Source organism: Capricornis sumatraensis, chromosome 10, assembly GCF_032405125.1.
Source record: "Capricornis sumatraensis isolate serow.1 chromosome 10, serow.2, whole genome shotgun sequence".
Lineage (NCBI taxonomy): Eukaryota > Metazoa > Chordata > Mammalia > Artiodactyla > Bovidae > Capricornis > Capricornis sumatraensis.
The window spans coordinates 124660-196241 of NC_091078.1; the positions used below are offsets into that span (position 1 = coordinate 124660).

Here is a 71582-nt window from a genome sequence, read left to right on the forward strand (position 1 = left end):
GTGGTTCGTGAGGTCACAAAGAGTCGGACACGACTGAGCAACTGAACTGAACTGAACTGGAGAGGGGGAGGATGGGATGATTTGGGAGGATGGCATTGAAACATGTTGAAACATTATCATATGTGAAACATTATCATATGTTGAAACATGTTGAAACATTATCATATGTGAAACGAATCACCAGTCCAGGTTTGATGCATGAGACAGGGTGCTCAGGGCTGGTGCACTGGGATGACCCAGAGGGATGGTACAGGGAGGGAAGTGGGAAGGGGTTTCAGGATGGGGAACACGTGTACACCCGTGGCAGATTCATGTCAATGTATGGCAAAACCACTACAATATTGTAATTAGCCTCCAATTAAAATAAATAAATTTAATTTTTAAAAGGACTTTGTGAGTGTTTGTTATCACTGAGCCACCTGGGAAGCCCTAGCTTAAAGGAGACAAACAGTTCTTTCCCTGAGTCACTCTCCCACACAAATGTGGCATGTTTGCTGCCTACTGCTGCCTTCCCAAGGCAAGAGGATACACGATTTGTGGGAATCTGACAATGGATATTAAAGAGAGGAAATAGTGACAAAAGAGAAGGCACAGGAGGAGATGCTGAAGGTAAACCTTTACCACAAAAAGGTAAGAATCAAAGAAGACCTGTGTCCCATAATTAGACATGCAACTGTAGTCGTGAGAGAGAGCTCCAATGAGGCGCTTCCAGTTACCTCAATTGTTTTAACAGCCCAGGAGTATTATACTTGGAGAATACATCACTTAAGTTCAGTTCAGTTGCTCAGTCATGTCCGACTCTTTGCAACCCCATGGACTGCAGCACATCAGGCTTCCCTGTCCATCACCAACTCCTGGAGCTTGCGTAAACTCATGTCCATAAGGTCAGTGATGCCATCCGACCATCTCATCCTCTGTTGACCCTTTCTCCTGCCTTCAATCTTTCCCAGCATCAAGGTCTTTTCTAATGAGTCAGTTCTTCGCATCAGGTGGCCAAAGTATTGGAGCTTTAGCTTCAGCATCAGTCCTTCTAAAGAATATTCAGAACTGATTTTATTCAGGATTGACTGGGTGGATCTCTTTGCAGTCCAAGTGACTCTCAAGAGTCTTCTCCAATACCACAGTTCAAAAGCATCAATTCTTTGGTGCTCAGCTTTCTTTATAGTCCAACTCTCACATCCATACATGACCACTGGAAAAACCATAGCCTTGACTAGATGGACCTTGGTTGGCAAAGTAATGTCTCTGCTTTTTAATATGCTGTCTAGGTTGGTCATAGCTTTTCTTCCAAGGAGCAAGTGTCTTTTAATTTCATGGCTGCAGCCACCATCTGCAGTGATTTTGGAGCCCTGAAAAATAAAGTCTGACACTGTTTCCACTGTTTCCCTATCTATTTCCCATGAAGTGATGGGACCAGATTCCATGATCTTTGTCTTCTGAATGTTGAGTTTTAAGCCAACTTTTTCACTCTCCTCTTTCACTTTCAAGAGGCTCTTTAGTTCCTCTTTACTTTCTGCCATAAGGGTGGTGTCATCTGCATATCTGAAGTTATTGATATTTCTCCCAGCAATCTTGATTCCAGCTTGTGCTTCATCCAGCCTGGCATTTCACAAGATGTACTCTGCATAGAAGTTAAACAAGCAGTGTGACAACATATAGCCACGAAGAACTCCTTTCTCAATTTGGAAACAGACCATTGTTCCATGTTTGTTTCTAACTGTTGCTTCTTGACCTGCATGCAGATTTCTCAGGAGGCAGGTCAGGTCGTCTGGTATTTCCATCTCTTGAAGAAGTTTCCACAGTTTATTGTGATCCACATAGTCAAAGGCTTTGGCGTACTCAACAAAGCAGAAGTAGATGTTTTTCTGGAACCCTCTTGCTTTTTCTAGGATCCAACAATTGTTGGCAATTTGATCTCTGGTTCCTTTGCTTTCTCTAAATCCAGCTTGAACAACTCTCTATAATGAGAGGATTTTTTTTATCATGTCTCCTTCAGCTATAGAAAAACTGCACAAATTTTTATCTCAAGCAGCAAAGAGCCTGATTTGTCAGCAGTAATTCATGTTAGCCATGCTCTGGCTGCTCTGCCTTGCTTGCACACATCAGTGACTTCATTGCTGTTCCCTGTAGGTAAAAACACCAAACGCCCAGTCATTAACATTGTTGGTAATAGGACACGTGGGAGGAGAAAGTTCTCTCTTTTGTTCTGCTTATCATTTTGTGTTACTGAATCTCAAAAATCACAGAAATGTCAGGGCTGTTAAACGATTTGGGGAATAAGTGGTTTTTAACCCAAGGGGAAACAGGCTCATTTGGGAATCTGCTGAAAAATGTGCACTTTTGGCTGGAAAAATGATTAGCAACCATCAATAATATCAGGGTTGCTAGTTAGCTATCCCTTACTCAGCTCAACCAGTAGGATGTGAGTGACAACCAGAAGCCCTTACCCGCAAGAGTCTCACAGAACAGACGTCCTTAGAGTCTGCTGATGGGGCAGGAAAAAAGCGCAGGTGGCCAGAGGCTTCTGGAGATTAACCCCAGGGCAGGCGGGCAGACTGCCTCCAGTGGCAGACAGTTGCCAGTTTAGAAAAATTACATATGAAGGGATCTTCGGGAGCTGACTGTTCCAAGTGTAGTCTGAGACTTAGGCTCAGAAAGAACTAAGCCAGAAGCCACAATTGACCGTAAGGAGGCTGCCTTAGAGAAACGGTGTTGTCACTGACGCTCACAGAAACATTGCTCTCCAGCCAGTCCTTCCTTCCTGCTTCTTTCTTCTCATCACCGGCTCTGGATCAGCCTCACACAGGAACATCTGATGAGCAGGTCCGGAGTCAGGAAGCTGGGCCACCAGGAAGACCCAGGAGTGAGATCTGCTTCCAGTGAGAGCCAGGAATGAGACATGGGGCTTATAAAATGAGAAACCCTCTAGTTAGGAAGAAGGATGCCAGGCAGCCCAAACACAACAATTTCCACCATTGGGGAGGGGATGGCTGAGACTGAAGAGGTGGGGAAGCAACTGATGGACTGACCTGGCACAGGCTTCTCATTGGAGGAAAATGTTGGATCCAGGCTGAGCCCAGAGAAAGGGCAATGCTTGGTCCCGGGGGAGAAACTGAGCTGCCGGTTACACCAGCTTTGGTCCTTCCCCAGAGGCCCCGAGGTCCCACCCTGGTGCCCTGGATACCTAAGATCCATCGCCCATTCCTATGCCACTATTGGAAAGAAAGGGAAAGGAAGATGATGAGTGGGAGAAATGCACCTTATGGAGTGTTCAAGCTTTCGAGTGACTGCTGATTTACAGACAGAGGGACCGAGAGGGGGAGGCTATGTTAGAATGGAAGGTTGTGACATGCAGCAAATTTGAAATGGACTTTTAGCACTGTGTGGAGCGGAGCTTCAAAGCAAGAGGAGATGAAATATATAGCTTAAAAATTGCAGTTAGAATGTTTGCACGTTAAATTATGTGGAGTAAACACGCAGGGTTCCAGTCACCCTGACTGCTGAGCACAGGGGCCTCTGACAGCCCCTGGAGTGAGGTCAAATGGCAGAGAGAGCAGTGCGGGGCAGGACAAGGAGCTGCGGAATATCTGTCTCCTGCAGCACTTTTGTTTTCACTTTGTTTTCGTTGAAGTATAGTTGACTTACAATAGTACGTTAGTTTCAGGCCTGCAGCAGAGTGATTTAGTATTTTTATCGATTATACTCCATTAAAAGTTATTACAAGATAATGACTATAATTCCCTGTGCTATAGAACATATCCTTGCTGTTTATCTCTTTTTTCTATTTTTTATTGATGTATAGTTGATTTACAATGTCGTGTTAGTTTCAAGTACAAAGACAAAGTGATTCTATTACACATATATATGTATATATCTAAATGATATTTTGATTCTTTTAATTGCAGTTTGTTACATGACGCTGAATGTAAATCCTGCTGTTTATCTATGTTATACACGGTAGTGTGTGTCTGTCAATTCCAACAAAGGAGTTTTGAAGAGTAGAGTTCCTTCTCAGGGATACAAGGGCAATTTCAACAGTGTCAGCAAGCCTCCAGAGGAAGCTGTGTTCCACAACAGAGCCTTCAGGCAGCTTCCTCAGCTCTGGGAAGTGGGAGGGAAGTTCATGGTCTGTATGTCCAAACTAGAATCCCTCTGGAGCCAACGAGGCCCATGACTGGGAGGAGGGCATGGGGGCGCTGGGCAGACGCCTGAGGATGATCTCTGACTCTGTGATGTGATGCCTTTGCAAGGCTCGTTCCCACCCAGAAGATGGACTCCTGCAGGGGAGGGATGCACAGCCCGATGAGGGATGGCAGGCCCCAGGGAAGAGAAGCGGGAGCCTTGTCTGGTGGCCAGGTTTGCTATATGAACTTGGGAGGTAAGAGGCGGAGCACAAGCCCTCATCTCATAGGGCTCGCAGTGACGTGCATGCCCACAACTGGGCCTCCTGTGCAAGCCCAGACTTCGGGGGAGGCCCAAAGAGGGAGGCAGAGCTCAGCCGGAGCAAGGACATCGCTGCTCAGCTCTGAGCTTCGAGCTAGACTTTGAAGTCTACGGTAAGGCTTTGGACAGAGGATGAGATGGCTGGATGGCATCACCGACTCGATGGACGCGAGTCTGAGTGAACTCTGGGAGATGGTGATGGACAGGGAGGCCTGGCGTGCTACAATTCATGGGGTTGCAAAGAGTCAGACACGACTGAGCAATTGAACTGAGCTGAAGGTTTTGGACAGCTGGACTGTCGATTGAGAGCAAAGAGTTTCTCAAAACCCACAAATGACACTTTTTTAACATCAAATCTTGGAGGAGTAACTGAAGAGTAAAGCAAATCACCAAGGGACAACAGTTGTAATGTAAAAGTCATTTCCACCTGAGAAAGAAAGCCTCCTGGGGCTGGGCGCCATGAGGACTTGGGGAGGACGGCAGCAGCGGGTGGGCTGAGCAGAGGCCCTCTCCCTGCACCTGCAGGCTGACAGAGAGCGCGCAGGAGCGAAAGCACTGCAGATGGTGCTCGCTCTGAGACGACTCGGCTTTCGCTGTGAGAGTAACTGAGACAGTCATACTTAAAACTGACAGGAAACTTACTGCATTGGACCGAACACCCTGTAGAGGGCCAGGCTGTCTGTGCGTTCCGTGCAGGCCTGGAGCTCAAGGGCTAGCGGGGAAGCAGGTGCTGGAAAGGAGAGAATAACATCTCTGTACGCATGGGACGCAGGGTGTGGATTCTGAGACAACAGACCCAGCTTACGGCAGAAACTGATGACTCTCACCCTGGGTGCGTGGAGCTCCTTTGTGCCTGCTGTGAGTGCCAAGTACTGGGGCACAGGTTGAAGGAGGTGGCCAGGACAGCCAGTAAGGGGAAAGTGCAGAGTGCCCTGCGCTGAGGGAAGGCAGCCACCAGGATCCGAGGGCAGGGGCACTGGGAGCCGGAAAGAGACAGACAGGGCATTGGCCAGGGCTGCCTCCTCTGTGAAACTTCCCTGTTGTCTAACCACCACTGGGAGTTAGCCTTCCATGGACATCTCAGTGTAAGAAGAAAGTCAACCGAATGAGTCTAGGGAGTTCCAAGTGAAAGCATGTCCCTGTACTCAGCCCACCCCTCTCACTATGCCGCGTGTAGTTCCCTGGCTCTGCTCTGCGGCTGCCCGGCACCCATTTCCTGGTTGGCTGGACCATAACTGATTTATTTATCATTCCCCCCGGTGGTGTACACTGCGTGCCTTCCACCTTGTTTCTGAAGTGAGTAATGCTGCAGTGAAATGGGTTAACTTGCACATCTTCACTTTTCAGGGGTGCAGGTTCGTCTGCAAGATAAGTTGCTAGGAGTAAGTGGTTGGATTAGAGAGTCTCTGTGTTTGTAATTTTGATATTAATAAACTGCTCTCCAAAAAAAATTATTCGCATATCACTCCCACCAGCTATTAGGAAGCTGTTTCTGTCTCAAAGTTTTGAAGCTGCCTTCTAGATCCGCCCCTCCTTTCTCCATTTTCTCAGGTCCCATCCTGCCCTCAGTGAGGAAGCCCAGGCAGGGATTTTCTGAAGACAATCTGCCTCTTCCTCTCGCCTTCTCTCCTACCACACCTGGTGTGAGCCATGGCCCCACTCACCTGGACACCTGTGTGGGCCTCCCCACTCACCTCCTGCTTGTGCCTGCCTCCACCTCCTCTCCACACGCAGGCAGCGGGGTGCACACCTCACCCAGAGCCACAGGCAGGCTCCTCATCACTTCCCGCAGGCACCCACAACAGAGCAGTTCCCCCTGCAGGGGCCTACGTTTTGCACACCTGTCCGAACCTGGTGAAGAGTCTGCTCTGCTGCAACCTCTGAGTCCCCCTGAGTCCCAGGACGAGGCCTCTGCACCCAGGTGAGGTTCAGGACATCGTTCTTGGGTTTTGCTGAGAAGCCTCAGAGATCTACCCAGGGAGCTTCTTGAATCCCACAGCCCTGCCACACACACGCACGCACACAGACACACACGCACACAGACACACGCACATGCACACGCACACACACACGCACACACGCACACGCACACACACACACAGGCTCACTCAGGCCTCTTTGCTGGAGAAAGAGAAACACGGCTGCCTCTGCAGGCCGAGGGTGTGGAGGAGAGAGGAAGAGAGCACGGGGAGTCCCCGGGGCCAGGGTGAGGGCCAGTTAACCTGGAGGTTACTCTAGCAGTCGATCTTTAAGGGAGGAACACGGCTAAGAAGATGAGTGGTTCCTATGGGAACCTCGAGGTTCCCACCTCTTGGGTGTGGGATAGAGCTTGTCACAGGAAGCGTGTACTGTCCTGCCCTGTTCGTGAGCAAATCTGTGGGCCTTGCCTTCCAGAGAGCACTGCTCTTCCCAGTGTATGTTTGGGGCTGCATGGAGGAGGCTGAGATCCCCCTGGGCCTCCAGATGGCATGGCTTGAGTTCCTCTGAATGTTCCACCCAGTGAAGAAGCAAAGGTTTGGAAAATTCAGCTGAGAGGCTCAGGTATGGTATCTGCTTTCTGTGTTCCTACGGCAAATCTTCATCCAGCTACTCTTGCTGGGCTGAGTGGAGCGGGGCTCAGAGCCCAGGGACACAGCCCTAAGTCAGGGCAACAAGCTCTTCAGAGTGCCTGTGCCTGCGGCACGGTGAGGGGAGGAAGCGGGGAACGGCGGCAACAGGCGGCCACACAACTACAGCACTCTCTCCTACGGACCCTCCCAGCAGCCCCTTGCAGGCGCAGGCCAGCAGGACTGCCAGGGCAGAGTGCTGGCAGCAGGCCTGTCCCTTGCACTGTGATGACGGTCCTGGAGGGCAAGGGGGCAGGATGACCTATAGGGGGCTAGGGCATTGCTCAGTCCTTTCAGTGAATTTCCCACTCCCAGGCATTTTTCTTTAGTCACAAATGACAATGCAGTCTCTAATTACCTAAGGTATGTTTTAAATAAAAAGGATTTCATCTAGTCCACAGGAGAGACCAACACGGAAGGGCAGGACCCCTCACCTGGAGGGTTGGGGACACTGTATTCAGACGCACATTCCTAGAGCCTGGGGAGCGCCCAGTATCCCAAAACCCTTTATGACATTGAGGTTGTGTTGCATTTCACTTCAAGGTCCTTTCCCCCAGGCTTGGGGAGAGGGGGTGATTTGAAGGGGAAATTCTGAAAAATCTGGGCTGAGGATCGTTTCCCAGACCAAGGTGTCACCAGAAGTGGGTGACATTGTCCGTCCTCGCATTGCTGCACGGGTCTCCCTGGCTCTTCTCTGTAATCACCTGGAAACAGATGTCTGACAGGGTGCCGGCAGCCCTGCCATCTGAGCCCAGAATCCTTTATTGTTTGGTCAAAGAATCGTAAGAAGTCTTCATTAGAGGCAGCAAGGGAGGCCCAGGAGGGGTGTCCTGAGACCTGGCGTCTAGGATGGGGCAAGGGGCAGACGGGACAGGGGAGGAGGCACCCGCAGCTCCCGACCCAGCCCACACACCTCAGCCCTCAAAGTCGCCTGTCGTCCAATTCACTGCAGAACCGGGGGCAGAGGGGTCTTGCCCAAGGTCACCTCAGGCGAATCTGGGCATCCAACACAGATGTCCCCAGCTTCAGTGTCTGTACATCCCTGTGGACCATATGCAGGATTTGTTTGACAGAAAGTGTGTGAAGTCAAGTGAACGTTCCTGGGAATGGGGGGCCATATGAAAGCTCATGCCACAGTTTTCTAACCACAGGTGTTACTCCAGACACCTTGGCTCCGCGCTAAAGAGCTTAGAAGCCCAGGGTTTCACACGGCAGCTGATTTTTATTAAACTGCTGCCACTGAACATCATTTCTTCTCAAATGTGAGAGCCTATTTGTAGAGTTTGGCAGGGGAAGGAACTTCATTAATGCAATGTCTGTCTTTGCAACTACTTTCCAAGACCAGCTGCAGGGGATGATGGAGACGGAGGAATCCACGTCCTGGGAGTGGGGAGGTGGACGGACGTCCCCTGCAAGCAGCCCCACATCAGGGCCAGGGCCACCCAGTTCCGGGCGGACGAAAGTCAGCCCTTCTGCCGGGTAAACGGAGTTGGACTGGCCGCAGCCCTGCCCCCTCATCCACGCAGCATCGCGGCTGCTCTTGCTCTTCAGCCCAAAGCTGAATCGTCGCAGCGCAGGCCGCAGGGCCCACAGGCCAGAAAGGTGTACTCTCTGGTTCTTCACAGAAAAAGTCTGCCAGCCCTGCTCTACATCAAACTGTGAGACTGTGAGTAATCTGTCCACGTACCGTGGACTGTTGTGACTCACTAAGATCCCCTGCACCAACAGAACGCCCCGATTCACCAACAGAACGCCACGATTCTCCGATTTAAGAGGTGATTCAAGATCACCCCACGGCCTCTCCCCACAGGAAAGCCAGCTCTGCCTGCCACCTGCTGGGCCAAGTTGGTATGGCACGCTCTTTCTCCATAGAGCAAAGTCTCTCCCACCAGGTCTCCCCCTTAACTAAGCAGACAGCCCTGCCTCCACCCAGGACTGGCCCAGCCTCAGAGCTCCCTCTGTGCCTCAGGAGCCTCTGGGAGACTTTGCCATCAGGGTGTGCCCCATTTCCGCCCCATTTCCGTCTAACAGGGAGGCTCCCAGAGAAGCAGGCAGAGGTCAAGGGCCAGTCAGCCCAGTGCCGCTGTGCTGAGTCGTTTTGACTGGCACATACACCTCATCTCTTCCCATCCATCACTGAGCCTGAGCCCATGGTCTGAGGACAGCCATGCCTTACCTCTACCGGGCCCAGGGCCTCAGGAGCCTGCCACCCCCAAAGAGGCCCGCATCATCTACTCTTCGGGCCAGAGCTTCGAGGAGCTGAGGCAGGCGTGCCTGGAGAAGGCGTCCTGTTGGAGGATGTGGACTCCCCAGCCAACAGCACCTCTCTATTCTGCAGCGAGCGGCCCCCGATCCCCTTTGTGTGGCAATGGCCAGGGGTGAGTGGTGACAGGAGGGGTTAGGGCAACAGAGAGGGGTGTGCAGTTTGGTGCCCAGGATGGGGCAGCGAGGAAAGGATGGGCAGGGGGCGGGGCTACACACAAACTGGACTGAGGCACAGCTGCCAAGCCCACAGCCAAGGAGCTGTGCCGGCTGAAGGCTGCAGCGGTGCTCAGGGGACAGCCAGCTGCTCCGGGGGTGCCCCTGCCCTCCGTGCCGCCCCATGATTCCCCGAGGCCCGGGACTCAGGGTCAGAGACGGTCTTGTCAGTAGGTGGCAAGTGGTAACAAAGCTTTATCTAGGAGTGTCAGGCGACACGTCCCACTAGAGCCCAAGGGTACACATGCAGAAACGGGTGGGAGGCAGTTCGCTGCGGATCCTTCATGCTATTACTGAGACGATGCCCGGGCTGTGCTCAGTATGGACCGAAGATCACTCAGCAAGCGCTTAGGACACGTGTGGTGGACAGACGGCATGTGCCGCAGGAGCTCTCTCCCTGAACCATCTCCCTCTCAGGAGGGGAGCCACTGTCTGCCGTGCACTACCCCACACCAGCAGTCTGGAGGCGACAGTCCCAAGTGGCACCAACTGGTGCCTGGGACCAGGAGTCAATATTTGCCATGCTGGATTAGTCAGGGCTCAACCTCTGACCACAGAGAAGGCGATGGCAGCCCACTCCAGTACTCTTGCCTGGAAAATCCCATGGACGGAGGAGCCTGGGCTGCCGGCCACGGGGCTGCACAGAGTCGGACATGACTGAGCAGCTTTCACTCAGTCACTCAAGGACTTTATTATTTTTTTCTATTGTAGGCTGTGTATGCGTGTGTGTGTGTGTGTGTGTGTGTACACGCATGCACGCACATCTACATGCCATGCTGTGATGGTCCAGGCGTAAGTTGCTTGTGTAGTTGATTGTGTAGTTTTTTCCTAAGTCTGATAAGGCTATCACAGAAAGGGTAAGCCTTTCTTCTGAGAAATTCCAGTAGCTTCCTTTCCTCCTAACTGGTCTCCCTGCCATCAGCCTTGGCCTATCAGGCCACCCCTACCACCAGCAGGGGCCTTCCCACCCCTTGCTCAGCCCCCTTAGTGGGCTCAGAATTATCCTGGAATGAGGCCCACGCTCCCCCACAGTCTCTGTCCTGTGTGCGGCCTCCTTCAACCCCAGAGGGCCCTGCACCCTGGGCCCCTCCACATGGTCGGACTCTCCCAGGCATCCCTGCCTGCTCCCGTTGGCATCTTCCATCCATCTGAGAGGCCCTCCTCTGCTCAGGGAATGTGGGCTTTTGCTCAGGGGCCTGGCCCACGAAGCCTTCTACGTTGCCCAGGAACTGCTGGCTGTCCTATTTCAGCATTTATGCTATTTTGATGCAATGACCTGCCTGTGTCCCTTCTTGGCGCTCAAGTCTTCTGAGAGGCAGGCCCTCGTTGATTCTACCCCACTATGCTCTGAGCTTCCAACATTATCTGGCATCTTCTAAACAATGATAGCAGCCGACAGTTGCTATGTCCAAGGCCACCTCTATTATTCCAGGGTCATCTCACTTAATCCCAAACAGTCCTAAAATTTGGGATTATTATTATCCCCATTCTACCATAGGAGAAGCTAGGTGGTTAATGCCACATGGCCAGTACCTGACAGAACCAAGCGTCTACCCAGGTGCTGCCCCAGAGCACTGGCCACTGGTGTGACTGGAATCCCGGGTCCAGGAGGGGACCCACCCTTCAGCCTACATGGCCATCTCCTGGCTTCATGTGTCCCTCTGGGGCCTACAACTCGCCATCTCTTTGCCAGAGTTGAAATTTCTCCAAGATAAGAGAAAGACGTTCGCAGGCTAGGCTGGAGAGCGTCTCTGTCCCCTCCTGGAATGAGGGCCAGAAAGCTCTGTGGTTCAGGCTCTGCTTGCGTTTCTCCTCAGCACTGATGAATGCGTCACTGCAGCAAGTGCCTGGCCACCCAGTGGGAACCTGGGCGGGCGCTCCGCCAGCACCACCTTCTTGTCAAACACAGCTATGCTTGGGGGTGGCATGCAAGCAACCAGAACCAGGAAACTCAGCGGCACCAGAGGGGCCGGGTGGCCACTTCGCCCGCCAGAGAGCCCGGGGCAAGAATGCACTGGGCGGAACCTGAACCTTGACTGGGGTGAGACGGGGGGTCACCCAGGGGTGGGTTCTGAGTGAAGAGGGTGGGCTCCCTAACGGAACACAGCCGGGGTGTGGTCCCGCCGAGGGCCTGCGGCCTGACAGCCCCTCCTCTGCATGGTGGGGCTCGCTCTGTGGCTCCACTCACCACCCAGAGGATGTTGCTGCTCCAGCCTGCCCCACCAGCCCATGCCCCCTTCTGCCTCCACTGCCCTGGGCACATGTCTGGGATCAGCACAGGTTCTCCAGCCTTGTTAGAAATGTGGTTTTCCCATTTAAAATTAAGTACTTTATAGAAAAATGTCTTTTTGCCTGAGCCCCTAATATGGGTGCAAGGTGAGCCACATGGGCCCTGAAAACTGGGTGCTCGACCCCAAGTCTTCCAGGAGAACCACCTGCTGGTGCCCCGAGGCTGGCCTCCCTCCTCAGGCCCCTAAGCTGTAGTCTGGGGTCACCTCAGGTCTGTGGAGACCCTCTGATCTTCCCATCACAGAGGGTAACCCTGGTCCTCAAGGCTCCAGACAGCATTTCTCACAAACCAGTACAGCCCTAGGCCCCACAGACATAAGCAGGACTCCCAGGCATAAGTGCCACACACCAGGGCAGACGGGTGGGCACATGTACCCCACGAGGCTACACACACGGCACATTCAGCAGAGGAGGCAGCCACACCTGTTAACATATGTGCCACGTGACCCATGGGTGGTAAACGCCCCCTCACGGCGCCCCTTCACACACAGGTGCAGGGGACCCTGTGGCTGGCACAGGGACGTGTGGACTTACAGCCACGCTGGGCCGGCAGAGGCACCAGGCGCACGTGAGTGTCTGGCCAGTTTATACTTGACGGCTGATCTGCACTGGCTGGATGAGAATTTCTGAGTTTTCTCTTTTTGCATTTTTCTCACAGTTTGAGACAATTTGATAAAATTCTCCTGGACACACACACACAAAAACCAATTGAAAGACAGGAGTTAGGAGGCAAAGGCAGCTTAAGACACAGTTGATGCAGGTGGCTTGGGGGGCAAGCCAGCAGAAGGCAGGGAGGGGAGAGGCCCAGCAGCTGGCCCGGGCTGGGCAGGTGTCTGCCAGCCTCCAGACTCCATTCCACAGGTACTGCTACTGGTTCGTGCCCTCTGAGAGGGGCTGGGAGTCATGCGGCGAGGTTACAGGAGCTCCTTGGGTGAGAAGGCAGCCTGCAGAAGTTAGACGGCCTGTCAGACTCCTCTGCTGATCGGGGAGGACTTCCGGGACCACTCTCACATTCCTGGTTTGCACCTTCTCACACACAAACGCCCTTGGAAGCTGAGGTCAAGGGAGAGAGAGCCCGGTGGGGTGGGGGCGATCCTCATGGCAGGGCAGGGCGCAGGCACGGGGAGATGCCCCTCACTTGAAGTCACCTTCCTGCCGTCATCTAACACCAAGATTCCCAAGGCAACTCGGAAAGAAGCAAGACTTCTAGGATGTCAGTCAACTTTCTGCCAGGCCTGGGTTTGTGGCACATCAGCTGCACAGGGCTCTCCAGAAAGTCCCCTGGCTGGGTTTGCTGGGTTTTCTGAAAACTAATAAATCCCTGGGCTGGCACATCCTGGAGGCTGCAAAGAGGGCCCCATCATCCTACATTTTAGCCTCGGGATTCCTCCTTCCTTCCCAGGAATCACTACCTTCCTCTGGCCCTTCAGGACACAGGCCAGGAGAGAGGCAGGGTCCCAGGAAGGTTGTAGACAACAGTTCAGGACAAAGCGATTCCCCAGGCTTCCAGCTGGTGGGGGTGGCTGCGTCCAGCCCTGGTGTCTGGAAATAGGTGGCGATGGTCCCTACCTCACCCTGCATTTGAAACCAGTTAGAATGATAGTGTGACCGCCATGTGCATAGATGAAGCAAGATAATTCCACAAAAATATCTACTTCTGCTTCATTGACTATGCTAAAGCCTTTGACTGCGTGGATCACGACAAACTGTGGGAAATTCTTAAAGAGACAGGAATACCAGACCACCTTACGTGCCTCCTAAGAAACCTGAATGCAGGTCAAGAAGCAACAGTTAGAACTGGACATGGAGCAACAGACTGTATAAATGTATACATTTGCATACAATGACACCTGTCCTTTTTACTTGTCCTTCCTCCTGCTGAGTCACAGAATCAGCTTTAAAATAGAAAAGCTATATTTATTTTGCATAATACTGCTACAGCAATGGCTAAAAATAACTCTGATATGCTCTTAATAATTAAGGCTGAATACCTTGTTCTAATTGAGAAGTAATTCATAAACTAACTTGGATGTCCGGGAACTAGTAACATGCAGTAGGTCCTCTCTTATTTTTCTCTCCCTTTCACCCTTTTGTATACTGCTTTAAAAGGCAAAGCCCTGTGAAGCGATAACAGACCCTAAGTAAATGAAAATGGTTTGAAGGAAAAAAATCACACATGTCGCTTTCCTCATATATAATTCATTAAAGTCTTGATTTACAGGGAAGATAAGCTAGGAAATATTCAGATTATAATTTCTTTCTTGCCTTGCTCAATTGCTATGCTTCTATGTGCGTGTGTTTGGGAGTCCAGAATTACACCCATTCCTCGTGCTAAACCTATCTGATGATTGCTCCTGTTGCAGCCGTGCTATTTATCCACCATAATTAGAAAAGCAACACTGCTTTCTCTTAGGAATATTTTTTTCTCCAGGTGATATCTATATATCTCACTCTGTCGCTCACCAGGGAATTAGCCTGGTCTCGGACTGCTGTTTATTGGTGCTGCCTTCAGCTTTAGCGCTGTGTAAGTATCAATAAGCCATGCTCACTGCATGCGGAGCATCATATCTATGTTCCCAAATTTTACATGGTTCTCATGTAACTGTCCCTTCCACACATAACTGTCCCATCTGTTGCCAAATGACATTTTTAACAGGTAGTTGATTTTTTCTATGGGGTCAAATTTGTATATAAATAATTTGTGCAGAACTAATCTGTTTACATTTTTTGTTTCCTTTTCTCCCTCCCTCCTTCTGTCCATCAATCATGTTCAATGTATCAGTTCTATGCGAAATTCCACAGGGAACAGAACGAAGCATGAGACTCAATCTTGTCCTCAAGCATAGTTCACCGCTGGGACTGCCCCGGTGGTGCGGTGGTTAGGACTCCATGCTCGCAAGGAAGTGGTCCCAGGTTCCCCCTCTCTTTAGGGAACTAGATCCTGCGTGCCACAGCTGAAAGAAAAAAACAAACAGAACCCCCTATATTCTGCAACTAAAAAGATCCTACGTGCTGCAACTAAGATCTGCAGCCAAAACGAATAAACAGGTTTTAAAAGCATGGCTTACCATCCATTGAGGGAAAAAAACGCATACGTGCACGTGAAAGACCAGCAGCCAGCATGCTGTACGGTCTGTCGCAAGCTCCAGCACCAGCTCACAGAGTCTGGGAGAGCCCAGGAAGGTGTCTGGGCCGGAACGCTGCGGTGCGCTGACTGGGTCTGAGGACTGGCCTGATATGAGAAGGAAGAAGCTCAGGCAGCGAGCTGGGGGACCCGGCGTTCGCTCCGCCACCGACTGTTGGACCCGAACTTAATCTCCCTCATCTGCAAGCTGGGAACCATGATCATAGTAATACTTCTCTTCCCTTTCAATTTGTGAACCATACAATCAGATGCGGTTAGATGAAGATGTTCTGAAAATGCTAAAAAAAATTCCAACCTAAGGGTGTGCTGTTTTAATTTTTCATCACATACCATAGTGTGTATGTTCAAACATCACTAATAATGAAGAAATGTTAAAAGTTCAATAGGAAGAGGGGAGCAATACTGATAGATATGTTATTTAATCGGGAGAGAAAATGACAAAATAAAAGACAGGGCTGTGGTACAAATGTGACTTTTTTAGGTACAATCCATACTATATTATACCTATACTTAATTAAAAGCTAAAAACTGTTATGAATAATGTGGGGATAATGATAGGCAATGCTTACTGAAATGTGCTAAGAACTTTTTATGTATTCTCTAATTTAATCTTCATAACAATCCTAAGAATCTATCATCATTGTTCCCATTTCAGAGGGGGAAACCCTGGGTCAGAGATATTTTCGTTTGGCAAATTCACAGAGCTACCAACAAGCACAGGGTTTGAACCTATCTGCCTAACTTCTAAGCCTCTATTTGCTTTATTTATTTACTGTTGGCTGTGCTGGGTCTTTCTTGCTGCACGGCTTCTCTAGCTGCGGCCGGGGGTGTCTCCTGTTGCTCGAGGGTGCGGGTGGCACTAGCTGCGGAAGGTGGGCGCAGCAGCTGCGGCTCCCTGGCTCTACAGCACAGGCTCAGCAGCTCCGTGGAACGGGGGCTCTCCCTGGACCAGGGCCTGGACCCGTGACCCCTGCGTTGGCAGGCGGATTCTGTATCACTGAGCCACTGGGGAAGCCCTCAGCCTGTATTCTCATTCAGTAATTTCCATAGCGTTGGCATGCCACAAAGAAGGCAGTGATGTGTTTATTAACCCAGATAAGAGACGGATATTAAATAATAAATTATTACAAGCAAAGGTGAAGTGAGGAATGAAGCTTTAGAAGGAAGAGAAAGGCCAGTGCACAGATGACCTAATTTGCCACGTATGCCAATTCACATTTGATTCTGTGGGTAATAAGGAGCCACAGAAGGTTTTAAGTACAGAAATGTGATCACTGCCTGCCTGGCATAGTGTTGGTGCTCCATACACACTTCATGACCAAATGAATGAATGGGACTTGCCTTTTAGAAAGACTGACCTGGTGACATTGTGGAATGTGGTTTGGAGGGGACTGAGACTGAAAGCAGGAAAGCGCCTGTGAAAGTCTGCGGAAAGACAGCAGAGCCGCACTGGGGCTGGCCAGCACCGGCTTGAAGAGGCAGCCGTGTATACTTCCTCCCAACTTCAGGTTCGGTGACATTCAGTGGATGGTTTGAAACCAGCCCTGGTGGGGTTATCTACACCACAGATCTCAGCAAACACTACAAATCAGGGCTCTCTTTTTGGAGAGCAGATTCACCAACACACTACTGGCCTGAACCAAATCTACAGCAATGGGACAGAAGAGGAAAAAACACTTACTAGAGGGTTAACGAAGTAGAATCAGCAATACGTATCATTAGTTGGTTGATGGGTGAGGAGGGTCAGTGAGGGAGATTACACAATGGTTTATCAGGTTATTGGGTTGCATGATTCCAATAGGATTCTGGTGCATCTTACCAAGAAGAGGAGTTCAAGATAGGCAAAAGATAGTGAATTCTGTTCAGGAAAAACTGAGGAATTTGTGAAACATGATGGTAAAGATGTCCAGAAGACAGTGGCTATATAGATGTGAGAGTAAATAGAGAGCTATGGATTCAGCATGAAATATGGGAACCATGAGGATATGACTGATGGTGGAAGTCAGCTGGAACTGAAACACTGGGGGCAGATGAACTTTTAAAGCAAAATAAAGGGACAGAGCCCTGAAAAACGCTGCGGTAAGTCTTCAAGTTTTATAAAGTAAATATACATAAAGCCACATGCTCTTTTGTACAAAGACAGTTTGGGTAAGTAGGTAGAATTATATTTTCTGTGAAAACACTGAATTTGGAATAAAATTATCACAGTAATGTATATGAGTCTTAAAGAATATTCACATCTGATGAAAACAAATTTATAGATCAGATTTATAAGAACTTTATAGCAAGATTTATCAAAATACCACTTTAAAACAACAAAAAGACTAAATATTCAAAAAAGTTTAACTTTATATCTATCAAACATCTGAAAGAATAAAAACACTCTAGCAAAATGTAAGGAAAAGTTGTTGCAGAAATCAACTAAACTGTGATTATAAGGAATTTATCCTACACTTTCAGCTTCACATTGTAATGTTAACTGTTCATTTCTTTGCCTCTCCCATTACAGCTCACTGGCGGTGAGAAGGCTGTGTTTTTTTATATCTAAGTTTGTGGCCTTGTACATAATGTGTACTCAGGAAATAAGCAAACAAACAAAATCCAACCCTGTTTCTTCCATGACAGAGTAAGAGATTTGAACAGATGACCTAAAAGGTCCCTTTCAATCCTGAGAATTTTTGAAAAGGAAGTGGTGGTAGTTGCTTACCACTTAAAAGTGGGCTTGGTGGTAGCCCCGAAGGGTCAGTGAAAGCCTCTCAGCTCAATATGACACTAGTAAGAATTTTCTTACGAAACTATCCGACAGAGAAAAAGCTGTTTCAGGAAGTGGCTCTTTGAAGTAAATGGAACCTGAGAGCTAGAAGCGCCCTTAGATAGCTTTAGATTAGGTTTCCGCATCTTTTTTCACGCCATTGTTCACATGGAAAATGGCGGTACCGCACATCCATCAATATCTCAAGACATAATTGTCACACGTTCTCAGAGCTCTGGTTGGGAAGACTGATCTGGGCCAACATCCTCGTCTGCAGTGGGGGAAATTAAATCTTACAGCGGGGAAGTGACATTCCCAGATCAAGACGTTAATGTAAACGATGGGGCTAGGGCTCTAACCTCCGGACAGGTAACCAGTCAGTGTCCTCCCCACAAAGCAAGCAGGGGTGGAGGTCAAGCTTGAAGATCAGGTCAGCGAGTCTCAGGGGATGGGGCCGTGGTCTGGATCGGTGTTGCTTTAAATGTGGCCCCATAACCACTGGCATCAGAGCTTGTTAACCCCTGAGGAACTTGTTAAAAAAGCTGAGACATGGGACCCACACCAGCGCTGCAGCCGGCCCTGCGGCAAGGCCCGGGAATCGGCACTCTAAGGTTAGAGACCGCGGTCCCCCCCGCCTCCCCTGCGGCGATTCTGGACTCTGCGCTCCCGCTCGCACCGAGGGGCTCCGCGGGGCGCGTACCGCCTGACCGCAGAGCAGCGCGGGCGGCTCGGCTACTCCGTCCTGGCGGCCGGCCGTCTGTTGCGTCCTAGCCCTTCCCGCCGTCACAGAGCAGCCAGCGCCCTACCCGCGGCGGGACCCCGCTGCGCGTCCATCCGCCTCCCGGGCGGCTGCGGAGCAGGCTGCGGGGGCTCGGGGTTGGGGTGGGGACAGAGGCGGCTCAGCTTCGCCCCCGGAGGCCAGGTCCCTCCGCAGGCTGGCCGGCTTGCCGCTTCCGGCTCCGCCTCCGGGCTCCTAGGTCTCCGTAGCCCCGCCCCCCGGGAAGCCGCTGCGGCGCCTGCGCCTTCTGCCTTGCCCCGCCTCCTAGCTCAATCGGAAGTGAGCCGGTTTCCCACAGTGCCTCGCGAGGGCGGGCATGATAGTAAGCTGCGGAGGCTGTCTCGCGGCTTCAGGGCGGCTTTGTTGCGGTTTCTCTCGTGCCAGGGCGCTGCAGGGAAGTGGGGCCTGGTCAGTGCTTTGTCTGCGGATGCGATGGCGCTTCTCCGGGGCGTTTGGGGCGTGCTGAATGCACTGGGAAAGTCAGGAGCGGATCTCTGCGCGGGCTGTGGCAGTCGACTGCGCTCCCCCTTTAGGTAAGCCTGCTTGCCTGCACCTTCGGAGGCGCAAGGGTTCAGGACGCTCTGGGGTTAGAATGTAAACGCTGTTATCCGCTTTCTGTCCCCTCTAAAATGGTCAGGACTGACTTGGCCCTGTGATTTCAACCTCGACCTTGCCGAGGGGGTGATAGCTTTGAGACCAGGCCTTACGGCATCAGTACCCCTTGCCTTCCTTCCGGCCACTTTTCCCCTCCTCCCGTCCCTCCTCACTTTCCTACCTTGGAGCACCGGGTTCCGCGTCCCCTGCGAAGTCGCCCCGAGAGTCCTGCCTTCATCCAGCCATTGAGGCAAGGCCCAGGAGCTGGAGATACATGTTTCCCTTCACTCTCTGCCCTTGCTAGGAGACTTCAGTGTTGCACGCTCTTTAGCCTGGAGAGGACAGGATTTTAAATATTACTGTTCTTGCCGAAGGTGTTAGGTGTCAGATATGTAGCACCTTGATATCTTGCTTGGCATCTGTGTTCACATAATTATGAATACGGGTACTTAAATGTTTAACACTGGTTATTTTCGTTTTATTTATATGTAGTTTTGCGTATGTTCCAAAATGGTTTTCATCCAGCTTGAGTGGTTATCCAAAGAAGCCTATGACTTCATACGTTCGATTTTCTAAAGAACAGCTGGCCATATTTAAAGCTCAAAACCCAGGTAAGGAGTTTGCGTTATATACTCTTCTCTGATGTAGTAAAGATGCCACTAAGCAGTTAAATTGCACACTTGATTTTCAGTGTCAAGGCATCTGTTGAATGCAGAAACATAACCATTCTGTTTGATGACCTGTAAAATAGATATGACATGGGCTTGTATGAAAGCCACCTGCCAATGCAGGAGACATAGGAGTCGCCGGTTCAATCCCTGGGTGGGGAAGATCCCCTGGAAAAGGGAATGGTGACCTGCTCCTTTATTCTGGCCTGGAAAACTATGGACAGAGGATCCTGGCAGGCCACAGTCCATGGATTTGCAGAGTCAGACATGACTGAAGCGACCTAGCAGGCATGCATAAGAAATCAGTGTAAGCACAGCAGTAAGGTAATTTTACCAAATAAAAAAGCTTTAAATGAAGTTGAGAACTGGTGAAAGGTATTTTAAAAATAGCATGTAGAATGGAAAGTATTCAGGAAAGAGGATGAAGAAGCTGAATTTGGGGCCTTGTGGCCATTGGCCTCGAGGACCGTCGACGAATCACTTACCCTCTTGCTCAGCTCCTGCTCCTGCCTCTGCGAATTATTCATAAAGGTGCAGTGAAGTAATTTATGTGGATGTGTTGCATAAATTTTAAAGCTGAATACAGGTTATTACTAATTTTAAGAGCTTTTTGACTGAAAGCCAGTTCTTGAATTTCTGAAAGCTTTCCAGTTAGGTTTGTTGACTCCCTAGAAAGACTGGTTCCTTATTGGGGCTATAGTGTAAAGATAGTGACCGAATTAGTAATTGCTGAGCTTTTCTTATAATTTCTAAAGCTTTTTCATATGCATTACATCACAGGGCACTTAGGAAAATCATATGAGCTGTAATAGTCACATAAAGAACTGGTTTAAGAGACATGCTTCAGTACTCACATCTTTTGAAATGTAGGAGTTGAAATTAACAAGTGGTTTGTTAAATCATTTATACCTTGTCATTCCAGTTAAGATGGGAAGGAAATGGAGAAAAATGATTGAGTTTTAGAATAATTTAGCTTGTTTGCAAACAGTATTTCTGTAATTGAAATACAGGGTGGTGGTATATGAATCAAGACTATGTTTTGTTGTTTAGTCAGGTTTTATGAACTTGGTCATTCCTGAAAGACTTGAAAAAATATTTTTGATTGAAATATGAAGTAGAAAATTGTAAACACTGATTCCCCAATTGCTTTAACTTAGTAATCAATTCCTGAGGACCATTTTGGTGGTAAATGATACTATTCCTTAATTATTAGATAATAGACTAACAATGTTAGATAAAATATTAAATTATTTATTGTACTTAAATTAGTTGGTTAAAGAAAAACTAAACCATTTTAAGTTGTTTGTGGTAAAATGTCTCTAAAAATACTTAATTTTAGAGCTAATGGATTATGCTTTCCTGAAAGTCTTTAGAAATTGATCCTGAGATGTAAAATGGTGACATCAATTTTTATTTCATTTCATAGATGCAAAAAATTCAGAACTAATTAAAAAAATCGCCAAGCTATGGAGGGAACTTCCTGATTCAGAGAAAAAGGTAAGCATATAAATTTTCAACATTGCTGACCAGTTATTTTGCAGGTAAAGACAACTGTCATGTCCTTTAAGGAACCAGATGACCCAGAGTTGTTTTTGTTTTTTTTTAACGTTTGTTATCTCAAAGGAATGTCATACTTTCTCATCCACATAAATGATGAGAATATGGATAAGTGGTAGTGGTGATGAAGGGCTGGTTTTTGAAGCAAGAAATTGGAGGCCAGTTGCTAGACCTTCCCCTTGGATAACATGTTTGAAGAACACGTGATTTATAAGTGGGATTTCAGAGCACATTTTCCACTGGTGGTTCAGTCAGTTTCCTGAAGTTATGCAGTTGTCCTTCCTGTCAGATGTGCCATGTTTAATTAGCCAGCAGTAGTTTATTAACTTACTTGGATTTTATATTTACAGATATATGAAGATGCTTACAGGGCAGACTGGCAGGTATACAAGGAAGAAATAAACAGAATTCAAGAACAACTAACTCCAAGTCAAATAGTATCTTTGGAAAAAGAAATCATGCAGAAACGTTTAAAAAAGAAAGCGTTAATAAAAAAGAGAGTGAGTATGGTTGAAATAGTCTTTTCCTGTGGCAAAAAAATGAAATTTATATATCTATAAATACAGGTTTGTTTTTTTCCCCTTATTTTGATGATATGGTAGAGAATGTACTTTAGTTAGGAAAAAATAGGATCGTTTCCTTCTGCGGCCAGGACCACATGCCTTTTAGCATATTGTAAACCGTTTTTCCTCCTCTTGGATGTGTCTCAGTTCGAGGTACATAATTAGGACCGGTGTGAAAGCTGTAGGAACAGAGTTAGGAAACAGGAAAATCAGGAATAGCAGAAGTCTTGCTTCTGGGTCTTTTCTAGAGTAACTTCCTGATTTGAATTGTTCTCTAGGTGATGGTGAATTTGATTCTGAATATTGCTGAATAGATTGAATTCATTAACTTCTCAATGTTTTAAAAATACCTATTGTAGCTAATAAAGTGCCTTTAGGATGAAATTCGATTTTTCCTCATTAAAAATCCCACATGGTTCAAAATTAGTGGCCCCTAGTTGAAGGTATTAGTCCATATAAATTCTGTTATTTGTCAGACTACATCTTTCCATACTATTAGGTGTGAGATGGTGAACTTGCTGATCCAGTATATATACCATAGAAAATGGTCATCAGAACAAAAACTTACTTCTCTGAAAAAGTAGATTCCAGCCTTTAATGTGAAGTGATGGGATCTCTCTTCCTGATGCCTGTGTCTTAAGCCCTCCTAGCTCTTGGGTTGAGGACTTACCCAATTTCAAGTCAATGATAGTAATCTGAGACTGCTAATCCAGTTAGTAAAAGGAAGCCAGAAAAGATAGGGATGGTATTTGGAGGGTGGAGAACTAGGGTTTATTCTCTCTCTTGCGCTCTCCCTTGCTCTTGAATGCACCCAACTGGTACTTTGAGTGGGGAGGACCAGAAATGAGGATTGAGCAGATATAAGGAGTTTCTTATTCAGGTATTTCTGTTCCTTTCTCTGTTCTCTTCTATTCCAGTTCAGTTCAGTTGCTCAGTCGTGTCCGACTCTTTGGGACCCCATGGACTGCAGCATGCCAGGCTTTCCTGTCCATTACCAACTCCCGGAGGTTACCCAAACTCATGTCCATTGAGTTGGTGATGCCATCCAACCATCTCATCCTCTGTCATCCCCTTCTCCTCCTACCTTCAGTCAGGGTCCTTTCCAAAGAGTCAGTTCTTCGTATCAGATGGCCAAAGTATTAGTTTCAGCTTCAGCATCAGTCCTTCCAGTGAATATTCAGGACTGATTTCCTTTAGGATGGACTGGTTGGATCTCCTTGCAGTCCAAGGGACTCTCAAGAGTCCTCTCCAACACCACAGTTCAAGACATCAATTCTTCAGCACTCAGCTTTCTTTATAGTCCAATTCACATCCATACGTGACTACTGGAAAAACCATAGCCTTGACTAGACGGACCTTTGTTGGCAAAGGAATGTCTCTGCTTTTTAATATGCTGTCTAGGTTGGTCATAACTTTCCTTCCAAGGAGCAAGCATCTTTTAATTTCATGGCTACAGTCACCATCTGCAGTGATTTTGGAGCCCCCAAAAATCTGACACTGTTTCCTCATCTATTTGCCATGAAGTGATGGGACCATATACCATGATCTTAGTTTTCTGAATGTTGAGCTTTAAGCCACCTTTTTCACTCTCCTCTTTCACTTTCATCAAGAGGCTCTTTAGTTCTTTACTTTCTGCCATAAGGGTGGTCTCCCTGGCATATCTGAGGTTACCGATCTTTCTCCCGGCAGTCTTCATTCCAGCTTGTGCTGCATCCGGCCCAGCGTTTCTCTTGCGCGTGTGCTGTGCGTATTGTGCCCCGTGGTGACAGGAGTGGTCGGGTATTCTTTTCTTTTTCCTCTTCAGTCTTTGTTCTCTTTACTTTGGGATTTTCAGGGATTTCTTTATTTTTTTTAGCCGTGCTGTGTGGCTTTTGGGATCTTAGTCCCTTGACCAGGGATTGAATGTGTGCCCCCTGCAGTGGAAGCTTGGAGTCCTGACCACTGGACTGCCAGGGAATTCCCTTTATCTCTAGCGCTTCTTTTGGGTTCTTCCTTATGATTTCCCTCTCTGCTTACACTGCCTGTTCATGCAGGCTGTCCAGAATCCCTACCATGTTAATCACGGTTGTTTTAAAATGCTGGTCTGATAATTTTGTATCCCTGCCAGTTCTGATGCTTGTTCTGTTTCTTTATGTTAGGCTTTTTGTCTTTCAGTGCGCTTTGGGATTTTTTCTTGATAGTTAGACATGTGATGTGCTGGGTAAAAGGAACTGCTGTGTGTGGGCCTTTGTAACGTGGTTAGGCATGGGGCAGGGGAAGCGTTCGACAGCCTTACGATTGCTCTTGGTCCTTTAATAAGGGCTTCCTTGGTGAGTCGGTGGTAAAGAATCCACCTGCCAAAGCAGATCAGTCGGGAAGATCCCCTGGAGAAGAAAGTGGCCACCCACTCTAGTGTTCTTGCCTGGGCAATCCCATAGACAGAGGAGCCTGGTGGGCTGCAGTCCATGGGGTTGCAAAAGAGTCAGATATGAGTTAGCCATTAAAACCCCAAAAATCCTTTAATGAGCCTGTGGCTTGGCGCTTAGGCGGTACAGGATGGCTAGAGCAAGCTGCGGTCTAGTGTTTCCTTCCGTTGAAGTCTTAGGCTCTGATAGTATAACAGCAGGCTCGGTTCTTAATGTTTGTGTGTCTATTCTTCATTTGACTGCACCGGATCATCAGCTGCAGCGCGGGATCTAGTGCCCAACCGTAGATTGAACCCCAAGCCCTGCACGGGGAGCGCAGGCTTAACCGGCACACCAGCAGCGAAGTCCCGCAGATGAGGCTCTGATGAGCTCGTGTCCCTTGAGGGCAGGCCTTGTTAAGAATGATAAAGTACTCTGGCATTTTGAAATGATTCCTTTTCTTCCTGCTGAAAGCAAGAGGGGTTTTTTTCCTTGATTTACTGTGGGAATCTGGTCAAGTTCCTGGAGAAAAACCTCACAATATTATGAGGCTTTCCTGTGAGTGGTGGTAACTCTCAGAGTTGTCCACATGGAGCTTCCAGCAATTAAGTCAACTGTGGTTCAGTTTCTTCCACACCACTGGTTTCCATTCCTCTATCTGTTCCAGTAAGGCTCGACTCCCTGTGTTCACCTGTCTGTGTCTGTCTCTCCAGTCTTGGGAGCAGCAATTTGCCCTGTGTCCCCTCTTCAGTGGATCCAAGAGAGTTGTTGATTTTGCAGTCTGATCAGCTTTATACTTGTTGGATGGGGTGGTGACTTCCAAACTCCTTACATGTAGAACCAGGAACTTGAAAGTCTGAGTGATTTTTCCCTAAGACTTCCATTTGCTCTCCCTGTTGGGATTTTTTCCCCCATTAGATTCCCAGTTCCAACTACTTACAGTTTAGGTGAGAGGTGTGGGGACCAGGAAGTTGCAAGTGAAGCACCTAAAAGAAATTCCTAGTGGTAGCTCTAGAAACAGAAGGGGTCATGCAGAGTTAAATTGTGAAACGCTTCCTCTCCTGAGAGGCACAGGGCCGAGAAAGTGGTCTCTATATGTAAATCACAGGGGCCCTACTTATGAATGGAAGTTGGGTTTGTTATTGACTGTAAACCAAATTGCCATTAAAATCCCCACCATTTTATAAATTTCTGTCTAAGTTCAGAAACTCGGTAGGTTAGGACAATGCAGCGTCCTTCATTAGATAATGCGGCAAATACTCCAATGTTCTTGAGTTGTCAGGTGGAGGTACGTAGGGCTTTGTCCAAGGAGAAGTGGTGCCTTACAAGGATAAAACCTTTTTTTTAATGTTTAAAAAGATTTTGTACATACTGCTCATTTATTCAGTTCATCAGTTCAGTTCAGTTCAGTCGCTCAGTCGTGTCCGACTCTTTGTGACCCCATGAATCGCAGCTCGCCAGGCCTCCCTGTCCATCACCATCTCCTGGAGTTCACTCAGACTCACGTCCATCGAGTCAGTGATGCCATCCAGCCATCTCATCCTGGGTCGTCCCCTTCTCCTGTGCCCAATCCCTCCCAGCATCAGAGTCTTTTCCAATGAGTCAACTCTTGCATGAGGTGGCCAAAGTACTGGAGCTTCAGCTTTAGCATCATTCCTTCCAAAGAAATCCCAGGGTTGATCTCCTTTAGGATGGACTGGTTGGATCTTCTTGCAGTCCAAGGGACTCTCAAGAGTCTTCTCCAACACCACAGTTCAAAAGCATCAATTCTTTGGTGCTCAGCCTCCTTCACAGTCCAACTCTCACATCCATACATGACCACAGGAAAAACCATAGCCTTGACTAGACGGTCCTTAGTCGGCAAAGTAACGTCTCTGCTTTTGAATATGCTATCTAGGTTGGTGGAGACCATAAAAGTAATATGTAAAGGAAATGTTTCCGTATGAAAAGTAACTCAAAAAATCTACTAGAATTTTCAAAATAGTACTATCAAAAATTCTGATCCCAAGAGGGAACAGTTGCATACTCATGACGTTCATTTTAAAGAATATTCTGTAATTCATGGTAGTGAATGAAGTTTCTCTAGGTAACGTTACGTATCATAGAGTTTAAACTTTATCTCATCTTTCTTTTTTTTTAACTCAGGAGTTAACAATGCTTGGAAAACCAAAAAGACCTCGGTCAGCTTATAACATTTTTATAGCTGAACGTTTTCAGGAAACTAGTGATGGCACATCACAGGTAAAACAGAACTCTGTATGTTTTAAAAATGTTTATTCTAATTTTTAAAATAATATAGACAGGAAACTTTAGGGGTGCAACCTATCAAGTGGTGAAAAAAGTGGTTAATTACTGTAAAAAATAGTATATATAAATAAGCCCTAAAAATCCTTTTTCTTACCACATAAAATGTTTAAAATTTGAATGTGTATATATACATATTCAGCCATGTATATACACAGTCAACTTTTTAAATTAAAAAAACAAAATTTTCACCTTTGTAGGAGTGTTCAAGTTCTGGAGACTTTCCTTATCCAGCACTTCTGAATGGTTTTACAATCACTGGGAAAGAATGAGAGTTGAGGTATAATGCTTCACACTGGGATTTGAGTGTAACCTCTGGCTTCATGTGACGTCCTTTAAAAGCTTTTGGCTCTACCCATGGGAATGCATTAATCACACACACGAGTGGCATCTGTGACTGCAGAAAGAAGAGACAGCTTGTCCTTGCTGTGGCTCAGTCTTCCCTTTATTTCCCTTTTAGAGGCTCCAAATTGTCAGTTGCATTATCCCTCTTACGTGCCACGGTAAGAAAAGTTGTCTGCTCAGACTCCTAATTCTCGTCAGTGTGAGATGAAGGCTTTTGCCAGGCTGACTCTTGGGGTTATTTAGATCTGTAGTTCATTTCACAAATCCTGTTGACCATATGATTAAATTATTTGTGCATGTAATGTATTTTTTCTGGCTATATATGATTTCACTGATTACTTCCCTTGGGATTTTATTTTTCTTTACCATTTTATTTAGTGTTGAATATATAGTAGGTTACTTCTGAAAAACAAGGGGATCTTCTCATGTGAGGGATTGAACCCGTGTCTCCTGCATCGGCAGGTGGGTTCCCTGAGCTTCCAGGGAGGCCCTGGAGTTTAAATTTAGTTTCCATGGCCCTACATTACTACAGCAGCAAGCCTGTCACTAACTTAGCGTGGATTCAGTTTTATTAGTATAAGAAGGTTTTGTGTTAGAAAATCCTTCTGAATCAGTAGTTCTCAACTCTGACTACATCTTGGAATCACCTCAGAAGCTTCATGGCTGGCCTTTATCTCTGAAAATCAAAATTAATTTAATTATATCATTTTTATTCATGTAAAAAAGTACATACGCACAGTTTTAAAGAGTCAAGATAAGGCTCGTCATGGAAGATACAGGCTCTGCTGTGCTGCCACATCCCTACTCCAGGAGCACACGCATTCTATTCTAGCTGATCCTTGCGGTGTTTACCTCCATATCTCTAAATGATGTTCTTATGCTGTTACTTCCTGATTTTTCTAAGATTCTAAGCATTGCCTGTGCTTTAGGCATTATCTCTCACTGTGTGAGATGAACACTTAACTCTGTCTCATTCCACTGTTCACTTTTCTATCAACCTGCCTCCCAATATAGGTACCATAATTTTGGTTAGATCAGTGTTGAGTGCGTAATACTGTTACGTGTGCCTGCTAATTTGCTTCGGTCATATCCGACTCTTTGTGACCCTATGGACTGTAGCCTTCCAGGCTCCTCTGGAAGAATACTGTAGTGGGTTGCCATGCCCTCCTCCAGGGGATCTTCCTGACCCAGGGATCAAACCAGTGTCTCTTAAATTTCCTGCATTGGCAGGTGGATTCTTTACCACTAGCGCCATGTGGGAAGCTGAGTGGCTCAGCCGGTAAAGAATCTGCCTGGAGAGGAGAGCCGGGTTTGATCCCTGGGTCAGGAAGACTCCCCTGGGGAAAGGAATGGCTACCTACCCCAGTACTCTTGCCTGGAGAATTCCGTGGACAGAGGAGCCTGGCAGGCTATGGTCCATAGGGTTGCAGAGTTGGACACAACTGAGCGACTAGCGCTCCGCACTTGGAGCTTGGGGTCAGCTCTGCTTTCCTGCTCCCCCAGTGCTGGGCTGGCAGTGCTCTTTCCTGTTGTTCTTGTCGCTGTGGTTTTTATGCCTTTAGAAATTTTAGTGGTTTAATTAAAAATAATAAATCACAGAAATGAATTGCTTGCAGTTCTGAAGGTTGAAAGTCCGGGATCAAGGCCACACCATGGTGAGGGCCCTCTTCTGGTTTGTAGCTAGCACCTCCTCTCACTGTGTCCTCACATGGTGTGAGTGATTTAGTCATTCAGTGTGATGTTAGATGGCACCAGAAGTAAATACCTTCCCATCCCTTTGATTTTTTCTCCATGAATTAGTTTTTTAGGTGAAAGATTATTTATGCATGCAGCTTCATAAATTATTGTTTAACACACTGAATATGAAACTTACGGATTAAATATAAGCAAGAAGATACGTTATGAAAGAACTAAAAGCATGAAAGCAATTCTTTGCGAAGCTCAGAGAGCAGGTATTTAGTGAGCAACTATCCCTGAATATACTAAATGTATTTATAAAGGTAAGCTTCAAATATTCAAAACAGGCTCAGGTACTACCTGGGTACCTCACTTTTTGTTGATAGGAAAACAAAATTCGCTGAAAGTTCTGGTCAGGATAGTGAAGTTAATAGTTTAATGCTACCTCTTAAAATCACTGATGAAACCCTCCTGCCTTTAACAGACGCTTCTCATGCCCCTCCCCCTCACGTTCCTCGCCTCTGTCTCTCTTCTCTGCTCCTTATTCTCCACCTGCCCGCTTTCCTCCTCAGCCTTTGCGCTCTGGCAGCAACACCACGGGCTGTGTGAGGCGTACTCACTGTCTCTGCCTCTCCTCCAACTGTGGGATTCCTGCATCCCTTTAATTTTATAGATAAAGCTCCCAAACCTCAGGGAAGTCATAGAACTTTTCCCAGGTCACATGGTTAAGCTCAGCTGTGTGGAAGAAGAGTCGGTGCTGCGTTGCTCCTGTGAGGGCAACTAAAACAGTGCACAGACATTGGAGTTCAGTGAGCACTTAAGCCACAGAGGAGTCAGAACAGTATTTGAAGCTAGACTGTGACAGTAGCTTATATTTGAATTTTAATGTCTTTGAATTCAAAAAGATAAATATCCGCACAAACAAAGGAACCGTCAACAAAATGAAAAGTAATCCTGCCGAATGGGAGAAAATAATTTGCAGATAATTTAGAGAACTCATATGACTCATTCCCTCACCCCAGAGGAAAAAAATCTGATTAAAAAATGGGCAAAGGATCCGAATAGATATATAATAGATAGGTAATAAGTATATGAAAAGGTGCTCGACACCATTATCAGGGAAATGTAAATCAAAACCACAATGAAATACTACCTATTTGTTAGAGCGGCTGTTACAAAAGCAGGTATTACTGAAGACGCAGTAGAAGGGGAACCCCTGTGCTAAAATAGAAACAAAAAGAGCACGTGGACACAGATGGCACGCTGATAATTACGCAGGTTGCTGGGTGGGGTAGGAGCGTGAATTGGGTAAAGGTGCTCAAAAGGCACAGACTTCCAGTAAGCATTGCACTGTACACCTGAAAGTATTGTTATATGTCAGTTACATCTCGGATTTTTGAGGAGTCTTTGCCTGTGGTTCTTGATATCTGAGTGTTTGTTTTTGAAATGCATAAGAAAACGGCATCTTTGTTTAATCACTGAAGTCCCTATATCTGGTACTTAAATGTATATTGTTTTACAGGTAAAGCTGAAAGCTATAAATGAAAACTGGAAAAATCTCTCTAATTCTCAAAAGCAAGTAAGTAGTATGGTTTTAGTCCCAAGTGCCTAGTTAGAATATCTGTGAGAATATATTAGGGCAAGGCTTGATTCATGTGAAAACAACTTTATATTACACAGTGTTTTTAAGTTATTGTCATATTCTTGGAACCAGTTTGGCTTTTTTCTTTTGGTAGTTTTTGATTCCATATCAAACTGGTGTCTAAGACAGTGCCCCTTGTCACTTAGCGTCATCATATCCAGTGATGGCCGCTCCCTGCCCCTGTTGCTTTTCCACACTCCAAACCCTGAAATTGCAGCAGCTTCATTAATACTCAGAAACCTTTCTCTCTTATCGGTTTCTCATCTAATTTTTATCTCGCAAGAATATTTCTTTCCAACCCCCCTTTAACATATAGAATAGTAAGATAATTTCTAGCATATTTTTGGAGCGCATCCCGGAAATTAACTGCAAAGATTCCTCTAGAGAAATCATTTTAATAATTATACTCTTTCTCAGGTATATATTCAGCTTGCTAAAGACGATAAAATTCGTTACCATAATGAAATGAAATCCTGGGAGGAACAGATGATGGAAGTTGGACGAGAAGACCTTATACGTCGCTCAGTTAAATACCCAGCAAAAAGTGAGCCTGAGAAGCTTTGAAATAGAAGATTGAGTTATGTTCATAACGGATAGACATAAAAAACCAACTAGGTCCCAATACCCGAAACTGTTGTAAAATTAGAATGGATAAAGTTGGTGAACATTTATATTTAATTTCTTTTCTGTAGCCCACGGACTTCTGCCAGCCAGTTCAATACATTTGTATTGGTGTCTTGCTTTTGAAAACCCAAACGGATAAGAGTTCATATGGAATTTATTTTGTGTTTAGGAACTACTGAGCATCAAAATAATACATGAAATGTAGCAGTGAATCACTTTACCTTTGATAAAGGTAAATCAGACTGTGAAGTTTTTTTATACATGATGACTATGGAAAAAATATTCTTGTTTCCTTATATTATGGAAGCAGGAGTTTCCTATTCACAAGTATCTCAAAGTTTGTAGAAGCCATAGCGTTCTATGATATAACTGCATTTTTAAAAGAGCATCCAGAACTCATGCTGGTAAATTCCAAATCCTGGGTATAATTCATATTGTAGTCAGAGCTGATGGTTGTACAAGTGAGGAATTTCTGGTGTCAGTTGCAGCTTTTATAAAAGGGATAGATTTATAAACCTTTTCCTCATTATCTTTTTCCTAAATTAAAAACTAAAAAATTATGTATCAAATCTATGCATATTATTTTATATTGCATAGAATAAAAATTATGTGTTTCCTAATTATGTTTTAAGGTGAAACATTCATTTTATAGCTTTCTGGGATTTTCGTTTGTTTTTTTTAAACAAAGTAGGAGTTTGTATACTGAATTATTTTTTCTCTTATGTAAATATATTTATCCAGAAAGTAAGAGGACTTGTTTGGTATAAGTTTTAAAATGAGAGATCTAAAAAAATCATATGTCTCCAAAGTCTCTCAAGTTGGAACCTATAATTTTTAAACATTTGCATAACATATAAAAGCCTGTATAATAATTAATAGCCAGTTCTAGCCTGATGCTCACATCCAGCCCACTGCCTGCTTTTCATGCATGGCCTTGTCAACTAAGAATTGTTCACAGTTTTAAATAGTTAGAAAAAAAAAAGCATACTTCAAGACACATGAAAATTAATATGAAATTCAGTGTCCGTAAAAAAATATTTTATTGGAACACAGCCACACTCACTGTTTATGGCTGTTTTTGTACACCAGTGCAGTTGACTTAGTTGCTACAGACAGGTGCAGCTTTCAAAGACTGACCTGTGTAGTGTGGAATGAGATGCTCTTAACTTACTTGCTGTGGCTCAGTAAGAATACATCTTAACAGTTTCCCAGTTAGCATTTAAACCTTACCATCTTCTAGCATTTGATTATCTTAACAAGAGTCAAAGGTTTTCAAAGTCCACACCACCTTTTTGAGCAAAATATTCAACTGTCATCGTCAGTTCCCATGAATTTGTAACTCACATTTATGTATTTACTTTGTATTTTTTTCTATACTTTTGCAAAACATGCCAAAAAAAAAAAAAGTGTATTCTAGATCTCCAGAAAGAAGATTTTTGTAGTTTGTGAATAGAAAATAAGTAAAAGAATCACTAAAAAATGACTTGTTACGTACTGAGCTTGGCAAAGGTCGGGACTGTAGAGAAAACACAACTTGAAGAGGACTAGCCTAAGATTTAAATGTATGAAGTTGTTTAAAGTTTTCAAACAGCTTTCCTCTGTGAATGGTAATGCAGGACAAAGTCTGCCATTATGTAAATGACCCTTGGTCTGAAGCTGGAGTATTCTGGGGAGGAAGAGATAGGGAAGAAAAGGACATTTGCTAGTGTCTGTCGCAAGCTTTCTCAATTAGGTTCCCAGGAGAGAATTAAGCCCTAATTCCCTATGGCATGTAGAACGGTGCCGATTTTGTACCATCCTTAGGAGAATGGAAAAAATAATCACTCAAATAATTTACTGTGTTCTGTGCTTCAGATGATCCCAGGGAGCACATGGGAGTCAGTGTTTATAATAAATATAGAGTGGGTGAGGCAGAGAAGTGAATTATAAACTCCTGTAGCACAAATGTATAAAACACATATTCATACCTACCTTCTGAGCTCTAGGCATTTAGCTCCCTGTACTTACACCGAACACATTCAGATATCTTCCTGAATATAGTGGGAAGTTCAGTGTCTACTAAGTTCTCATGTATATACTTCTTAATATAGGAGGAAAGGTATGAAACTGAAAGGAGCTATAGCAAAACCGTTTTGTTTATAAAAGGGTGTCATTGTTAATACTCTAAATATTAGGATAATCTGATTTCACACCTTTCTTAATAAACTTCAGCGCATGGCATACCGTGTATTAAATGCCATCCAGTTTAACAGCATATACAAATAGTCTGTTATGAAGAGTGAGAGCTTATATCAACAACCAGTGGCGAGGTGTGTAACCGGTCGCCATTCTTAAATTGACTGAACAAGAAATTCTAAAAGCTAAAGAATTGTGACCAGGGAAAAGATGCTTAAGTGAAAACAGTGTTTATGCTGTCTGAGCAGTCAGTCGCAGAGATGCTTATGTTCACTAGAGTACCAATATTAGATTTTACAAAACAATCTGACAAGGGTGTGTGTGTAATTATTTTCTGATGTTTAAGGTATATGTGCAGATTCAGCCTACTGTAATAATGTAAATTTGCTATTGCTTTTGGGTAACTCCTTTTTTAGAAATGCCATTTTTTTTTAATAAGGTATATCCTTTTTTAAATAGTTGGCCATGAATGTGTATGTTTACATTTCTGAATTAAAATGGAGTTAAAGTAGCAAATTTTATTGATATTTCTGACATTTACTGTACCTAAAATTAATCACCACCAGATTGTGCTAAAGCAGCAGGAACTTCTTATATAGGTAAGTAATTAATTTCCATTATTTCTCTTAATTTTACCAATCTTTTTACTCCAACAAAAAAAGAACACTCTCTTCCTTCCTTTTCTCTCCTCACAGCCAGTATTCCTCTTTTCAAAGCACCAAGCTCTTACAGACAAATTTGAAAATGTTACAAGTGCAGATAATATGTTTTAAAATTTTAAAGCAGTATTACTCTTAAATTGAATTTTTGGGAAGAATAAGAAATGAACATATTATTATTTTCAATTTGTAAAATTTTCCAAACAGTAAAACTGTACAAAGTTAGTATCATCATTCTATCACATTGTTCACAAATAAAGTATTTTTGGTAATTAAATCATTGATTATATTTGATGGGAAATACATAAAACATGAAACCATCTCTAGCACATTAAAAATACCTTAAAAATTTTTTACTGGCTAAGAAACTACATACTTAAAATTGACTGTAAACAAAAATTTTAAATAGGCTAAACATTTAAAAATTACCCTAATGGCAGAAAGTAAAAAAGAACTAAAGAGCCTCTTGAATGTGAAAGAGGAGAGTGAAAAAGCTGGCTTGAAACTCAACATTCAAAAAACTAAGGTAATTGCATCTGTTCCCATCACTTTATGGCAAGTAGAAGAGGGAAAATTGGAAGCAGTGACATGTTATTTTCTTGGCTCCAGAATCACTGCGGATGGTGACTACAGCCATGAAATTAAAAGACACTTACTCCTTGGAAGGAAAGCTATGACAAACCTAGACAGTGTATTAAAAAGCAGAGACATTACTTTGCTGACAAAAGTCTGTATAGTCAAGGGCATTTTTCCAGTAGTCAGGTACAGAAGTGAGAGCTGGGCCACAAAGGAGGCTGAGCACTGAAGAGTTGATGCTTTCAAACTGTGGTCCTGGAGAAGACTTGAGAGTCCCTTGGACTGCAAGGAGATCAAATCAGTCAATCCTAAAGGAAATCAACCCTGAATATTCATTGGAAGGACTCATGCTGAAGCTGAAGCTCCAATACTTTGGCCACCTGATGTGAAGACCTGACTCATGGGAAAAGACCGTGATGCTGGAAAAAATTAAAAGCAAAAGGAGAAGGGGTGGTAGAGGATGAAATAGACACCAAACTGTGTCAGATGAAATTCATCCACCTCTGAGCCCTGCAAAGGATTGCCTGTTGAGTACAGTGCCTGTCGCATTTTATGGGGATATAAATTATGCAAATTTAAAATATGAATAAATATTTGAAAGTTGTATATGATGCACAGTGTTTGAAATAGTGCAATATTAAAATTTTTTTAAATGGCTGGGAGTCATAGAATTTCAAAACACTCTTGGACAGCAAAGTGAGGGCAGTGTTTGATATTACTATATGCAGTCACCTTTAACACAAAATTTAACTTTATCATGTGTCAGTTTCCTATATATGTTGTGTATGTGCTTTGAAAGTTTTGTAAATAATCTGCTGACTTGTACTGCTATTTTAATATTCAGTGTTGTTATAATTCAAAAAAACTTTTTAAAACAATCTGCTAACCCAAATATTCATTTAGGAGGTGGTGTTAATGCTTGTGCAGTAAAACATTTCTAAAAACTGGTAACTCTGAAACAGAATCATGTTTGTAATAAAATTTAATTCTGATGCACTGTTTAGTTGGATTGATAGATAATAGCTTGGGAAACTTAGAACCTATAGAGCAAATTAAAGCAAAATTTCTCTATCTTATTTGTAGATAAATGATTTTTTAATATAAATTTATTTTAATTGGAGGCTAATTACTTTTTAATATAGTAATTATAATAAAGTAATATTGGCTTTGCCATACATCAACATGAATCCACCATCAGCGTACACGTGTTCCTCATCCTGAACCCCCCTGCCACCTCCCTCTGCGTACCATCCCTCTGGGTCATCCCAGGGCACCAGCCCCGAGCATCCTGTATCATGCATCGAACCTGGACTGGCGATTCATTTCACATATGATATTGGACTCTGGGAGAGGGCACGGGTAGATCTGATTTTTAAGAATTCTCATTCGAACCCTCCTGGCATCCCAGTGGTTAAGACTCTACAGTCCCACTGCACAGGGCGTGGGTTTGATCTTGACCTGAGCTAGGCTCCTGCGTTCTGCCTGGCACAGCCAAAAACAGACAGCAGAGGACTACTCGCTTTGCACTTTCTTCCAATGGGAAAATTAGGACTTGATGAGTGAATCTTGTCCACTCCACTACTGTGTATTATATAATACATGGGTTTGTTGAATCTTGGTTTAAAAAAGACAGCTTCAAAAACCTGACACAACCTCTGTAAGACACTCTTAGGGTGAGGCGCTTGGAATATGGATTTCGTATTAGATGCTTTTTATGGTTAAATTTTACAGGTGGGATAACGGTATTGTGCTTGTGTAAAAGTATGTCCTTGGAAGGTACAGGATGACACATGGAGGGCTCAAGTTTCATCACAAGTAAAGACACATCTAGAAGCCTTAGAAAGACACTAACATCTGTTGATTCCAGATGGAGTATGCCAGCTCACTGAATCCTCTAACTTTTCTGTTTGAAATTGTTGAAATATTTGTACAATTTTAAATATATTGTGAAATATATTGATCAAGAAAATGCTTATATTGCTTACTGAAATTCTTACGGCTTGGAAATCCCATTTGAGTAAAGCATCAAATGGTTGTGCATGTTATCTAAGAGAGATGATACGTTTTTTCAGTTGTGCATTTTCACTCATCGAACAATTTTGTGTATTGCCAATGTCAACCGAAAAAGAATGCACAACCTAAATGCTGACAGTTGTTTTATACAACAGGCATTCTTAGGACTTCAGGCCTGGGAGGCGGCCTCTCAAGTAACCTTGGGAAAATTGCTCCAAGGAGGCGAGGGGGTTAGCTAGGATATACAGGGGTTTTGCAACAAAGGGTAGATAGTCTGAATGACACAAAATTATTGGAAATTAAAGGAAAACCAAACATCTCAAGGAATTTAGCGCTTTTCTATGCATGGGAAGATAGAAGAGTCTGGGCTCGAACCAATCCTTTGATACGCACCTCCGCTATCGGCCAGTATCCTGAGCTTCCTCAGGGAGCACCACAGGGTGTGGCTGCGATCTGAAGGCTCGCAGAGGGCAGGCATTCCTTGCTTCCTTTCTGAGCTCCCTTCAGTTCAGTCCCGTTCAGTCGCTCAGTCGTGCCCGACTCTTTGCGACCCCGTGAATCGCAGCACGCCAGGCCTCCCTGTCCATCGCCAACTCCTGGAGTTCACTCAAACTCACGTCCATCGAGTCGGTGGTGCCATCCAGCCATCTCATCCTCTGTTGTCCCCTTCTCCTCCTGCCCCCAATCCCTCCCAGCATCAGTCTTTTCCAGTGAGTCAACTTTTTGCATGAGGTGGCCAAAGTAAACACCCAGGGCTGATCTCCTTCAGAATGGACTGGTTGGATCTCCTTGCAGTCCAAGGGACTCTCAAGAGTCTTCTCCAACACCACAGTTCAAAAGCATCAATTCTTCGGCGCTCAGCCTTCTTCACAGTCTAACTCTCACATCCATACATGACCACTGGAAAAACCATAGCCTTAACTAGATGTACCTTTGTTGGCAAAGTAATGTCTCTGCTTTTGAATATGCTGTCTAGGTTGGTCACAACTTTCCTTCCAAGGAGTAAGCATCTTTTAATTTCATGGCTGCAATCACCATCTGCAGTGATTTTGGAACCCCCAAAAATAAAGTCTGACACTGTTTCCACTATTTCCCCATCTATCTGCCATGAAATAATGGGACCAGATGCCATGATCTTTGTTTTCTGAATGTTGAGCTTTAAGCCAACTTTTTCACTGTCCTCTTTCACTTTCATCAAGAGGTTCTTTAGTTCCTCTTCACTTTCGGCCATAAGGGTGGTGTCATCTGCATATCTGAGGTTATTGATATTTCTCCTTGCAATCTTGATTCCAGCTTGTGCTTCCTCCAGTCCAGCGTTTCTCATGATGTACTCTGCATATAAGTTAAATAAGCAGAGTGATAATATACAATCTTGACGTACTCCTTTTCCTATTTGGAACCAGCCTGTTGTACCAATGTCCAGTTCTAACTGTTGCTTCCTGACCTGCATACAGATTTCTGAAGAGGCAGGTCAAGTGGTCTGGTATTCCCACCTCTTTCAGAATTTTCCACAGTTGATTGTGATCCACATAGTCAAAGACTTTGGCATAGTCCATAAGGCAGAAATAGATGTTTTTCTGGAACTCTCTTGCATTTTCCATGATCCAGCAGATGTTGGCAATTTGATCTCTGGTTCCTCTGCCTTTTCTAAAACCAGCTGGCACATCTGGAAGTTCACGGTTCACGTATTGCTGAAGCCTGGCTTGGAGAATTTTGAGCATTACTTTACTAGCATGTGGGATGAGTGCAATTGTGCGGTAGTTTGAGCATTCTTTGGCATTGCCTTTCTTTGGGATTGGAATGAAAACTGACCTTTTCCAGTCCTGTGGCCACTGCTGAGTTTTCCAAATTTGCTGGCATATTGAGCACAGCACTTTCACAGCATCATCTTTCAGGATTTGAGATAGCTCTACTGGAATTCCATCACCTCCACTAGCTTTGTTCGTAGTGATGCTTTCTAAGGCCCACTTGATTTCACATTCCAGGATGTCTGGCTCTAGGTGAGTGATCACACCATCGTGATTATCTTGGTTGTGAAGATCTTTTTTGTACAGTTCTGTATATTCTTGCCACCTCTTCTTAATATCTTCTTAAGTTCCTGAGTTCCCTTAGGCTCACCAATTAATGCTCCAAGGTGGCCACAACCACTGAGGACTATGACGTCCTTTCTTTACTGGCATGGCAGGCAGTATTCCATTTCTCACAAGTGATTCTGAGAAGCTGGCATCATATTTTATCATGATTACTACAATTGCGAACACCACCACACTGAACTGCTGGGCCTCCTGGGAGAAGCCGTACTGTCAACGGGCTTTCAAACTGCATTCCAGGTCTCTTCTCCCATCATTTCCTCCACCTGCGTCAGGATCTCAGCTGGCGGAACAGCCACCTCACATCCCCTTCCCTACTCTGACCGACGGTTTAGGTCTCACTGCCAGCTTGTGGTCAGGAAACCGCCTGTAGGCCAGACGTGGACGTGCCCTCCAAGTCGGACAGGCGCTCTGGCGCATGCGCCACCTGGCGCGCAGCCTCAGTCGGCGCGGCGGGACCGACGCGCTCTGGGGGCGTGGCCGGTGCGAAGGGCGGGTGGAGCTTGCGTGAGGGCGGGCCCGGGCCCTCCCTTCCTGCCGGCGGAAGCCCTGGGAGCGTGAAAGGTCCGGTCCGGGCCCTGAGGTCTCACCGGCGCCTTCGAGTCCCAGGGAAAGCCGCTGTATTGCTGGCGGCCACTGCTCTGAGGCCAGTGTGCAGTCCGTGAGGGCTGCAGGGAGTCCTCGCCCTTCCACTCTAACATGGTCAGGAAAGATTCTGAGAGGCCAGCTTGTGCCTCAGAACGGCCCGGCGGCGGGAGACGGCGCTAGGATGCGCGTCTACGGCAGTTTCCTCCCCACGAAACCATCTGCCTAGTCTGGCGTTGCGTCTGTCCCTGCACGGAGCCAGAGGACATCGCTTGCAGTATAACGTGGACTCTCACCACGGGACACTTGCATTTCTGGGTGTTCCTTAAGGGCTCTGGGGTCACAATTCATAATGAGTTATGGGCCTGACCTGATGTGTCCAGCCTGTGTGTTTTCAGATGTCCTGATTTGAATTTATTGAAAGACCTACCTGAGATCTTGGGGCTCCGGAAGTTGGAATCCTCAAGTAGGTTCCAACTGAAATGATTTTGTCCCTTAGGTTCAACTCCTGGTTCCCAGGAACAAAGCCGATTTTGTAAGGTTAAGAGGAATCTCACCTGGAAAGTGGCTCATCTGAGTGGAGACCTCCCACCAGGACCGCAGAACCCATGAGGAGAAAGGCCAAGAAAGAGCAGATCCTAGATTTGCACAACTGATAGCACAAAGTAACCCTTGTGTTCTGCAAGCCTCCCTTCAGACTGTGCGAACTTGTTTGAACTGGAGAGGAGAGACGAGCTGGGCTAAGGCAAGGGGCAAACTTGCCCAGGACATTACACTTTTGAGGGTTTGAGAGAGCATAGTATGGGGGAAAGATATACCACCTCCCACTAAGAAAATGTTATCTCAGACATTCTGAAAACCTTTGACTTATTTCTGATTCTCCACTCTTTCCAGTTCCTGAGGAGGCCTCACAACATGCCCCTTATCACATGGAGAGCTGTGTGTGCTTCCTTCATCCTCACTTAGCAGACACAGGAAACGAGTGAAGGAAAGAGCTTCCCCGATTACTTGTTTCTGCCTAGCTGGAAAGATGAAGAAAACTCAGCCCCAGAGGATGAATGTCCGGGTCATCCTATTCTTAGCAGCCTAGCCAGTAGTCAGATTTTCAGACACAGTTAAGTCAAACTTAGTTTCTATCAGAAGACTGAGAAGCTACTGCCGAGGTAGTTAAGGACCGAAAGATGTTCTGCAGGAGGACATTCCACCTAGCTAGCGTATGGAGCGCATAGGTAAGAGAGCCAGGACGTGCAGGGCGGATCAGACCTCTGGTGGTCTATTCTTTCTCCTCCAGCCCCACTCTTGCTCTCTGCATGTAGTGTCCTTGATCCTACAGAGAATAACAGATCTCAAGTGAGTTATTCTTCCCCTCCTTCATTTAGTGTCTTATATGAGAATTTTTAGCATTAGTAAGTTAGAATGGAAATACAGAAATAGATGAACACCAACTTCAAGGTTGGTGATAATGATGATATGATATGATATGGTGATATGATAATATACATCATATTATCAGTAATCAGGAACACATCAGTACCAGGATGAAGTAATATGAAGAGACATGCAGGTTCTATGCTGTTACTATTCTGTGCCATTGTTGACCCAGTTTGTCTGCATTTTCTCATAGTCATAGCAAAAATGCAAATGTTGCTACATGATTTGTGTTGGCCCTTCAAGAAATCATCATGCTAATTCCTCATGAGACGGTAAGAATCCTAAAAAACGAGTTTCTTTCCTAATCTTCCTGTAGGTATCACAGTAACTAATCTTCCAGCGACTATGGGAAATGGGTGCAACCAGCTGCCTGCAGTTGCTCCCCAGGGAAGCAGCACGTTGTGCTGAAGGAGGATTCAGTTAGTTCAGGTTTCTAGGGGATGCGAGACTGTGGCCTTGCAGACCTCTTTGGCTTTGGTATGTAGGCAATGTTGGCTCCCAAAATAAGTTGGAATGGGTTTATTCCTAGAAGAGTTCATATAGAATTGTTACTATGTCTTCCATAAGTGTTTGGTAGAATTTACTTGTACCATCTGGCCTGTGGAAGGTTGTTAGTTTAATAGGGCTATTCAGTTTTCTCTTTCTTCTTGAGTGAGTTTTGGTAGTTTGTACCTTTCAACAACTTTTTCTATTTCAACCAAGTTGTTGGATTTATTGGCATAATTAATAAAATTTTATGCTACTTTAGCCACACCCCACACACTGTTGTGATTCAAAATATTTTCAGATTTTCATTGTTATTTTCTCTTTATCCCATGGCTTACTTAGGAGTCATTAACTTAAATGTTTGGTGACTCTGTATCTTTCTGTTAGCAATTTCTCATTAAGTTCTATTCTGGTCAGAGTGTATCTTGTATGATTTCCATTCTTTTAAATTGTTTGCAGCTTTTTTTGGCCCATAACATGTGCACTTGGGAAGAAGGTGTATTACGCTGCTGTTGGAGTATTCTATAAATGTTAGCCAACTTGGCTGATAATCTTATATATCCTAACTGATTTTCTGTCCATTTGTGCTATCAATTACCCACGTGCTGAGACTGGTAATTTGCCTACAGCTATTTCAATTTTGTTTTTATTTCATGCATTTTGAAGTTCTGTTATAATGTATTGGGGCTAGAAGACAACTGTTTTTCTGTTGGACTCACAAAAGTAGAATGCAGGTCTGTCCCTAAGGGCCATTTGATTTCTACAGAGAAGAAATTTCTCATCTTTTGCTGGAGGGTAGGTCCCTGGTTGACTGTGCACATGGGTTAGGGGAGGAGGACGTGCTTCTCCCTGGCTGTGCTTGGTCTCTGTTGCTGCACAGTCTTTCTCTAGCTGCGGCACACGGGCTTCTCATCATGGTGGCTTTTCTTGCTGCAGGGCATAGACTTGAGAGAGAGTGGACTTCAGTAGTTGCGGTATACGTGCTTAACTGCCCCTCAGCATGTGGAGTCTTCCCAGACCAGGGATCAAACCCTGTCCCCTGCATTGGTGGGCAGATTCTTAACCACTGGATCACCAGGGAAGTACCATTTCTTTTTATCCCCTAACTCTGGCTGTCAGTGGTTTAAAAGATTATAATTTAGAAGTGTAACTGCAAGTAGTGATCATATATTCACCAGTATTTTGACCTTAACATCTTAATCCATATAGAAAGTAAACAGCACCTACTGAGTAGGTAAGAATTTTAAGAATTTAATCTGTAACCTAGATTCCTTGCCAAATTTGTGATGGAATTATCAATTGAATACAATTATTGAGATTTTCCAAAGGTCTTTGTTCAGGTACCAGTAAAGGATCAATCTTAGGACGACCCTTGAATTCTGAAAAAGAACCATTTTGCAACACATCTTTTTTTTTGTTTTTTTTTTTTTTTTTCATTTTCACATGTCTGAAGTTGGGATATCTTAAAAATTAGCAAAGTGCTTTCTCTCTGTCAATCTATGGCATCTTTGGGACTTCATGAATGTGAGACATGCCCTGTTCTTCCTGCATTTTCTTTTTAAATAACTGTGTTTATTTCGGCTGTGGTGGGTCTTTGTTGCCATGTGGGCTTTCCTCTAGTTGCAGTGAGTAGAGGCCACTCTTTAGTTGTAGTTTGAAGGGTCCTCATTTGCTGTGGCTTCTGTTGTTGCAGAACACAGGCAATAGCGCCTGTGGGCTCAGTAGCTGGGGCTTCAGCAGCTGGGGCTTCAGCAGCTGGGGCTCAGTAGCTGGGGCTTCAGCAGCTGGGGCTTCAGCAGCTGGGGCTCCAGTAGCTGGGGCTCAGTAGCTGGGGCTTCAGTAGCTGGGGCTTCAGCAGCTGGAGCTTCAGCAGCTGGGGCTTCAGTAGCTGGGGCTCAGTAGCTGGGGCTTCAGTAGCTGGGGCTCAGTAGCTGGGGCTTCAGTAGCTGGGGCTCAGTAGCTGGGGCTTCAGTAGCTGGGGCTCAGTAGCTGGGGCTTCAGTAGCTGGGGCTCAGTAGCTGGGGCTTCAGTAGCTGGGGCTCAGTAGCTGGGGCTTCAGTAGCTGGGGCTCAGTAGCTGGGGCTTCAGTAGCTGGGGCTCAGTAGTTGGAGCTTCAGCAGCTGGGGCTTCAAGTAGCTGGGGCTCAGTAGCTGGGGCTCCTGGGCTCTAGAGCACAGGCTCAGTTGCTTCAAGCCATGTGGGATGTTTTCAGATCAGGGATTGAATTTATGTCTCCTGCATTGGCAGGTGGATTCTCTATCACTGAGCATCAGGAAGGCTCCCTTTCCTGCATTTTCATGCACAAGTTCCTTTTTCTGATTTTCCCTCCAAACTTCCTTACCACAATCAGCAAAATGCTTCCCATGGACTCTGACCACATTTCAATTGTATTAAGAAAACTAATGCTTAAAAGAGAACAATAAAAGCTAAACAGAGTTAAAGACATTGCTAAATTAAGGTATGTATAAAAGGAGACTTGGCAAACAGGCTAGTTTATAAACATTTGAGACTTGGACTTTAGATCTACTCTCTGGACTCACTGCACATGGATTCTCATGATCATACTTGGCTCTAAGTCCCAAACAGATTACATATATCAGCCAATTAGAAGACATATGTGACAAATAAGAGTCAAATCCAGAAGAGATGTTCACATATAATCTTATGAGGCCAGGAGGAACTGGGAGGGATTCATAATTCTAGTGCTCACCAAAGCAGAATCACATCAGTCGTGATGCCATCTTATGGTGCCCAGACTAGTGAGGGTTTCATGCAATGCCAAAGTGCAGATGCTCAGTCACTACCCTAATCATTCCACGCGGGCGCCTCTGAGTTGGAGTCGAATATTCTGGGACTGCCTCTTGAAGGGAAGTAAGTATCAATCTGTCACCTTCCTCCATTTCTTATTAGACATTAGCTACATTTCCTCTAAATTTAACATGTCACTTTCCTGTTATCCATGTCCAGTTAACTGCTTCAGGTTACCTTTGATCAGGATGTACCAGTTATAACCCCACCTCCTCAAGGTAATAAATATTGCATCTATATTTCCCCCACCATTGTTTCATGTATGGATACCAGTCACTGGTGAATAACTATAGATGAACTAGGGAGCCTCTTAAGCACCAGTTGGGGAATCAGTCATTGTTTAGAAAATCAGGGTTGCAATTAGTTCACTGTATATAACTTCTGCTTTACTTATGTATTCACTAAAAAACAATCAATTTTCTCTGAACTATTTTACAAGCTTCTTGTTTTAACTTCTAGGAGATGATCCTTAACCCTCTGAGGTGTCCTAGCACCACACCCCAATTGAATTATGTGTGATAGAGTGCATATTTTAAGCCTTGTCGTCTCAAAACATACCCTCCAAGCCTTCCTCAAGTTCCACAGTGTAAATTTAATCAGAGAAGATAGAAAATGTGGAAAGAAAGGAAAAAAGCCAAGCAAAACAAGACAATAATAGTTTAGCCATTAAGTGAAGCAAGGACCTGTAATTCCTCTAGAATACAGATAATATTCTGAGCCATGTCCTTTGAGCTGTTTTGCAGATACTGAAACTGCCACCAGATGCAAGAAGTTAATTGTTTGCTGCCCATAAGCAAGCAGACCCCAGATGGGTTAGAAACTGAAGGTTGATGATATTGACTCCTAATTGCCTCACCATCAACCAATGAGAAGAATGTCCGTGCGCTGATCATGCACCCCACAGTCCCCTGTTCCTCACCTTATGTTTCTCTGAAAGCCATCAGTTTGGGTCTGATGAGCACCAACCACTTGGACTCCTTTGGTGCCCTGCGATAAACGGTGCACTTCCTTTACAACCCGGTGTCAGTAGATTGGCTTTACGCTGCTCGGCCCAGAAGACCCAAGTGTGGCTCAATAACAGGGTTGCAAAAGCAAATGACTTTTGGGGGTTATAGCAAATATTAAAACATATTGTGCAATCATAATTTAAAGAGGGCTACTCAGGGCAGGAAGGGAAATATGAAAAACACAAGGCACATGATTTGAAGAGAAAGCCAAAGTCCCAGATTCTCAGAGAGTGTGAACAAAGGAAACGCGTTCTGCTTAGACAAATATAAGGTTCTTGCACTTAGAAATGCTGGGTAGGATATGCGGCTCTAGTAACACTGGCTGAATGGCAAAGTACAGACATTTTCACTCTACCCATCTGAGCAAGAACAACAATCAATTCACTGTGTAGCATAACAAAGTGCCTGGTACTTAAATCCCTTGAGTGAATGACTTTCAGTGAGGCAACATATCTGAATAACTCTTACTATATCCTGAGAATGTGAAAGTAAGAGTAATGTTAGAAATATTGAAGTCTTTGGAGTAAGAGCATGTGATTGAAGACCTCATTTAGTGGGGGTCTTTCCTGTGGACCCGCTGGTGGATGTGGAGGTTGGAGCTCTGGCTGAAGCCCTTCCCACATTTGTTGCACTCATAGGGCTTCTCCCCAGTGTGGACTCTCTGGTGGATGAGGAGTTTGGAGCTCTGGCTGAAGCCCTTCCCACACTTGCCACAGTGATAGGGCTTCTCCCCAGTGTGGACTCTCAGGTGGATGCGGAGGTCTGAGCTCTGGCTGAAGCCCTTCCCGCACTCGTAGCACTGGTAAGGCTTCTCCCCTGTGTGTGAACAGCGGTGGATGTGCAGGTTGGAGCTCTGGCTGAAGCCCTTCCCGCACTCCCCGCACTTGTAGGGCCTCTCGCCCGTGTGGATGCGCTGGTGGATGTGCAGGTTGGAGCGCTGGCTGAAGCTCATCCCGCACTCCCCGCACTCGTAGGGCTTCTCGCCCGTGTGCACGCGCTGGTGGATGTGCAGCTTGGAGCTCTGAGTAAAGCCCTTCCCGCACTTGTCGCATTTATGAGGCTTCTCCCCTGTGTGGACTGAGTGATGGATGAGCAGACTCGAGCTCCTGGTGAAGCCCTTCCCGCACTTGTCGCACTTGTAAGGCTTCTCATCCGCGTGGACTTCACGGTGGATGAGCAGACTCGAGCTCCTCGTGAAGCCCTTCCCGCACTGATCACACCTGTAGGGCTTTTCTTCAGTGTGCTCCCTCTGATGCAGGACCAGCTCTGAGCGCTCACTGAAGTCCCTACCACACTGACTACATCTGTATGCTTTCTCTGAGGGGCGGATTTTCTCACCCGGGCGACCACCTGGGCTGGCGGTACATGTTTTCCCACAGTCTTGATGGCTACAGGGCTTCTGCTCTGTATGAGCTCTCTGATGATGACTGGCCACCCGGGATTTCCAACCTCTAACGTCTTTGTGGTTATAGTCAAAGGGCTCCAGGGATTCTTTCAGCTGGCCAGTATGGCAGATTGTCTCCGCTTTGAACAATGGCAAGACCACTTCTTTTACATCAGCCACAAGTTTATCTTGAAGGTTCTCTGAACAATGCTCAATGGGAGGACTTTTGCCCCCTGTCAGTTTCCTCTCAGTGCTTTCCTGAGGATCCTGGGGCTCATTCTTACAGAATGAGGAGTCCTGGGTGGCCATCTGGATCGGGTCTTTCAAAGATGAATATTCTTCACTCTCCATGTTTTTTTAAATTATCACTCTGAAGAGTCACCACACTGCTTGTGGTTCCTGGAAATATGAGAAGATACTTTTCTCCACTTCTGACAAGTAGAAACATCCAGTTCAGGGTTACTTACACCTCCCTGTGAATATTCACAATTTAATTCTGACTCCTCGTTACTGTACTAAGCCACCTCTTCCAAAATTTGCCAGCAGGAAAGCTCTTGAGGTAATAGATAACATAAGGACTTTATCTTCATTTTCCACAAAATTTTCATTCAAGTCTCCTAGAAAACAAAGGGAATTCAGTGACAACAAACAAAATTTCAAGATTTCAGAGCTGCCTAAGGTAACTAGCAGAAAGTTCAGTCTTGTCCTTATCCTCATGTCCTTTGGGTTAGTGTCAGGAAGGGAGAGGGCTTGGGTACGCAGGACAGAAATCTTGTCTCTGCTTTTAAGTACTGCCAATGAAAGCACGTGCACCCTAGCCTTGTAGAAGGCTAGGAATCCCACATTCTTGTCATCCCACAATTAACATTTCATTCCATTTCACCAGTTAAATGTCAGTTAAAATAAAACGAAGTACTCGACTTTAATAAGTGCTTGGGATACAAAAAGGAAATACAGATCCTTTTGCTTGATAAACTGGAATCTACTGGGAAGAAAGACAGACAGGCCAACAACAACACCATGTAAGTGCTACTATACAGATACATGCACGGCTAGTCACGGGGGCACGGGGGGGGGGCGGTGCGGTGCAGATGACTCAGACCTCGGGGGAGATTTCTGGGAGCAAACATAAGGGAAAAAAAGTGGAATGTGGAGGGAGGATGTGACATGTTCTGGAAAAGATAAGCAGTTTCTTGTGAAGGAAATAAAACAGGTAACAGTGGTAAAGACTATGCCTAGAGAGGAAGACAAGAGCCAGAACAAAGGGCTTGGTGTGTAGTTAGAGATGCCCTCAGAGATGTAAAGCTATTAAGGATTACAGTTGTGAGTGAAATGACGGACTCTGTGATTATAAATACCATCATAAATGAGCATGACTTTAAGGTAGAGAGAGAGCTGCTATAGCAAATCAGAAGAGTGATGAGGAGGATGGTTATGGAGAGAAAGGGAGAGATTTGTTCTGAATCACATGATGACTGACTAAACTCAAAAGGGAAAGAAGGCCCCAAGCATGACTCAAGTCCCTTGAATGAGTGACTAGGTATGGGTTACTATATCATAAGACGGGATCTTAATCTCCAAGGCTAGAGTAGGGAAGGGGACAGAAAACAGACTTGGAATCTGACTCTTTAAATTTGTGGTGCTGGTGGAATATTCTGTTCAGTAAGTGAAACATGTGGGTCTGGAGCTCCTGGGAGAGAACTGTGCTAGGAATATAGATTTCAGACTTACTATAGATGGTCCCTGACTTACGATGTCTTCACTTACAAATTTTTGACTTTATGGGGGTGTGACAGTGATATGCCTTTGAATTTTGGTCTTTTCCTGGGCTAGCAAGATGCTGGACAAACCTCCCTCATGATGCTGGGCAATGGCAGCAGCTGCAGCTCCAACAGTGTGGTTATAACCCTTGTCTTCCACTTTCAGTACAGTGTGCAACGAACTGCCCGAGATACTCAACACTAGTATAAAACAGGCTTTGTGTTAGATGATTTTGCCCAACTGCAGGCCAGTGTAAGTGTTTTGAGCATAATTAAGGCAGTTAGGCTAAGCTATGATGTTCAGTAGATCAGGTGTATTAAAGGCATTTTTGACTTAAAAGTATTTTTCAATTTACAATGAGTCTATGGGGATATAACCCAACTATAAGTTAATGAAGATCTGTAGTATGTATGTTAGTGAAAACAATTAGGGTAAAGATAGTTATATTACACTGAAATGACCAAAATAAGAAAATCCACAATGGTCTTGGAAAAAAAAGAAAGACTGCCATTACTAGAATAAAATTGCTAGGGAACTTCTTGTGATAAAGTGCAGATGGATGAGGTCTAATGGGGAAACAAACAAAAAACAAGTGCACAGCTCAAATTATGTACAGAAAAAGGCTCCTGAAGAAGTAGGAGAACGTCCGAAGAAGTCCGAGAAATTAAATTCCAAGCTCAGAATCAACTATTCTGAACTAAGAGAGGTTTACTCCAGAAATAGGTTTTTACTATCACGTCAGGCATTTCTAATGTCTTGACTAGTTGTTGCCATTAGCAACGCCACTGTCCCTACTACCCTCTTCCCCACAAAAAAATGAAAAACTAGGAGGTTAAGGGGAGTGGCCCCATATAAAGCTTCAAAAACAAACTGCTCCCAAAGAAGAACTCCTAATAGTATGATTTGGGCTGAAGACAGCAGCGTAAGTTGAGGTAATGCCAAACCTGCACAATGACAGGGCTGAGGTACAAAGAGAAGCAACCAACGCCACATGTGCCCAGGATAAAGCCGCAAGCTAAACTGCGAGGTGGAATTTCTGACAAGAAGGACATCCCAGAGCTGGAAACTGAAGCAGGGCATGTCCCAGATAACATCCTGGCCTTAAGAGGCAATCTCAAAACAAGGGTCTACATCGTAACTCACCACCTGGATTCTTCTTAGATTCATGGCAAGCCCGGTCAGCAGAGGTGTCCCCTGTACGCTGAATATACACGCACCAAGGAGGGCTGAGCATCAGCTGAGGGCGGGGCACTCCAGTGTCACGCTGTGAACGGAAGACTTCTGGAAAAAAAGAGACAAGAAACATAAGGAAACAAACAAGAAAGACAGAAACGCATGTCAATAAAGAGAGGCACAAACTCAGGAAACAGTAAGAAGAGGTAACAGAATTTAAAAGGTTCATAATGAAAATCCCAGAGAAATCTGAGGGGATATCACATCTAAAAACCACGATCTAGTAATAACCCATAAACACACTGCTATAAAGAAGAGTTGGGATTTTCCTAAATTAATAAAAAGATTGAAAACAATGATAATCATAACATTTGAGACTTATTCAGACACCGAGTTGTGTCCGTCTCTTTAAAACCCAAGGACTGCAGCACGCCAGGCTTCCCTGTCCTTCACTATCTCCCAGAGTTTGCTTAAACTCATGTCCATTGAGTTGGTGATGCCATCCGACATTTAACATTTACTGTCCTCATTTGGAGCACTCAGAAAGCAGATGCATGATCCTACGTGAGAAAAAAATTAGGACACTCATTCTACACTGGAAGAACCAAGGTTAAAATGATCAAGTAATTTGTGTCATAGCTGCTGTCAGGCAGTCTGATTTTAAGGCCTGCAGTCTAGATGGGCTGAACAGCTAAATGAATATCCACCTAAAATGAAGACTGAGGGGCACTCAAGGAATGCAGAGTAAAGGCAGACAGATGGAATGATCAAAGCCTGTCTTGTGCGAGTTCGATGAATACCGTGGAGGTAGAATGCAGAGAAAGTAATGATCAAAGAATTAGCAGGGGAAAAAAAAATTCTTAGAATTCAGGAGTCAGGGCTCACTAAATGTTAAAAATTGTGAAACCTCAGGACTTCAACGAAACAAAAAAAAACTAAAAAAAAAAAAAAACCCAGAAAATGCTAAAAGCATCTAGATAGAAAAGCCAAGTTATGTGCAAATACAAATGAGAATTATATTGACACTGAACTACAGAACAGCAGTATTGTATACCTGAAGATAAATGAGCAATATCTTTTAATTTAGGAAGTAAACTGACTGTAAAATTAGCCTTCTATCTCATACCCAATTCAATCAGTAGACTGGCTAGACACTTTTTCAGGTTAGAAAGGATTTAAAAAATTACTGAAACAATTATTCAGCAGTGTACTATAGTAAAAATTTTTAAATTAAGAAAAAGATGACATATAAGAAATAGCAGTGAGCATTAAGAAATCAATAAAATAGACAAGCTGAATCAACTGTTGATATATAACAGAAAACAGTAATTAACCAAATCAACCAAATGCTCTAGAAACAGAGTGGAAAGGGAAAAACCTCAAATTAAATATATTTTGAAAAGCAAAAATTAGTTGTAGGAAAGGGAAAAAACAAAAAAAGGAACTGTAATCTATGTATACTATTTTGACTCTGCAGGAACAAGAGTTATGAAATCAAAGCAATGTAAGTATTAACCACTGATGTGACTCTGACAAACTCTTGGGATGATGGTCATGTTAGGGGAAATAATGAAGTCAATAAAAAATATCAAATATTGATAAACTGAAAAAACAGCAGTATATCATAATATAATAAATTAAAACTACCTGTTAACAGTGGTTAAAAACCCAAAGCCTGCTGACACATGTTGCTTGTGAATGTAAATTGGTATCACCCCTCAAGAAGGACATTTTAACACTTATGTGTCAAAATCACAAATATATGCACGCAGCAGTCCAGCTCGGGGGTTTTATTCTTCAGATTTCTTGGCACAGCTGTGAGTGCTACTTGCACAAATTTATTCACTGCAGACAGCTTGTGACAGCAAATGAGCAGAACTCTAAGTATAGAGCCTACCTTTACTTTTGCCTCTCTGCAACCCAGTCTCTGTCAAGCAGTCCCAGTGATACAGGTGAATCAGTTCATAGCATTTTGCTGTCCCAGCGGCTTCCCACTGAACGCAACACAAATTCACTTTTTTTTTTTACTGATGCCTTCAATGGCACGAATGAATCACCCCCGCTCTAATCTTCCCAAATGCTTCCTGTATTCTAGCCACACTCCTTCTTTTAGGTGTCTGGGTCTTCTCGTGAACTCTTCTCTTGCCTGGAATATTCTTCCCCTACCCAGTCACCTGTTTAATGCCCATTAACGCTTTAGGTCTCAGTTTAAACATCACTTCAGAGGCTTTCCTTGAACCTCTCAACAATACATTTATCACTCTCATCCCATCCCATGCCCTCATTCTCTCAGAACACAATTCTCCATCCTTCACAGGACTTAATGAATTCACAGTAACACACTGTGTTTACTATAATGTCTCTTTTACAAGACTACAAGACATATTTCTTTGAAACTCCACAGCAGCCAATTTTTAAATCTTGATTCCCTGGTGGCTCAAATTGTAAAGAATCTGCCTGCAATGTGGGAGACCTGGGTTCTTTCCCTGGGTCAGGAAGATCCGTTGGAGAAGGGAATGGCAACCCACTCCAGTATTCTTGCCTGGAGAAGTCCATGGGCAGAGGTGCCTGGAGAGCTATAGTGCATGGGGTTGCAAAGAGTCGGACACAGCTGAGCGACTCACACACACACATGTACATAAAGCAGTGGGGTATTAGACACATTGCTTTCCCTCCAGAAACCAAAGAAAATAAATCAGACTCGCAGATCTAATGGTTAAAATAAAAGTATGCAAAAAAATATGTAATCAGGTATGAGCCTGTGCGAAGAGTTGACTTATTGGAAAAGACTCTGATGCTGGCAGGGACTGGGGGCAGGAGGAGAGGTGACAACAGAGGATGAGATGGCTGGATGGCATCACGGACTCGATGGACGTGAGTTTGAGTGAACTCCAGGAGTTGGTGATGGACAGGGAGGCCTGGCATGCTGCAATTCATGGGGTCGCAAAGAGTCGGACACGACTGAGTGATTGAACTGAATTGAACTGATGAGCCTGTGAGATATAAATTCCGAGAAAAGAAAGTTCCGAGAAAAGGAGGAGGTTGAGGACTTCCCTGTTTGGTACAGTGGATACGAATCTGCCTCCCAATGCAGGTGATACAGGTTTGATCCCTGGTCCAGGAAGATCCCCTGGGGCAGGAAATGGAAACCCACTCCAGTATTCTTGCCTGGAAAATTCCACGGACAGAGGAGCCTGGCAAGCTACAGTCCATGGGGTCACACAAAGCTGGAAATGACTGAGCATATACACACAAAGTTCTTTAGCTGCTTAGAATAATCAAAAACATCCTTTTCTGCCAAAAAAGAATTAAGAAAGTGATTCCTCAACTATAGCTCCTGGGGCTCCCAGCACTGGTGCTCAAGTTCACGTTCTTACCCACTGAGGCCAAGTGGCTGTAGTTCTCCAGCATCACAGCTCTGTGCAGCTTCCTCTCAACAGAGTCCAGCAACCCTACTCTTTCCTGGTGAAGTCCACAGAGGCATCCTTGAATGCTACTGGTTCCTAAAACATTAAGCACATTCCTCCTCAACTGACAACCATCGGAACAAATGCCCCTGAAGGAAGGTGAGGTTGGGAGCACGTAAGAGGGGAGAAGGATACAGGGGGGTGTGCAGTTCAGGCTGATCTCAGTCTAGTTTGGATGGAGCCTTTCCTTCCTCATTTCCTTGCTGAGCTGTCCTTTTGCCCCATTCCTACTATTATCCTGATAACCTTAACACGCAGAAGAACGATTTACCCAACACGCTAACCCCACATTTCTTCATCTCTTCAATGCCAATGATCTTTGCCTCATTTCAAACTCAGGAACCACAATTAGGGCCATTTCATTATTTGGATCACTCTGTTTTTGAAATATTATCTCAAAATTCACACCTTAAATACATCTTCCTATTTTTCTTCTCTTCTTCCTCCCTCACATCTATTTTACCAAGACCATCATCCTTTCAGTTCAGTTCAGGCGCTCAGTCGTGTCCGACTCTTTGCGACCCCATGAATTGCAGCATGCCAGGCCTCCCTGTCCAGCACCAACTCCCACAGTTCACTCAGACCCGCGTCCATCAAGTCAGTGATGCCATCCAGCCATCTCATCCTCTGTCGTCTCCTTCTCCTCCTGCCCCCAATCCCTCCCAGCATCAGAGTCTTTTCCAATGAGTCAACTCTTCCCATTAGGTGGCCAAAGTCCTGGACTTTCACCTTTAGCATCATTCCTTCCAAAGAAATCCCAGGGCTGATCTCCTTCAGAATGGACTGGTTGGATCTCCTTGCAGTCCAAGGGACTCTCAAGAGTCTTCTCCAACACCACAGTTCAAAAGCATCAATTCTTCGGCACTCAGCTTTCTTCACAGTCCAACTCTCACATCCATACGTGACCACAGGAAAAACCATAGCCTTGACTAGACAGACCTTTATCAGCAAAGTAATGTCTCTGCTTTTGAATATGCTATCTAGGTTGGGCATAACTTTTCTTCCAAGGAGTAAGCGTCTTTTAATTTCATGGCTGCAGTCACCATCTGCAGTGACTTTGGAGCCCAAAAAAATAAAGTCTGACACTGTTTCCACTGTTTCTCCATCTATTTTCCATGGAGTGATGGGACCGGATGCCATGATCTTCGTTTCCTGAATGTTGAGCTTTAAGCCAACTTTTTCACTCTCCTCTTCACTTTCATCAAGAGGCTTTTGAGTTCCTCTTCACTTTCTGCCATAAGGGTGGTGTCATCTGCATATCTGAGGTGACTGATATTTCTCCCGGCAATCTTGATACCAGCTTGTGCTTTAATCCTTCCTTTTTCCTCTCAGCCAAAGTGTACTTCTGATATCAATGTCTCCCCTAGTCTTCTAAATCATATGCCCTTTCTTGTTCTAAACTAAGTAGTTGAACATTCCTAGAAAAAATAAAATAGCACATTTACCCACAACCATAAAACACTCTCCTTAGGTATTCCCAAACATTTATCTCTAGTCCTAACCTTTCCTCTCAATTCCAGGCTCCCATTTCCCACCTACATCTACACTTGGATGTCTAAAAGGCACTTAAAACCTATCAAGCCCCAACAGAATTTTTTTTTAAGCTTTTGGCTGTGCCGCATAGCATGTGGGATCTTAGTTCCCTGACATGGGACCAAACGCATGCCCCTGCTTTGGCAGTTCAGAGTCTTAACCACTGGACCACCAGGTAAGTCACCCCAACAGAATTCCTGCTCCCACAATCTCCATCAGTGTCTGCTCTTCCGTTGCTGTCCCCCGAGTGCCACACAACCTACGAAATTGCTCGAGCCCAAATCCCAGAAGTCCTCCTGATTTCCTTCTCACTTCCTCACATTTTATCCATCACCAAGTCACGTCAGCTCTGCCTTGAAAGCCTCTCTGAAGCCGCCCACTTCTTCCCAGCTCGCACCGTCATCATTGTAAGTCCCAGCTGTCGTTAACTCTCCACCCACACCGACCTCCTAAATTCATCTTCCCCCACATGATGAGTCTTCCACACAGCAGGGAAGGTGATCTTTTAAAACACGTACCACACCAGGCATGAAACTCTCCAAAGGCTTTTCCACGCACATGGAATAAAATCCAGACTCTTCATTCTGGCCTGCAAGGCTTTACAGCCTGGGGTCCTGTCAATTCTTCAAGCTCAGCCTGCATCCTCCCCTCCTTACATTTCACCTGGCTTCTGTGACCACACTCAGCTCATCTTTAAATCCTCAGCAAACAGCACACCTGACTCAAAATCTAAATGACAAATATTTATTTATAAATTCACAATTTAAAATCATGAAATGATACAAGTAAAAGAGAAATCTCGAGATCATCCAACTCGGCACTCAATTTACAGATGAGAAAACTAAGGTTCATAACTGCAAAGTGACTCATTCAAAGTCACAGAGGAAGAGAAGGGTTAAATGGGACTCCTACCTTTCAGCAGACTCAAGGACAATGTCTGGGATACAGTAAGAAAACAGTAAGCACTGATGGAATGAAGTCCTTTCTTTAAATTCAAAAAATGATTAACATATGCCAGGATCTCAAAATGTCACTGTTCTAGCAATCCCCAACTTCATCACAGTGCATAATCATTAGGGAAGAGATAGAAGGAAAAAAAAAAAAAGAGCACAGGTTCTTACTTATGTTAATCTTTGCTGAAGTTCTCAATTATATTCAAGGCACAAAGATATTATGCTTTCAATACTTTGAGGCAGCTTACTGTCCTCTAAACAAACTGATTTTTCTAAGAGCTCATGGTACCTTTCTATGGATGTGGATGTGAGGATGGTTTTTGCCAACCAAAAAGATGGTCTTGCTGGTGGTGCTGTGAAGAATTAGTTCATTTTTTTTTTCCCCTTAAAATCCAGCCTGTATGCCTGAAACACTGTAAATCAACTATACTTATTTTTTTTAAATCATCTAATAAAAAAAAAACCCAGCCTGATATTTTATTCAAATAACTCCTGGTGTGATGACCTGTTTAGTTACAGAGAAGAAACAGCATGAAGTTAGAAAACATGGGGTTGACTTCTGACTTTGCTGTTCTCTGCAATAAAAAAAATGGTACTTCCCTTCTGCTCCCTCAGAATTAGAGCTCTCCTCTGTAAGATGACGGCACCAAGGCAGAGAGTTAAGAGGGGCTACCCTGGTGGCTGGCTAACCCCTTCCTTTTCAAACATTCTATGACACTAAGTATCAGTCTTGAGGTAGCTTTCTAGAAGGGGTTTTGTGCAGACAAATGACAAGTTTTGTTAAAAAGCCTACATGGTAACTCAACAATTCACTGTACCAATTAAAATGCAGATATGTTGATAAAGGGAACAAAGCAAGCAGAACACAAAAGACGAGCAGCCCATCCTGTCTGCCTTAGTGATGCTCACATCAAGCATGCAGAGAAATACTTCACAATAAATGCAATAAATCTTTGGGTTGTACAAAGATCAAAGAGATGAAAAAGGAGTGAAATTCTCCTTTCAGGTGGTCTAGGGGAAAGTTGCTTAGGAACCTTTACCTCTGAAAGAACACCCGGGATTTCTGGCAGTGACATGGTACTTACTGAGCTGTTATGTAACACATTTTCTCATGTCTTTAACTCAAGTTTAATAAATGATTACTGTTCATGCACACACTTTTTCCCCCACACAGCACATGCTCGTGAAGACAAGCACCGCAGTTTATCATTCTATTTGCTTTCCCCAGACCGCTCAGCAGTAGACTGAGCGTGTGATAGCTGCGGATGACTTTCACTGTGAGTGAAATGTCTGGCAGGAAAAGGCGCGCTGCCCGAGACTGGACCAAACATGCTGTGTGAAGTTTTCCAATAAAAGAGCACAGCCCAGGCCCCTGAGGAGTGAGTCAAACTCAAGGGGGCAGGGTAGTTCAGTGAAAACAGGGGTAGAATTTAAAGTCAGCAAACTGTGCAGACCCTGGTGACATCATTTCATAGCTATATGCTCTTAGTATCTTAATGTTCCTATACTCACATTTATAAACACTATATGTCTCACGCTGAAGTCTGACAAAGTGAAAAAAAAAAAACCAGAACCAAGACAGGACCTGACACCAGATACACACTCAGTTAATGCTGATGCCCTTCCCCCCAAAGAAAGGATATTTCCATCCTCAGAGAAGAGAAAGCCCAACTCACCTGGAACTTGGTAATTTTCTCCTTTCAGGAAGGACAGATTCCTGGAAAAGTGGAGTTAAGGGAAGCGAAAAAGCCGTGAAAATCAGGTCCACTTTGCTGGACACAGACTAGCCAGTCCAGCAAGGCTGCCGGGGGAAAAATGTTTTCAGGTCTGCCACCTTTACACGCCCTCTCCTGGGATGCTTCTGCTGTCGCTTCACGCTGCGCCTCCCTCACCTCTCCACGGGGCCTTGGATCAAATAGGCCAAACCTCCCTCGCAAACCCATGAAAGCAAGAAAAGCCCACTGCCCCCAGGAGCTCTAAGAGGCGCCTATTTCCCCAGCCTTTGCCCTCAAGTTCTAGTTAGAGCGGTAGCTCCCCGGATCAATGGGTCGCCTCTCGGAGATATTTCGGCTGCCCGAGACGCCTGACAGCGGCTCTGTCGGGGATGCAGGGGCTCTGACGCAATCCCTTTTCAGCGAGGACAGGACTGTGGGGACGGGAGGGTTGGTCCCTCACAGGAGCCCCTCTCGGTCCCCTAACGTCCCCCCAAAACCTCCTTCGAATAAGGCCAGTCATCGGCGTGCAAAAGGCCGGTGTGGTCAACTGCGAAGCTCCCAGGCCGGCCAAGGCCGAAGCTCAGGCGGTGGAGAGGAGGGCCCCCGGGAGCCCCTGCCGGCTCAGCGCTGGGGTCCGCCTGGCCTCCGCTGACCCCCGCTCGGTCTGCGGAACGCAGCGCCGGCCGCGGCGCGCGGACACACGCGCGGCCCTCGACCGCACCTCCGCCAGGACGCGCGCCCTCCCACGGCCACCCCCGCAGCCCGGCGCCTCCCCCGGCGGCGCGCCCACGACTCAAGCGCCAGACGCCTCCCGGCCGGCTGCCAGGCGGCGCGGCTTGCCAGGCCTTTCTCACCTCACGTGGAACCCGCTACCTGGAAGCGCAGGGCTCGTGATGCCGCCCCGCGCCAGCGCCTACGGCCGCGAACTACGCGTCCCAGAGAGCCGCGGGAGGGCCACGCCCACTTCCGGCGCCCTGCCCGGGCTCCGCCAGGAGCTGCGCTGGAGCGCAGGGTGCAGCTCCCTGCGGAGTGCTCTTCGAAATTCGCAACTAGTTCCTTCACGTTATCCTCCCATGTGGCATTGTTTTTAAATTTCTTTCTTGTGTTTGTTTTAGGGAATACCCATTAGCATGCTTTTCAATTTGTTAAAGTGCTACTGGGGGAAAAGAACGGAAATATCACCCGTACTTTCTCTCTAAAAACATTCTGAAATGAGTATCCCCTTCTCACCTCTGAAGTTCGTTCATTTAGCAAACATTTGAGGTCCTGCTATGTTCCAGGAACTGGCCAAGACGCTTACGCAAAAAAAAAAATCACCGTGGATGTTAAATTCTAGTGAGATCTCCCACTGGAGCAGTATACGATTTTGATAAAAGGTATCAGTTCAGTTCAGTTCAGTCGTGTCCAACTCTATGCGACCCTATCAATCGCAGCACGCCAGGCATTCCTGTCCATCACCAACTCCTGGAGTTCACCCAAACTCATGACCATCGAGTCCGTGATGCCATCCAGACATCTCATCCTCTGTCGTCCCCTTCTCCTCCTGCCCCCAATCCTTCCCAGCATCAGAGTCTTTTCCAATGAGTCAACTCTTCACATGAGGTGGCCAAAGTACTGGAGTTTCAGCTTCAGCATCATTCCCTACAAAGAACACCCAGGGCTGATCTCCTTTAGGATGGACTGGTTGGATCTCCTTGCAGTCCAAGGGACTCTCAAGAGTCTTCAACACCACAGCTCAAAAGCATCAATTCTTCGGTGCTCAGCCTTCTTCACAGTCCAACTCTTGAATCCATACATGACTACTGGAAAAACCATAGCCGTGACCAGACGGACCGTTTTTTGGCAGAGTAATGTCTCTGCTTTTGAATATACTATCTAGGTTGGGCATAACTTTTCTTCCAAGGAGTAAGCGTCTTTTAATTTCATGGCTGCAGTCACCATCTGCAATGATTTTGGAGCCCCCCAAAATAAAGTCTGACACTGTTTCCATTGTTTCCCCATCTATTTCCCATGGAGTGATGGGACCAGATGCCATGATCTTCGTTTCCTGAATGTTGAGCTTTCAGCCAACTTTTTCACTCTCCTCTTTCACTTTCATCAAGAGGCTTTTGAGTTCCTCTTCACTTTCAGCCATAAGGGTGGTGTCATCTGCATATCTGAGGTGATTGATATTTTTCCTGGCAATCTTGATTCCAGCTTGTGTTTCTTCCAGTCCAGTGTTTCTCACGATATACGCTGCATATAAGTTAAATAAGCAGGGTGACAATATACAGCCTTTACATACTCCTTTTCCTATTTGGAACCAGTCTGTTGTTCCATGTCCAGTTTGAACTGTTGCTTCCTGACCTGCATATAGGTTTCTCAAGAGGCAGGTCAGGTGGTCTGGTATTCCCATCTCTTTCAGAATTGTCCACAGTTGATTGTAATCCACACAGTCAAAGGCTTTGGCACAGTCAATAAAGTAGAAATAGATATTTTTCTGGACCTCTCTTGCTTTTTCCATGATCCAACGGATGTTGGCAATTTGATCTCAGGTTCCTCTGCCTTTTCTAAGACCAGCTTGAACACCTGGAAGTCCATGGTTCATGTATTGCTGAAGCCTGGCTTGGAGAATTTTGAGCATTACTTTTCTAGTGTGTGAGATGAGTGTGTGTTATGAAAGTTATATGTGTTACGGAAAAGGTGGAGTTGAGTCGGGGGATTGACGGTGTTCAGGATGTGTGGACTGGGATGTGCTGAAACAAAGACTGAGGGGAGGAGGGAGTCAGCCAGTCACGCAATACTCAGGGGTTCGAACTCTTTCCTAAATGTACACAGACATGCTTGTACAGATACACTTTTTAAACAAAAATGGGTCTGTGTATGGTAGTACTGTGTATCATTGATTTACATGGAAAGCTTGCTGCCTGAGATGCTTTTAGTTGTTAATGCCTTCAAAGGAATGGCACCATCATTCTCCCCAGTGGTATCTCCATTATTTTCACTCCTCACTGAGTGACACAGGGCCTCTCAGTCTCTCCAGAATACTTTCTCTTCAGATTTATCCTGGGGGTGAAAGAGCTGTTGCCTAGACCTCTCCTCTGTACCTTTCCCCTTCTTGGTGTATTAGCTTCCAATTACTAGTGTAATAAACCACCACACATTTAGTGACATACAACAAACACAAGTTTATTCTCTTATAGTTCTGCAGGTCAGATGTCTGAAATCAGTTTTACTGAGCTAAAGTCGAGACGTGGGCACTGTTGGCTCCTGGAGGCTCCAGAGGAGGGTCTGTTTCCTTGCCTCTTTCAAGATATGTTGTAGCCTATATTCCTTGGCTTGTGGCCTCTTCCTCCATCTGCAAAGCACATGACTCCAGTCTCTGCTTCTGTCAACACATTATCTTTGTGGATAATTCCTCCTGTGTCTCTCTTTTGAGGACTGATGTGATTTACATTAGGCCCACCTGGTCAATTCAAGTAAATCTCTCCACTTCACAACCGTTAATCATATTTGCAAAGTTCCTTTTGTTGTATAAGGTAACAATCACAGTTTTTGGGGTTTAGGACATGGAGACACTTTTGGGAGGCCCATGACATTTGGAGAGGCTCCTCCTCAGGGACACTCTCCTACCTTTTGTCTGAGGAATGCAAACTGTCTCCCCAGGACTCACTGCTTGCTGATTCACTGATCCTATCACTCTTGCCCTGATGCTCAGGCCTTCATGTTCTCACGTCCCTCCTAACCCAGTTTAAAGATAATGGCCCATCATTCTGATCATTCGTTTGCCCTATCTTACCTGGTTTCATTCTCCTGATAAAACACCAAATCTAGTTGAATCCAGCTCCCTGCCTGTTCCATACTTGTACCTGTGTAGCAGATGTGGCCTGAGAAAAATGCAAGGCTCTGATGATTGGTCTGATTTTCAGTTTACGAGTCAAGTGGGCCCTTAATGCTGTCAAACTGCCCTCTTACATCTTCTTAGCCCATCCATCCTCCTCAACGACTATCTCACAGTTTTTCCTCTTTCTTCATACCTCCAACAACTGCTTCTTCTGTCTCACTCACAGCTGATGACTTGCTTTCTATGGGAAAAGAGAATTTTATACCCTCACACAAGTGTATTTGTCCACATCTCTTCATTGGAGCCTGTATGCTCTACTCTCCATTCTGAATGAACAGCCCCCATTTCTGTTTAAGAAAACCCTCTGTTTGTACCCTGACTCTTATCCCTTTTCTTACACATGAAGGCATTCTCCTCTCATCTATGTTAACAGTTTTCATTCTATACAAATTGGGGAGGTCTTCGTCTGTGGCCTACGTCTTCTGCATGTTAGGGTCTTGGGATCCAGAGAAGCGCTAGTTAGGGACCACCTGAGGCTTTAGATCTTATCTGGGGAGCCCCTGGGTGACACACAGAAAAAAAGGTGGAGACACATCCATTTCCTTCTGGGTGACCTACTCTGGGCTCGTAGTCCAGTGTTCATCCTTGCCTATGAGCAGCACTGTGGAGTAAGGGTTCTTCCTCACTCTTAAGATGAAGTCACAGAGGATTAGAGAAAGAGAGGCAGTGACTTGCCCAAGATTCTGCTTCTGGCAAATGGCCAAAGCCAAGGACCAAACTCAGCATACTGAGTGCTGAACTGGGGTCACGTTCACTAGAGCATGACTGTCGCCTCATCTTTTCAGGGCATCGCAAGTGGCACAGGTCAGGTGAGAGATGAAGGAAGGAGTTTAGGGCCCCTTGGGCCCTGCCTCCAGTCCAACCTGGTGGGGGATCACTCTGGCACAGAAAAGCACCAGATGAAAGTGGGCAGCGGCAGATGCAAGTCTGGCCGTACTGGGCTGCCTGGAAAGCTGGAGAAACCACAGCTGGAGCTGGAAAGGGAGCCCTGTCCCCAGCAGGCTGGCTCCTGGCCGGAGCAAGGGCACACAGAGCTCCCTCCTTCCAGATCTTTGTAAGTTCAAAGAATGTCTCCAGCTCTAGTACCCAAACTGTTGTCAGGATGTCCTCAAGAGCCATGGAAATGGGGAGGGTGATAAGGAGGGTCTCATCCAGTCATCTTCAGTTTTCAGACTGAAAACTGAGGCCCAAAGGAAAAAGAGTTTTGTTCAAGGGCGCCCAGGCAAGCAGCAGGGGCAGCAGGAGACGTTAGTCTTGCCCAGTAAGGAAGGGCTCTTGGCGCTGCCCTGCGAGGAGCCCCAGGAAGATGGCCTCAGGGCTGTCGAAGTCCACTGTTACAGTGTACGTGCTAGAAGCAGCTCAGCATCATTCCTGCACTTACCCAAATGCACTCAGCGAGTATATTCAGTGTGTCCAGTCACGTGAAAGGCTGTCTCGCCACACTGCTCCAGCAGCAGTGGGAATGAGGAGCGTCAGTGCTTTTCAGCATCATGAATCCTCTCCTCCCCGGCAGCCTCTTCTCCCTGACTGGGCTGTTGCTTCGTTTCTCACCTTTATTCATACTCCAGCTGTCCACTTTTTGAAAGATGTTGGGCACAGCCAACTAAGTCCACTAATAAGTAGGTAACAACTTAAAGGGCGTCCCCCTCAATCCAAGGTTAAATGTATCATAGGGTATCCCAAAATACCTAGATATCTTAAAACCAAAAAACTGTGGCATTTTAGATAGTGTATTAGGATAAGAGAGATGTTTTTAGAAAAGATCTATATGGAATGAATAGGGTTGGGTTGCCAGATTTAGCAAATAAAAATACAGTATGCCTAGGTAAATTTGAATTTCAGATAAACAATGAGCAATTTTTAGGAAAATATGTGTCCCCTGCAGTGGGGTTTTTTTTTTTTTCTTCTGAAATTGAAATGTTACTGGGTGTCCTGTATTTCATCTGGCAAATCTAGAGGAGTGGTATGCTTCCCAGAACTCCTGGAAAGACTAAGTAGGTAATTGACCTCCTGTAAGCCAATCTAACGGAGAAGGCAATGGCACCCCACTCCAGTACTCTTGCCTGGAAAATCCCATGGGCGGAGGAGCCTGGTAGGCTGCAGTCCATGGGGTGGCGAAGAGTCTAAAGCCCTTATTTCTTGCTCTTTAAAATGAGGCGCACAATACTCGCCTTTTGGGCTGTGGTGAGGACTGCATAAAATAACGTGTAAGGAACTTATCAACATGCGTGCTCAGTCACTTCAGTCGTGTCCGACTCTTTGCGACTCTGTGGACTCCTCTGTCCCTGGGGATTCTCCAGGCAAGAATACTGGAGTGGATTGTCACTCAGTTGGGATCTTCCCAACCCAGGGATTGAACTTGTGTCTTTTATGTCTCCTGCATCGGCGGGCGGGTTCTTTACCATTAGCACCACCTGGGAATCCCGCTTATCGGCGACCTTGACGGGAAAAGTTAGCTGTGCTGTTCTCGCTATTGGCCTCCAGGTGGCAGCAGTCACTGGGCACATGCCCTTGACGGTCTGTACCGGCTGCAGGTATGTCTGCCACTGTGCTGGCTCTCCGTGGTGGCTCTCTCCTTGGCTCTCTAACTTCTCATTTCTGTTATCTCAGTTAATTCTCCTAACAGTCCTGGGAAGTAGGCAAGCGGAGATTATTAACTGTTTTGTGCATGAGTGAACTGAGGCTACGTTTTTAGCCTCTCTAGAATGTGGCTGCCGTCTATAGGGTCGCACAGAGTCGGACATGACTGAAGCGACTCAGCAGCAGCAGCAGCAGAATGTCCAAATTACCATACAGTTGCGCACATTTCACGTGCTAGTGAGGTTATGCTCAAAATCCTTCAAGCTAGGCTTCAGCGATAAGTGAACCAAGAACTTCCAGAGTTACAACCTGGGTTTCAAACAGGCAGAGGAACCCAGAGATCAAATTGCCAACGTTCACTGAATCATGGGAAAAGCAAAGGATCTCCAGAAAAACATGTACTTCTGCTTCAGACTAGCTAGAGCCTTTGACTGTGTGGATCACAGCAAAGTGTGGAAAATTCTTAAAGAGATGGGAGAACCAGACCACCTTACATGTCTCATGAAAAACCTGTATGCAGGGCAAGAAGCAACAGTTAGAACCGGACATGGAAAAACGGATTGGTTCCAAATTGGGAAAGGAGTATGTTAAGGCTGTATATTGTCACCTTGCTTATTTAAGTTCTATGCTGCGTGCATCATGTGAAATGCCAGGCTGGATGGATGACAAGCTGAAATCAAGATTGCCATGAGAAACATCAACAACCTCACATATGTAGGTGATACCACTCTCATTCTAATGGCAGAAAGTGAAGAGGAAATAAAGAGGCTCTTGGTAAGAGTGAAAGAGGAGAGTGAAAAAGCTGGCTTGAAACTCAACATTCAATAAACTAAGATCATGGCATCCAGTCCCATCACTTCATGGCAAATAGAAGAGGAAAAAGTGGATGCGGTGACAAATTCTATTTTCTTGGGCTTCAAAGTCAATCTGACTAATACAGTGTTGGTCCTTTTCAGTTCAGTTCAGTCGCTCAGTCGTGTCTGACTCTTTGCGACCCCATGAATCGCAACACGCCAGGCCTCCCTGTCCAGCACCAACTCCTGGAGTTCACTCAGACTCACATCCATCGAGTCTGTGATGTCATTCAGCCATCTCATCCTCGGTCTTCCCCTTCTCCTCCTGCCCCCAATCCCTCCCAACAGCAGGGTCTTTTCCAGTGAGTCAACTCTTTGCATGAGGTGGCCAAAGTACTGGAGTTTCAGCTTTAGCATCATTCCTTCCGAAGAAATCCGAGGGGTGATCTCCTTCAGAATGGGCTGGTTGCATCTCCTTGCAGTCCAAGGGACTCTCCAGAGTCTTCAACACCACAGCTCAAAAGCATCAATTCTTCGGCACTCAGCCTTCTTCACAGTCCAACTCTCACATTCATACATGACCACTGGAAAAACCATAGCCTTGACTAGATGGAACTTAATTGGCAAAGTAATGTTTTTGCTTTTGAATATGCTATCTACGTTGGTCATAACTTTTCTTCCAAGGAGTAAGCGTCTTTTAATTTCATGGCTGCAGTCACCGTCTGCAGTGATTTTGGAGCCCCCAAAAAATAAAGTCTGACACTGTTTCCACTGTTTCCCCATCTATTTCCCATGAAGTGATGGGACCAGATGCCATGATCTTAGTTTTCTGAATGTTGAGCTTTCAGCCAACTTTTTCGCTCTCCTCTTTCACTTTCATCAAGAGGCTTTTGAGTTCCTCTTCACTTTCTGCCATAAGGGTGGTGTCATCGGCATATCTGAGGTGATTGATATTTGTCCTGGCAATCTTGATTCCAGCTTGTGTTTCTTCCAGCCCAGCGCTTCTCATGATGTACTCTGCATATAAGTTAAATAAGCAGGGTGACAATATACAGCCTTGACGTACTCCTTTTCCTATTTGGAACCAGTCTGTTGTTCCATGTCCAGTTCGAACTGTTGCTTCCTGACCTGCATACAGATTTCTCAAGAGGCAGGTCAGGTGTTCTGGTATTCCCATCTCTTTCAGAATTTTCCACAATTGATTGTGATCCACACAGTCAAAGGCTTTGGCATAGTCAATAAAGCAGAAATAGATGTTTTTCTGGAACTCTCTTGCTTTTTCCATGATCCAGCAGATGTTGGCAATTTGATCTCTGGTTCCTCTGCCTTTTCTAAACCAGCTTGAACATCAGGGAGTTCACGGTTCACGTATTGCTGAAGTCTGGCTTGGAGAATTTTGAGCATTACTTTACTAGCATGTGAGAGGAGTGCAATTGTGCGGAAGTTTGAGCATTCTTTTGCATTGCCTTTCTTTGGAATTGGAATGAAATCTGATCTTTTCCAGTCCTGTGGCCACTGCTGAGTTTTGCAAATTTGCTGGCATATTGAGTGCAACACTTTCACAGCATCATCTTTCAGGATTTGAAATAGCTCACCTGGAATTCTATCACCTCCACTACCGCTGTTCATAGTGATGCTTTCTAAGGCCCACTTGACTTCACGTTCCAGGATGTCTGGCTCTAGGTGAGTGACCACACCATCATGATTATCTTGGTTGTGAAGATCTTTTTTGCACAGTTCTTCTGTGTATTCTTGCCACCTCTTCTTAATATCTTCTGCTTCTGTTAGATCCATACCATTTCTGTCCTTTATTGAGCCCATCTTTGCATGAAATGTTCCCTTGGTATCTCTAATTTTCTTGAAGAGATCTCTAGTCTTTCCCATTCTGTTCTTTTCCTCTATTTCTTTGCATTGATCGCTGAAGAAGGCTTTCTTATCTCTTCTTGCTATTCTTTGGAACTCTGCATTCAGATGCTTATATCTTTCCTTTTCTCCTTTGCTTTTCACTTCTCTTCTTTTCACAGCTATTTGTAAGGCCTCCCCAGACAGCCATTTTGCTTTTTTGCATTTCTTTTCCATGGAGATGGTCTTGATCCCTGTCTCCTGTGCAATGTCATGAACCTCATTCCATAGTTCATCAGGCACTCTATCTATCAGATCTAGGCCCTTAAATCTATTTCTCACTTCCACTGTATAATCATAAGGGATTTTATTTAGGTCATACCTGAACGGTCTAGCAGTTTTCCCTACTTTCTTCAATTTAAGTCTGAATTTGGCAATAAGGAGTTCATGATCTGAGCCACAGTCAGCTCCTGGTCTTGTTTTTGTTGACTGTATAGAGCTTCTCCGTCTTTGGCTGCAAAGAATTTAATCAATCTGATTTTGGTGTTGACCATCTGGTGATGTCCATGCGTAGAGTCTTCTCCGGCATTGTTGGAAGAGGGTGTTTGCTATGACCAGTGCATTTTCTTGGCAAAACTCTATTAGTCTTTGCCCTGCTTCATTCTGCATTCCAAGGCCAAATTTGCTTGTTACTCCAGGTGTTTCTTGACTTCCTACTTTTGCATTCCAGTCCCCTATAATGAAAAGGACATCTTATTTTGGGTGTTAGTTCTAAAAGGTCTTGTAGGTCTTCATAGAACCGTTCAACTTCAGCTGAACGGTTGGTCCTTTTAGTCCACGATAAAGACACAGGCTTTTATTTCAACTGAGTAAGCAGCCATTAGAATGTGAAGAAATTGGGATCCTCATTTGTTGTGTGTGTGTGTGTGTGCGTGTGTGTGTGTGTGTGTGTGTTAGTCATTCAGTTGTGTCCGACCCTTTGTGACCCCATGGACTCCTTTGTCCATAGGATTCTCAAAATCCTGGCAGTTCCTCAAAATGATAAATATAAAATTACCATATCACTCCTTGACTCCATTCCTAGACAGCTAACAAAGAGCACTGAAAGCACACATCCACACAGAAACTTGTATCCTGTTAACAAGCGAGGAGTCGGGGTTCTCAAGAGAAACAGAAGCAGTAGTGTGTGTAGTTAGTTAATTAGTTGGCTCCTGTGTCATGGAGACTAAGAAGTTCAGTGATCTGCCACCATCAAGCTGGAGAACTAGGAGAGCCAGTGGTGTGATCCGGTCTGTATCTGAAGACCTAAAACTGTGGGAGCCAATGAGGTCACTCCCAGTGGAGGCCAAAGGCCTGAGGAGGCAGGAATGCTATGCTGGCTTAAGTCCCTGAGTCTGAAGGTCTGAGAACTAGAAGCTCTGAGGCCTGAGGGCAGGAGGAGACGGATGTCTTGGCTCAAGGGCAGAGACCAAATTCTCCCTTTCTCCACTTTTTAACTTGTATCTAGGCCTCAATAGGTTGGATGTTGCCCACTCACACTGAGGAGAGCAATCTGCTTTACACAGTTCACCAATTCATATGTTGACCTCTCTGGAAACACCCTCACAGATGGACCCAGAAATAATATTTACAAGCTATCTGGGTATCACTCAGCTCGATCATGGTGACACATAAAATCAGCTATACAGACATCTGCCTTTTTCTTAGGTTTCTAGCATTCTAGCCTCATTGAAGCTTTACTGTTCTCAAGTAAACCTGGCACGCTCTCTGCAGTGCCCCTGGACGAGCTGTTTCCTCTGCCTGGAACAGACTTCCCGCAGATTCGCTCCTCGTTACTTCACTTCCTTCAGACTCAGCTCAAATGATCTCCTATCAAAGAGGGCAGTTTTTACAGCTCTATATTGAAGAGGAATCCTTCTCCCATCTCTTTTTCCTTTGTTTTTGTTTAATCTCTCTCTTCCTGACCCCTATTTGAATGTAGGATCTTTGAGGGGAGGAACATTATTTATTTTGTTCACTATGTTAAAGAGAAATTATTCTGACATTTGTTGAAATATTCAAGACTATATTCAAGACTCCTGTTCTCCTTTCAGGGCGAGTTGAAGGTCAGTGGCTGCAGCAGCATATGATTTAGTCCTTATAGAGGTAGATGGCAGTGCCCAGGGCAACTGCCAATTTGTAGTTGACAATTTGGGGAGGCGGGGGTTGGATGGGATTCTTGGATGAACGGGCTTAGCAGGATTCTTTGCTGAAATTGGACCCAGCAGGCCAAAGACAAGATCTAGAGAAGAGGATCCAGAGGACCCTGACTGAAGTTTGCTCAGGGAAGGGGTCACTGACAGCTGCATCCTTAGCACCTGCAACAGTGAGTGGCATATAGTGGGACACTATAATCATTGGTGGGTTGGGGACTGCATGCCCCATTCTGAGAAATTTTCTTTGAAATAAAAAGTCCTAGCTGAATGAAAGAGATGCATTTTTCCTTCCTAGCTGTCAGATTGCTGAATTTTATACGTAGATTTTTCCCCCCTGGAAAATAATACATTTGTTATACTGATTAAATCTTGTTCCATGTTCTGTCAGTTAATGGTGAGAAAATATGTTTTAGTGTTCACGCCTTTTCTTTGTTTGGAATCAAAGCAGGATTGTTTGGAAACAAACCATAAATAGCTCACCCAGAGGAGCTTAGAACATGCTCTGCAGGTCCCAATCTGTTTCTGGCAGTGGGTGCAGTCTTGGCTGAATATTAAAATCGTTTAGGAACTTAAAAAATCCCGATGCCGGGATCACACCCAGAGAATAAATGCAAAATCTGTGGAGCTGGAACCAAGGCACAATTACTTTTCCAGGCGCCCCAGGTGATGCCAACCTGCACGTGGAATGAAGAACCTAAGCCACGGGATTGTATCCCAGACTACATTTCCCAGAAGCCTCAAAGGGCACTGCCGTTTCCGGCCTCGTCAGTCACCGTTTGAGTGGAGCGCGGCATCCGCTTGCTTGCGGGTTTCGGCGGTAAATGCAGTTCTGGGTGCTTGTGGCTGTTCTGTACGGAGCTCTGCCGCAGCGCCCTCCCAGCTCGGTCGAGAATGGCTGCTGCCGGGGGACCCAGACCGGTGCGCGCCTCCTTTCCTCGAGGGGCCCGTTGAGGAAGGCGCGAGCTGGGCGGCGGGCAGTAGTGGGGCGGTGGCGGCGGTGATGGCGCTGGAACGCCGGGAGCCGAGCTGTCCCAGCAGGATTCAAAGCTCGCGCTGAGGCCCAGGGACTGAATCTCCGAAGAGACTTTCCAACCCTGTTGGCGAAAGCGCCTGAGTAACTCACAGTCAGAGCTTGGCCTGGAGCTTGCTGCAAGGCATGACTCCAGGCAAGTGTTTCGTGCCTTCTTCCTGATCACGTTTTTTTATTAAGAAAGTTTTGTTCTTTCAAATTAAGCATGGATATGGAATTTTGCTATGACCAGTGCATTCTCTTGGCAAAACTCTGTTAGCCTTTGCCCTGCTTCATTCCATACTCCAAGGCCAAATTTGCTTGTTACTCCAGGTGTTTCCTAACTTCCTACTTTTGCATTCCAGTCCCCTATAATGAAAAGGACATCTTTTTGGGGTATTAGTTCTAAAAGGTCTTGTAGGTCTTCATAGAACCGTGCAACTTCAGCGTCTTCAGCGTTACTGGATCGGGCATAGGCTTGGATTACCGTAATATTGAATGGTTTGCCTTGGAAATGAACAGAGATCATTCTGTCATTTTTGAGATTGCATCCAAGTACTGCATTTTGGACTCTTTTGTTGACCATGATGGCTACTCCATTTCTTCTAAGGGATTCCTGCCCCCAGTAGATATAATGGTCATCTGTGTTAAATTCACCCATTCCAGTCCATTTTAGTTCGCTGATTCCTAGAATGTCGACGTTCACCCTTGCCATCTCCTGTTTAACCGCTTCCAATTTTCCTTGGTTCATGGACCTGACATTCCAGGTTCCTGTGCAGTATTGCTCTTTACAGCATCGGATCTTGCTTCTATCACCAGTCACATCCACAGCTGGGTATTGTTTTTGCTTTGGCTCCATCCCTTCATTCTTTCTGGAGTTATTTCTCCACTGATCTCCAGTAGCATATTGGGCCCTTAGTGACCTGGGGAGTTCCTCTTTCATTATCCTATCATTTTGCCTTTTCATACTGTTCATGGGGTTCTCAAGGCAAGAATACTGAAGCGGAGCCAGACATCCTGGAATGTGAAGTCAAGTGGGCCTTAGAAAGCATCACTACGAACAAAGCTAGTGGAGGTGATGGAATTCCAGTTGAGCTCTTTCAAATCCTGAAAGATGATGCTGTGAAAGTACTGCACTCAATATGTCAGCAAATTTGGAAAACTCAACAGTGGCCACAGGACTGGAAAAGGTCAGTTTTCATTCCAATCCCAAAGAAAGGCAATGCCAAAGAATGCTCAAACTACCACACAACTGCACTCATCTCACATGCTAGTAAAGTAATGCTCAAAATTCTCCAAGCCAGGCTTCAGCAATACATGAACCATGGAATTCCAGGTGTTCAAGCTGGTCTTAGAAAAGGCAGAGGAACCTGAGATCAAATTGCCAACATCCACTGGATCATGGAAAAAGCAAGAGAGGTCCAGAAAAACATCTATTTCTACTTTATTGACTATGCCAAAGCCTTTGACTGTGTGGATCACAATCAACTGTGGACAATTCTGAAAGAGATGGGAATACCAGACCACCTGACCTGCCTCTTGAGAAATCTGTATGCAGGTCAGGAAGCAACAGTTAGAACTGGACATGGAACAACAGACTGGTTCCAAATAGGAAAAGGAGTACGTCAAGGCTGTATATTATCACTCTGCTTATTTAACTTATATGCAGGGTACATCATGAGAAATGCTGGGCTGGAAGAGAAATATCAATAACCTTAGATATGCAGATGACACCACCCTTATGGCAGAAAGTGAAGAGGAACTCAAAAGCCTCTTGATGAAAGTGAAAGAAGAGAGTGAAACAGTTGGCTGAAAGCTCAACATTCAGAAAACAAAGATCATGGCATCCGGTCCCATCACTTCATGGCAAATAGATGGGGAAACAGTGGAAACAGTGTCAGACTTTATTTTTTTGGGCTCCAAAATCACTGTAGATGGTGATTCCAGCCATAAAATTAAAAGACGCTTACTCCTTGGAAGGAAAGTTATGACCAGTCTAGATAGCATATTCGAAAGCAGAGACATTACTTTGCCAACAAAGGTCCGTCTAGTCACGGCTATAGTTTTTCCAGTGGTCATGTATAGATATGAGCGTTGGACTGTGAAGAAAGCTGAGTGCTGAAGAATTGATGCCTTTGAGCTGTGGTGTTGGAGAAGACTCTTGAGAGTCCTTTGGACTGCAAGGAGATCCAACCAGTCCATTCTAAAGGAGATCAGTCCTGGGTGTTCATTGGAAGAACTGAAGCTGAAACTCCAATATTTTGGCCACCTAATGGGAAGAGCTGACTCATTGGAAAAGACCCTGCTGCTGGGAGGGATTGGGGGCAGGAGGAGAAGGGGACGACTGAGGATGAGATGGCTGGATGGCATCACGGACTCGATGGACATGAGTTTGTGTGAACTCCGGGAGTTGATGATGGACACGGAGGCCTGGCGTGCTGCAATTCATGGGGTCACAAAGAGTCGGACACGACTGAGCGACTGAACTGAACTGATTGAATTTTATCAAATGCCTTTTCAACATATATGGAGATATTTGTCTTTTCCTTTTTGATATGTTAATACGATACATTTTATTCTTAATGACTTTGCATTCTTAGTAGAGCCTCACTTG

The 71582-nt window shown here is 45.3% G+C and overlaps 2 protein-coding genes across 4 annotated transcripts; one reads left to right on the forward strand and one right to left on the reverse strand.

Moving 5' to 3' along the window:
• The first annotated feature begins 18837 nt into the window (after positions 1-18837).
• Positions 18838-34222, forward strand: TFAM (transcription factor A, mitochondrial). 3 transcript variants are annotated; one of them, XM_068982014.1, is made up of 7 exons: positions 18838-19024; positions 19578-19696; positions 21180-21250; positions 21661-21810; positions 26403-26498; positions 30106-30162; positions 30643-34222. In XM_068982014.1, the coding sequence occupies exons 1-7, from the start codon at positions 18924-18926 to the stop codon at positions 30787-30789; spliced, it is 741 nt and encodes a 246-aa protein (XP_068838115.1). In that variant the 5' UTR covers positions 18838-18923; the 3' UTR covers positions 30790-34222. The 3 variants fall into 3 exon arrangements, with proteins under 3 accessions (XP_068838115.1, XP_068838117.1, XP_068838116.1); XM_068982016.1 differs by lacking the exon at positions 30643-34222 and adding an exon at positions 27022-27064 and having other exon boundaries at positions 30106-30155; XM_068982015.1 differs by lacking the exon at positions 26403-26498.
• A 4495-nt stretch (positions 34223-38717) lies between these two features.
• Positions 38718-54400, reverse strand: ZNF239 (zinc finger protein 239). Its single transcript, XM_068982272.1, is given in 6 exon segments — positions 38718-38896; positions 45148-46420; positions 46422-46454; positions 46456-46529; positions 46532-46616; positions 54395-54400. Coding segments are annotated over 6 exon segments (1650 nt in total).
• Positions 54401-71582: the final 17182 nt, after the last annotated feature.

Bases quoted from the DNA above. Each gene is read 5' to 3' on its own strand.
- TFAM (XM_068982014.1), top strand. From the start codon at position 18,924: ATGGCGCTTCTCCGGGGCGTTTGGGGCGTGCTGAATGCACTGGGAAAG. The intron at 19,697-21,179 runs GTAAGGAGTTTG...TTCATTTCATAG, and splicing joins ATTTAAAGCTCAAAACCCAG to ATGCAAAAAATTCAGAACTA. The intron at 21,251-21,660 runs GTAAGCATATAA...TTATATTTACAG, and splicing joins TTCCTGATTCAGAGAAAAAG to ATATATGAAGATGCTTACAG.